This window comes from Ammospiza caudacuta, chromosome 5, assembly GCF_027887145.1.
Source record: "Ammospiza caudacuta isolate bAmmCau1 chromosome 5, bAmmCau1.pri, whole genome shotgun sequence".
NCBI classification, from domain to species: Eukaryota; Metazoa; Chordata; class Aves; order Passeriformes; family Passerellidae; genus Ammospiza; species Ammospiza caudacuta.
This window is the reverse complement of record NC_080597.1, coordinates 33858541-33911434: the sequence shown is the minus strand read 5'-3', so window position 1 is coordinate 33911434 and position 52894 is coordinate 33858541. Positions and strand designations below refer to the sequence as shown.

General features: G+C 43.0%; 1 protein-coding gene across 1 annotated transcript; it reads right to left on the bottom strand.

The window, feature by feature from the left end:
- Positions 1-36994: 36994 nt before the first annotated feature.
- NDUFA12 (NADH:ubiquinone oxidoreductase subunit A12) lies at positions 36995-49472 on the bottom strand. Its single transcript, XM_058805401.1, has 4 exons — positions 49304-49472; positions 46041-46123; positions 44986-45073; positions 36995-37267 (listed from the first exon to the last, which is right to left on the bottom strand). The coding sequence occupies exons 1-4, from the start codon at positions 49390-49392 to the stop codon at positions 37087-37089; spliced, it is 441 nt and encodes a 146-aa protein (XP_058661384.1). The 5' UTR covers positions 49393-49472; the 3' UTR covers positions 36995-37086.
- Positions 49473-52894: the final 3422 nt, after the last annotated feature.

The window sequence follows — 52894 nt, the reverse complement described above, 5'->3', positions numbered from 1 at the left end:
CTTGGGAAGCACCCACAGAGAGCACAGGAAGGTTCACAACTGCCAAAGCATCCCAGGAGTCTTGCTCCTGAGCAGCAGCATGTACCACTGGCTTACAGAAAATTCTCAAATATAGCATTAGTGAAAACTGGGCATCACCTGCCCCTTTGTTTTCAGGAAGACAGTGGATACATTAATCCAGTCCTTCATTTTGAGTAATTCTTGTCCCTCTTTCACCTCATTATCTGAAGAGCATCCTAGCAGCATAAGATAGCTAAGAGAGACCTGTACCCAAAGTCCTATTCACAAGGCAATGCCATGCAGAGGTGATGGCTCTGAGGGGCCTTTCAGGAGAGAAGTGGCCAAGTGGGGTGCAGTGAAAGAGAGGGGAAGAAAACATCTCTGATAGCTAGCTGCCTCACCCCCTGACTGCAGAGAATATGGAGCAGCAGTGAAAGCCACAGAAGGAGACAAGAGTAAGCCAAGAAGGAATAGGAAAGAGCTACACAAACTTCACATAGCAGGAGATGGGGACTAGGGCTAAAGAAGCCAGTCACAGAGCCTGGAGGTAATTCTGAAAGGATGCATCACTGGTGGATGCACCCCAAGAGGACAGTATGTCCATTCAGTATGACTGAAGGTAGGAGTCAGTGTTTGTGGGAGAATCTCCTTTGGAAGGAGAGCAGAAAGGGAAATGCCTGCAGAAATAGTTATTGTGAAGCTACCTAAGGTACAGAAAAAATGCCCTTTGTAGCTTCTGAAACAATGTTACTGTGAGCAAATTAACCTGATCAGCCTTTGAACAAACTGAGGTGTCAGACTGTACAGTTCAGAGAAATTGAGTAGAAATGTGCATCAGAATCAGCAGGGATCCAGCAAGTGAGTTTTATGCCATTTAAAATGCCTCAGAAGGGTTGTTTAATGGATTTCAATATCCAGATACTTAATTTGATCAGAAATGTAATTATCTGTGTCCTAGTTCTTCAGTATTCCTAAGTATTTGTCTTACAAGATATTACTCCACATGAATCTCTAGATTTATGCTATATAAATATCTACATAAAAGTCTTGAATTATGTTCACTGAAAGCTGATCAGAAAACATTAGTGCTGCCAGTAAAAGAAATACCTTATGGTGTTTGCATTAGTAATCCTGACTAGGTTTTCATTTTTACCTTAGCTTTTTACTCATGAAAGAAGATCCTCCCCTCTAAAAAGAAAGTTATTTTATACAGCTAGAATTAGTTTACAGACTTCATTGAAAAACTTCATTCATCATCCTGATTTCTACCATTTAGCGGTCAATGTATTTCCACACGTGCACTGCTCTACACCATTAATCCACCTGTGGGAAGGCAGTTTCCCCAGGGGTGCCTGGCTGAAGCAGAGTTTAGCTCTTGGCAGGATTAAGCCCTGTGAAGCAGGAGTAGTTTGTAACACAGGGGAGGTCAGAGTACAGTAATTCTCTACGTGAGGCTGCAGATTATATCTCATGTGGCAGGGTGCCAGAGAGCTGCTAGGAGCAGAGAACAAATACAGATGGGAGGAGGTGGATGCACCAAGGGTACAATTACACTGAAATGGCATTGGCTGCACATTTGTGTGACAATAACAAGCAGTAGGAGAGGACAAAGACTAGGACCTACAATGACCACAAAAGGATGCTCCAGCAGAACTAGCAGAAGAGTCCCTGAAGGTCCCAGCAATGCTTTGTGCAATGGCTGAATTTTCACACCACAGCTCTGTCAGGCATCCTCAGCCCCAACCACCCTCCTTCAGCTACTCTCTCCTCCCAACTATTGCCCAGACACCCAAGGCCCACTTCTCATGTGTGCTGAAGGTGCTGTCTCTTTCCCTCTCCTCCACCTTTCTTTTCAAACTGAGTTATGGGGAAGGAGAACTCACATGAGAGAAGTCTAAAATTGCTTAACAAGCTATAAAAAACCCCCTTAGTAAGCTCAGTGATAGATACAAAAATTTCACAGCTTTTCCCTGCAGAATCATTCAGTTATTTCAAAACTGCACTCATTTCCCAAGCACTAGTTAAGGAACATCTCTTTGTTCAGGAGAGCACTGATGCATGTGCCTACACAAGTAAATACTTTTACAACACAGCAACTTAGAAAGGTAATTTCCAGTTGTCTAGGATAAGACAGTCATTTAAAACTATAGGTTTTCCCCTTGGTTTCTCTGGCAATCTTTGTACAAGAAAATTTTCTCTCTTGCACTCCCATGTACTATAGTGATAATACACATTTACATCACTTTGTGGTGGTGTCATGAGGCTTCATTAATGCTTCTAAGCACTCTGAAGATGGCAAGTCCTACAAGCTTTAAGTTCTATCAAGGCAAGGGCTTTTCAATGCACGCTCAGCCATGTGGTGTGACCCCTCCTATTCCACCTCCCTCATTAGCATCTCTAAAGCTGTTTGCCAAATCCATCCTGTGGAGGAGCAGGACTGCGGTACAGGCCCAGGGGACTGACCCATTCAAATGAGTGAGGTTAACAGCGCTGATCTCAAGCACAGCAAAAATACTAAGAACACACACATACTTTAAAAATTCCTACAGAAGCAGTGCCAAGTAAGAGAATGTGCTTATGAAATCAAAATGGACCCCAGAAGCAAGAAACAAGTGAACTCACTGGGGAAAGCATTACTTTTTCTTCATTTGATTCAATGCCATGACTCCCTCTGATTCAGTGATTTGTGTCTTCCATTTCTAAATTGTATTCTGTTTAAATATAGTTATCTCAGAGAACAGAAAACCCAGCCTGAACACCTGAGCACTTGTTACAGGCAGGCTATTCTGGAGGTGGTGGATCAGCACACCAGAACCAGCATTCAAAAGCCACCTCCAGTGTGCTCAGCATTGCTGAGAATAATGACAGCAGCACTTGGTTCATCAGGCAGCTCCTCTTCCTCTCCCCTGTCCCACCTCATCCATGGAAACCTGGTCCACATACAGTCCCTGGAGCTGGAAACAGGAGCTCTCTGGTTGACTTCTCAGGCACAGATAGCCTTTTTTCCATCTGTCCCCACAGTGCCACAGTCTGACAGTGTTCCCACATTCTCATCCACATTCACTGAGGAGCCACAAGTGGGAAACCAGAGCAGGCAGGGAAGGTTCCAGTAAACTCGAGCCACCAGCTCTCGAGGACACACGAAGTGAGGCACAGCGACCCCCACCCAAACAGGCGTGGCTTTCTGGGATCTACTCTGGCTCCAAGGTGTGCACCAAGGAGGCACAAGCACCGTCTGCATGTGCTAACAACCTGTGTAGTTCTTACAGCAGCATTCTTAGAGCACTGCTCCCATGCCCAGCTTGTCAAAATACCAGCTTGCCCTCTCTTGACAGCAGTTCTAAAACTGTATAGCCATCCCTGAGAGGCTCTAGCAGAAGAATGTCATAGGGGATCCATAATTCAACATCAAGCAGTGCAAAAGCAGGTCAGGACACATGCTGGCACTGCCTCAAGCCCACCTGGGGTCAGGGTGACAGCAATGTCAGGGACAAGGTTCAACCTAACTGCAGGAGTCCTGGGCAGCCGCTCTCCCTCTGCGCATGGGTCAGCAGCAGGAGTTGCACTTCTGTGCTCCCTGCCTTGCACTGCTGGATAATGGGGCCCAGGGAAAAAAGGGATTTTAGGCAGCAATGAGGAATTCCTAAGCTTTTAAGAGCTGGCAAAGAGAATATGGCCACTTGTAAGTCTGAATGCTAGTTTGCCACAGGAGAATTTATATGATTTCTGCAATTCTAGGAAACTTTTCTTTAATGAAAACATTCTGTCACCACCTGTCAGGAATAAATTTAGGCAAAGAAAACAAGACAATATTGAACTAGAAGGCAGGATCTTGCAAAACATGAGAGCTGATTCATCCCTTCCCATTCCTCCCCCCCATCCTACTCCAGGCACCATGCCGAGAATACATTAACTTAACTTGCCTGAGGATTTACATTAGATTACTATCCATTACCAGGGACTTCAGATTCCTTCATTCTCCACCAATGCTGTATTGTTGTAAGAGAGTACTGAATAAAAGTAACTTCACCTTTTTTTTTTCAGTTATTCAGTTTCTGTAGTCTGGCAGCAGAGGCTCCAAGCACAAAAGTCTTGACTACTCAGTCCCACCCCTAGAACTGGTACACCAGTGTATTAGGATATAAATCTGTTATCTTTGTCTCAACATGCATGAATTACCCGAGTATTGTATATGTAGATACACATTCTTGCTTGCTAAATCTGCACTCCTACTTTTTAGAATCTGAAAACAGTGCTGAAACAAGTCACCTGTTGTAGGACTCAACTAAAAACTACTCTTGAATAAAAAAACCCTCTTGAATCACACATTAAAAGAATGAATGATAAATAACTATCAGAAGACAGAGGGTTCTATTATCACCCAAGGCTAGGGATATTTTATTCTTCACACCCTCAACTCATTCTACACAGTTTCTGCAACAACAGCACTCAGGATTGCAGCCTAGAAAGCTCTCTGGCTACACTTTTCTCCAGTAATTTAAAAAATTGAAATTTATTCATGTAATATAACACTTCTCACCCTTCAGAAGGACCCTTTCCCTGCTCCTTTCTCTCATTAATTTATTCTCGTGCTCAGCTGCCTCCTGTGCAGGTGTTCTGCAGGCCACAAAAGCACAGTTTGCCCAGACAAGTGGTTGACCTGGCAGCTGCAAGTGGCACTGAAAGCCTTGACAACCAGCCCTGCTTTCAACACCAGAGAAGGGAACAGAAAAAAGAAAAGATCATTGAATCTAACCTTTGACTAAACATCTGCATGCCAGCTTAACTGTATCACTAGTGCCACGTCCAGTCATGTGTTGAGCACCTGCAGGGACGGTGACTCCACCACTTCCCTGGGCAGTCCATTCCAATATTTGACAACATTTTCAATGCAGAAATTCTTCACAATATCCAGCCTGAACCTGCTGTAGTGCAGCTTGAGGCTCTGTCTTCTTGTCCTGTTGCTGGCTGCCTGGGAGAAGAGGCTGAGCCCCACCTGGCACAGGCTCCTTGAGATGCTTTAGAGAGTGATGAGGTTCCCTCTGAGCCTCCTTTTCTGCAGGCCCAACACCCCCAGCTCCCTCAGCCACTCCTCACACACTCTCTCTCACTCTCCTGACCTTTCAGCAGCTCTGCTGCCTTCTCTGGCCACTGCAGCCCCTTGCAGAGAGAGGCCCAGAACTGGGCACAGGGTTTGAGGTGTGCCCTCAGCCATGCTCAGTACAGAGGGACAATCACTGCCCTGCGCCTGCTGGCCACACTGTTTGTGTGAAACAGGCTCAGCCTCAGGAAGATCCAAACAGACTGAATCTCAGTGGTAAAAAAGCAATGGCAAGTCTATCTCTTTGGGCTTAAACATAAAAAGCAAGCAAAAGGATTTTAAAAATCCCCTTTATTTTGAGCAAATCAATATTTATTATACATCCATTCACACTCATTAACTCAAGTAGGCCAGTACCCAAGGTTTGCCACCAGGGGATACATCCTTTTTAAACAGTTAATGGAGTTTTAATTAATTGTGTTACCTGAAAGTACATCTTGACAAAAAGTAAGATAATTGAAATGCATTAAAAAGTGTGTTTATTCATCTGTCCAGAAATAAGCTGGAAAAGTCAATGAGAACACAAAACAAAATGTTTTTTAGAATACCTGAAAAGAATGGAGAACTACTAGGAGACTTGCAAATCAGTCTACTGGTATGAATAATTGTATGCTAGTAAATGCCAATACAAACAATAATAAAACAAACAAATCACAACAACAACAGCAAGAAAACCCCAAACCCAAAAAACTAACTAATTTACAAAAAAAAAAGATAAAAAGTAGAATATCTGAATCAAACTATCAAGCATCAAACTATCAAGCATTAATATCTGAATCAAACTATCAAGCATTAATACTGTATTGCTGTAAGGGAAAAATTATTTATTTTTCTCCTGGAAAATATTTTGATTTCCCATAAAGAAAAATAAAGAGATTTAAGCTTGTTTTTTTTTGTTTTTTTTTTTTTTTTTCTTCAAACAGAGGTTAATTTTTCATTGTAATACTTATGTTTTTCTCAGAAATATATTTTCTGGGTTTTGGGTTTTGCTTGGTTTTGGTTTTTTTTTAATAAAAACCTAATTTTCTATTTCAAAACAGTTTGATAAGAATAATATGGGCTAGTGAAGCATTTTCTTTTATGATGGTTTCTGGCATTCAAGGTCAAGTTCAACCACATTAAATCAAATGGCTTAAGACCGATTGCTCAGAAGCAGGAAAACAGTGACCAGAGAGCCACTGTCCTGATTTTACAGGTCCTGAAGCCTCATGAGATCTGTCAAGATATGCACAGATGTAGGAGCAGGGCAGAAAAGGGGAACTTTAGCCATTTTTTACCTTACAACTGGAGACTATCAAAGCCTTTTGGAAGTTTTACTTACTCTTCAATCAGTTCATCTCTCCCCTTTTTTCCCCATGCCTGCCTATTTTTTTCATATATGTTTCTTAAAGTTAAGATTTAATTGTCTTGTCAGTAGGACAGTATATCAGTAGTGGAGAACATATAGAAGAAAAGATGTTAACTGGCCCTTCTCTGTGTCCTTTGTGCTAGAAAGTGCTTTGTCTTCACCTCAGAACAAGAGGAAATAGAAATGTTCAGCCTGGCACAGACAAGATTTCGATGAACAGGCAACCAGCCATCGTGACCTACCCCTACCCCTGCCCTGAAGGGCCACCTTGAACAAAAGAAATGACTTCAATCAAATCTTTCTGGGTTTAGTTCACTGAATTCAACCTGTTTAAGACATCTTAGCCTTCCTCCATTTCTTTTCTCACAACTGTAATCTCAAGTTATGCACATATTCTGTGCATAGACAACATAGACTCATAAAACTTTTCTCAGGTGACATGCTTAATCAAGGGTATGACTAACAGGTTGACTATCTCACAAGCAAGCTCAGCAGAAAACAAAGCTCAGTTCTGTGTTGCTAGATGGTAAGGAACATAGTGGTTCATATTAAATCCATGCCTGGATCTTGGCTGGAACAGTGGCCAACAGTGGCCATCTTGGGAAGACTCCCATGACTAGAATAACCATGGAATGCTGCTCCCCAGAATCCCTCCCAGCTGCTGCAGATCTGCAGGTCAAGGGGGTTTTGAGCCAGCAGTGTTCACTTTATCCTCAGGGGCATGTTCTGTGTGAATTTGAATCCATGGAAACTCGTGCTCCCCCCAACAGCCAGTGGCCAGGAATCTCACAGGTAAATGCAGAGCCCATTCCTCTGCTCTGAACATGAGGGGCCTGATGGTTTCATTTGATGGCCCCAGTTCTTCTGCTGACAGAGACTGAACAATCAGTCACTTCCTGTTCTTCCTCCCCATGTCAATTATACCTTGCTCTCCTCTCTTATATATACCTTATTCCTCAATTATACCTTATACCTCTCTCCTCTCCTCTCGCCATGTCAATTACACCTTGCTTATCAACAGAGGTGGCAGATAAAAATATAAGACAGTTGAAAGCACATCAGTCATTTACATGGCATTTTAGAAAGGGAACCCAGGGACTTTGATACATAAACTCCATTGACTTTCCATTACATTCTGATTCCTTATTGCCCACTCTTAACGAAATTTACTGTAGAATCTTAAGAAAATAAATGTTAGGGCAGGTTTTAAGTAGATGGTAGATATATCTGAAATATCCCATTGATATTTCTTTAGATCACAATAAAGTACTTTCAACTTAAGACCTTGAACTCTGCAGAAAAATTCACCCTATCTTTTAAACATCCTATTTTATATTGCTGAGTAGAAATAAATATCTTTCCATCATCTAGTGTCTGCCACAGCAAACACCACTGCTGAGCCTGAAGTCTCAGCCTCATTGCCTAGGTCCCCTTTATATCCTTCCCACTTTTAAGTCTTCAAGCACTGGAAAATGTTGACCCCATTTTGATCTGGTTTTGCATCATAGACACTGCTGGAAGAGATGAATCCTGCTGCTAATCAGTTGAATCACAATAAAAAACCACAGCAGAAGCAGTGATGGGAAAGATGAACTCCTTAGCAAAGAGGAGCTTGAGGTAAAGGAAATCCTTTCTAGTCCTTCAAAACTGATATTGATCTCCCACTGAAATCCTCATGCACATCATGAGATCTTTTAGGCACTTAAACACCTGCAGGCACCTCGATTCACTGCAAATTCACTAAAATCCACTTAAACTCATGCCAAGCATGCCCAACTGTAGAAGAAATCTCTGTCTGTCTGTCTGTCCTTCTCCCGAAGGAGAGAGCCCCCTGTTTGAGCTGCACTCTGCTGTGCTTGGAGCCAGGATTCATTCAGTGCTCCCTCGTGCCAGGGTGGCCTGTGCCTTAGCCAGTTAAATTGAGTGCATGTTAACTCAGCTAAATCTAATGCTTAACTAAGTTATCTGTTGTCATGGATTTAACTGCTAACACATTGCATATTCCCTGAGGGCAGTCAAAATAGTAGAGCCTCTAAAATAGCTGAAAAGGAAAATCTCTGTATTACCTCAACCCTGAAATTTAGTCTTTGACTGACAGTATTACATACTATTTGAAGGCAATTCCTGAGCAGATAAATAGTACAAAAGGGCAAGTTTCTTTCCCAGCAGAGCCACAGTGCCATGCTCCCACATTAGCATAAATTGTCCCAGTTTTTGCCCAACAAATTGTAAAGACCAGACAATGGCAACTTGCTAAAAATAAAGCTTTCATTCTGCTAAAATACCTGATGAATAAATTTTAAAGCAAGCACTGTTCTGTACCTGGCAAGGTATATTTGTCCCTCCTCACTACATTATGAATTAAACAGAACATTAAACAGGCTGAGACTTTTTCCTTTCCCTCCCCATAAGTACAAAGAGTAGTTACAGATTATTGAGTATCAGAGACCAAACCCACCTAAGAGTACTAAATGAGAGCTAATAAAAACAGAAGTAGCACACAATTTCATCTTCATCACAGACTATGTTTAGCCCAGCCTGAATTTTCAGTATATTCTGCTCATACAAATTTCTCCTTTTTGTTGTTCCTAAGTACTAATTTCTTGGTGATGTATTTGATTTTCATTATTTTCCAAGTGTAGGCACATCCTTCCTGAAGAAATAACCCTGGCAGTATTTGACATGTGAATTTGTTTACCCTAGTGAAAATGGACAAGAGAGATAATATAAGCAGACATAAGTGAGAATTTACATGTAATATGTACTTCAGTGATCTGGTGACAGACTGCTGAGACTGAATAAATTAACTCCTAATATGGTCCATTAAGACAGGTAGGTCATCTGGCACGAGAAACTGAGAGGAACAAATCCAAAGAGACAAGATTGTTGAGGTCTGGAGAAGTGGCTTTCCATCTGTTACCTGGAAATGCAGCCTGTCCTCTCTGCCACCACATTCCTGCAATGTCCAACAGACAGCTTGTGTCCATTAACTACAAGGCCAGTCTACCCTATCTGAATGACCTGGAAGGAGGAGGTACACAAAACAGGAAAACAACATCAGGGGTTTTCCTCCTGCTTATATATGCATTAGCATTTTCTTACTAATAAGAAACTAAGTGAAAAGAGGGGCATATGGAAGGAAAAGAACCAGATCTTTCATGTGGAATGAAATCAAACAGACCAGCCTCAGCTGATATTAGTTACACATGCAGCTGCAGCACATACATGTTACACAACAGGGTTCACAAGCAAGAAAGTACTTGGACGTGTCTGTGCCATCTGTGTCATTTCTAACTACTCTGAACAGCTTGAAGAGCAAGAGAAGCAGTGGTGCCCAGGATGATCTGTACTCACAGCTATCACATTTCTGAAGTCTGAAAAGAGAGTGTAGAGACAAGGAAAGGGGAGGACTCTGTCTGGAACGATCAAACTCCTATAAAGCATCTCAAATATGGTGTCAGGATAATTAGTAATCAATAACCTCGCTTGTACTCCAAGGATTTTAGAATGTACTCCCTCTGTGAAGAACAAGTTGGACACAAGTAGCTGGAGGAGCCAGAAGGGGTGGTGAGCAGAGGCAGGGACGTGGTAAGAACTGTTGAGCTAAGCTCCAGGCCCAGCAGAGAATGTTGAAAGCAGCAGGCCAGCAGAGCATTGCTACTGCCCATCCTTCCCTGTCCATGGTGCTCCCTGTGCCACGCTGCACACCCCGCTGCAAACAGTGCTGGATTTCACTCAGCCTGGACTGCTCTGCTGTCCTGCACAACTCTGGCAGGGACCTGAGGAACACATGCAGGGCTCTCTGCCTCAGAGGTCCCGCTGGACCCAGGAGCAAACGTGCACAGGGGCTGCACAGCACATGCTGTGCCACTCCTGAGGCCCCAGCACTGCTGGCCTCTGCCACCATCCCACCCCAGTGACTGAGGCACAGGGAGCAGCAGGCTCCTCAGGGACATCAGCTCACCTGGGAGCCAAGGGCTCAGCCTGGGGAAAGCCCACCCCAGCCACACAACTGGAGAGCAGCTCCCCAGAGGCACCAACATTTCACTGATTCCGTCCATCTTCACAGAGCCATTTTCTCTGCGTTACGCTTGAAATTCAGTATATCTCAAACAGAAAGGGAAATTCACTGCATCTCAAACAGAAAGGGAAAGGACATTATTTCATATCTCCAGCCAGGCTTTTGTTATGTTAATGAGGCACCCAAACAACTCTTTTACTTATTGCTCCTTTATGAGCACAGATGGCTTGGAAAACGTGAACCAAATGGAAAGTGTAGATTTAACACAAAGTTTTTGACCCATACTAAATCCCATGCAACAGCTTGAGCTTTCCAACTCAGTGGCCCAGTTTTATTTATTTATTTATTTATTTACTTACTTTTGAAGCAATCACTGAAACATTAACTGTATTTAGGGACAGGAAAACAGAGGGGTCTCAAATGTTAGGCTTCCTCTTGCTGGCCACAAAACCACATGATGAGGGAAAAATAGAAAAACAAAGGTTTCTCTGTGTTTTATGTTCCCTTTCTGACAAAAAAAATGAGGATGTTAAGATGGAAACTGTATAAAATCCTCTGGAATAGCAGAGAATAAAGAGGAGACAAAGCAGTCAACACTGAAGTTCCATTCTCCATCCTAGAGAGCCATGACATGAAATTAATTTCACTGCTGGCTCCCCACATTGACTACTGTTTTTCCAAGACATGCTAAGGACTATGAACTCAGTGAGGAAGGTTGCCCAGTGGGATGCCTAAAACAGAATCAGAGCACTCCCCATTCAAAGTAAGAACTGCAATTTCTTTTTACTTCTTGCTCAATTTGTCTTAAAGGAGATTTACTTTCTCAGATGATTTGTTATGCAGCCTTCATTAGCGCTAAGGTGTTGCCTAAAAATTAGGAAATACAAATTTGATCACTTTAAGCTAAAGTTAGCTTAGTTTAACATCTTTTGGCAGTGCTCTAGTTGTGTACAGCAGAGGAATTTAGCACAAGTGGCTCATAATTCACATGGAGGTCAGTCTGTGATGGACAGCTCATAAACATGCAGCACACAACAGGATGACAGCATAAACCAACCCTCAAAGCCCAATTCAGCCACTGAGCAGCCATAGAATAATGTAAGAAAAAGAAACAAAGCTCAAATACCTTGTATCCACAATTCCCAAGGTAATTTCGCCCTTTGATAAATCCTTAATATAAAATCTTGACCACCACTCCTGCATTTCCTCTCCTTATAGCAAAGGACTATGATGGGCAGTGGAAGAAGATAAAATTCAAATAAAGCATTTGTTCCACATTATTCACTATGAAAGGGTAGAATTATGCAGCTTTCTCTTAACCAGCTTGTCCAAACCATACAACAAACACACAATAATTAACACTAAGTGTAAAATACTGCTATTTGTAAAAGGGATTAGCAATATCAGGCTTAGGGAGTCCAGCTAAGGGGACAGTTCCTCCCAAAACAAAGAGAAATCATCTTGCTTATCTGTGTTCCCCTGGCTCTGCCAAACCAAGCACAGCCTTTGCAACCTGGATCTGTGGCTGAGCACAGCTGAAGAGGATCCCAGGCTTCAACCACCTCGTTCACCAGGAAGTGATGGAAGAGATTTCCTATGTCTTTTAACATGAATTTTGAGAGATGTCTTACTACTCCAGCTGTCTGAGCTAGGGCACACTTAGGCTAATGGGCCTAAGGATGTAGCAACGAAATTTGGAAAGATGACACAAAATGGGAGCAAGACAGAAACAACAGCGGGACAAAAACCTGAGCAGTTGCATGATTCACTCTTGTGATAACGTGCCTTCTACACTGGCACTATCCTGCTACAGCCTGTTTCAGGATGCAGCCCAAGTCTGCATGGAAGGGAAGCTTCCCTATTTGGAAGGAGCAATGAAAACTGTGATTGGAGCTAGATGTCAGGGAAAGGATCCCTACTGACTTTAATAGCCTTTGGGTTCAGTTCCGAAGTGGAGTCTGGTTGGGTAGCACGCTCTACTCGGTTAAGAGCTTCGGGTTATTTTTCAACACCTTTTAGCAGCGCCTTAGACTTGAGAGCCTTGCGCTCGCCTGCACACAGCACCGCCAGCGCCGCTGCCTAGTGTGGATGCAGAGCTGTTCCCTTCGCCCAAGTCTATCCGTGCCCGAGCTCCCGCAGCCCAGGGATCCTCTGCGGCCGTGCAGGGAACAATAGCGGCGGGGAGCCCCCGGCCGCCCGCCCCGCACGGCCGCAGCTCCCGCCCGCAGCCCCGGGCGCCTCCGGCCGCTCGGCGCTCGCCCCGCGCCGCCGCAGCCGCCTTCCAGCCAGCGGCGGCGGCCTGCGGGGACACTCCGCGCCCCGGCTCTCCGCCGCCGCCGGCAGCCACGGCAGCTCCGGCCGGAGCACGGCCCGCCCGAGGAGGCAAAGTTTGCCCGCACCTGGGACCGCGCCCCTCGCACCGCGCCCGCGGCTCCGCGCCCCGCCCGCCCCCACGGGCGCGACTGCCCCGCGGGGCCGCCCGGCGCCAAGGCGCCACCTGGCGGGGCCCCGACGGGCCCGCCGCTGCCGCTGCCGCTGCCCCCGATCCCGTCCCAGCCCGTCCCCGCCCGGGTCGGCGCCCGGAGCCGGACGGGCGGGCGCGGTGCTTACCTTGCGCAGCATGCTGGGCAGGCGGCGCCGGGGGCTCCCCGCCGCGGCGCCGCGCTCTCCCGCCCCTCACGGCGCGGCGGCCCCTCCGTGCGCGCCGCCCGCCTGCCCGCTCTGAGCGGCGGCGCAACGGCTGCGCCCGCCACGAGGCAGCGCGGCCGCGGGGGGGGCCGGGCGGCGGCGGCGGCGGCGGTGGGTGGGCCCGGCCCCTTCCCCGGCCGCGGACCCCGCCCGCTGCCCGGCGCCGGGGAGGGCGCGGAGCGGGCGCCTGGCTCCCGGCGGCTCCGTGTCACCCCGCGTGGGCGCCCTGAGCGCTGTGGAGAGCCACCCGCGGGAAGCAGCGCTCGCCCCTCAGCCGCGCCGCTTTGGTCCGGGTCAAGGCAGGGCAGGGCCGGGGCTGCTCCCTCTGGGGATGGCTGGAGGGTCCGAGGTGCTGGATGGCTGCATCGCCACAGCCAGGTGCCGTGGGAAGCTGCTTGGACCGCGCTGCTTTTGGTGCTCGAACCCCACGGTGCTCCAGCTTCTCGTAACGAAGCAAATCACACGCATTCCAGCAGCAATTTACTTTTCCTGAAAGCTGTAGCACACCATCAGAGTGACAAGCCGTTCTCAAGTTAAAAAAGAATCCGATCTCGGAAGGTATTTATTGTTAATTATTACACACTTTCTGTAACAATGTTAAATGCAAGAATGCAGAGCTCCCGCTGTCGGGTGTGTGGAGGTGAATCCTGGCGTGTTACACCTGCACACACCCCCCGGGTGAGCCTGTGCCAGCGGCCAAACGCGGAGCAGCAGCTTGTGCTGTGGCTCGGCAGGACAGGACTGATCGCACATTTCGCATTCTGAAAGATGTCACTTATCTTAGAGCAACCCATATTTCAAGTTTTCTCTGTGTCCTGGTACATTCTTCAAGTAACTTTTCATGAAACCTCAGTCCTGTGAGCGTATAGCAACCCACAGAAATTAATTTCTAGCAAGATAGTGAATAAATAAAAAGCAGACAAGTTAGAGAAAACTGTCATCACATTTACACTTGAACTTGGTTTGACAGCAGCAGTTTAGCTGAAGCAAGAGAATATTCACTGGCAGATTAGTATTAAGTTTGTAATGTTGTGTCATGGAGAGCAGTAAGTCAAGAGTACTTGGCCATCAAATTTTGGCCATCATGTTTGTGATGCTGAGTCAAATGTTGCTGCTTTCGATCTTGTGGTAGGTTTATGGTGTCACCCAGCACAATGTTGCCTTGAGGTGCTCAAATGGTGGGGTTGTCACTTGAGTGGAATGTGCATGACTAGCAGTTGGCTTTCCTGGTTATGGCCAGTGTCAGCTATTGGGCTAAGATTTGCTGTACTCCTTTTAGCACGTTGATTTGTGTCTCCTGCTGCTGGTTGTTAGGTACTTCTGCTCTCTCGGGTCTGATTGTACAGACTTCAGTAGTGCTCCTATTCACTTGCTCACGTTGCCTCTTCCCTTTCTTTTATCTCTTGAAAATGAAGAACCCTGAGTTTTGTCAAGATGTCCGTATTACAGGTACAGTAGGATGTTCTCAGAGTCACTGTAGATGACCATGCACAGAAACCAGCAGTGTTTCCAAGAATCCTGCCTGCTACAATCATTAACTCTTCTTGGCCACTACCCAGTGTAAAATGCTGAGACACATCCCTCTTCATGTACCTGCTGTCACCCCAGCTGTGACAGACTCTTACACAGATTTCCCTTCTTCCAGACATTCCTCTCTTGCATGAGGTTTGATTGTGTAAGCTTGATACAACCACTAGTTTACTAATAAGTGAAATGGGATAATAACAAAGAATAAGAACATCAGCAATAATCCTAGATCATAGACATAGGGGAATCTTCTCTGGGTATTTAGCTTGTTTTCTCTGCAGTTACATTCAGGAAAATATATGTGCTCTGAAATCATGTCTTTTTTGAAGAAAATCTCAGTGTGTGATTAAAAAAGAGTTGAAATCCTGAAATTTAGGTGTTGCAATGCTAAAATTACATGTATGAGGTTCTTAGAGTACTCCAACTTGGCTTTTTATCCATTAGTAGGATCCAATACATTGGAACAGGTTTTATCTCCTGATAAGCCAGAAACTATCCAAAGAGAATGCAACAGAAAGAGATTTTTCAGAGAACAACCTCCTTGGGACACCTAACAACAGGTTGTGGAAGTCTGGTTCCCATCTCAAGGCCAGAGCTTCCATCTTCTCAGTTCAGGGCTGAGCCATTTGCCCTGGAGATGGATCCTGGTGTCCAAGGCTGTGTTAGATAACTCACCTCAGTGCATGTTTTTAAATTACTTTCTCGTAACAGCTCTATCTCCTTGCACTGCTGACCTCTGCATTTTTTTTCTAGAGCTGTAAAAATTGAAGTACATCCCTTTATTTTGAAAGCATAAGCATTTTAAGATAGAGGAAAAGTTTGGAATCCTGACCTATTGAGAAATGTGGTGGGTAGGGATTTTTGATGCAACTCCAGGCCATCTGGCCAAGCAGCAGCAAATAATTAAATTTACTGACTTGTCTTGTCTTGTCTGAGATAACATCATTTCAGGGCCTCAGGACTGCTTGTGTTTCCACTCTTTCATCCCATCACGGTGGTTTTGGGATATGTGGTGTTTTTTGCTGGTTTTTATCAATTGTTATGACTGGACATAGCCCTTGGCACCCACGTTCTCCTGCCCCTCTGCTGCTGTAACTTCATGTTCCTGCTCAGTACACTCACTCTTACATCAGTCTGTGTGCCCCTTTCCTCTCACAGTTTTAGCCCACTTTCCTTACCAGACATCTTCAGAGGAAGTCTGAACACAAAGCAATGTGTGATTTGGTGGAATTGATCCACTGTCTGCAGGAACAGACCCTCTACAAAAACATACTCCCTCCTCCAAAAGCTCTCTAATAAAAATAATGACCCACACGCATTTTACAATTATTTTCAAGCTTGTTTTGACAAAGCCATGTTAGTTTGCTTATCTTTAAAAAGCTTTAGGCACATGCAATAATGCCACTTAATCAGAATATAATTGGTGGGAATTCCACCCCATGCTGGACAGCTCAGATGAAATCTGGATAACTGGAGAACAACCGGAATTCAGCATGAACACACCTGCTTCTTATTTCCTCGACTCTCATTCATGATTTTTGGTGTCTTCCTTCCACAAAACTTCTCAAATCAATCTGTCTGCATTTCCTTCCCTCCAAAAAGCTTTAGGTAACAGTTTGCTGCCTTCTCATGTTTGGGTAATATTACAGTTTTACATTACCAGCTGAACGGTGCTACACTACAGTGCTCTCAACTTGTTCCCACTAAGGATAATAACACCAACTTTTTGTTATTTTTAATGTCATACTTTGCTTATCAGTGCCCAAAGCCAAACATGAAGAAAAGGTGATGCAGTTTCCCATTAAAGTATCACTAATATAATATACCATTCTTAAATACTCTAACAATTCCTCTATGTGCGCATTTTGTTGGCAGTTTTGTCCTTCTGGAGGAATTAATCATTTTTTCCTGGACCAAACCACTGTGCTTCTGACATGTACTGTCCCATCAAGCTGTTTATCTGCCAAAGTGAAATCCTGGATAAAAACATGGAATCTTCTAGTTCTGCCTGAACAAGACTTGTGCTGATTGAGAGGTTCTGTCTGGAGAAACACTGCTGGATGGCAGCCGAAGAGGTAGGGCTAGTTTGTATCATCTTCCCCAAGGACTGCTACAAACTTCTTCTGCCCCGTCTTTATTTTCCAGTTTTTCACAAATGAGCCAAAAATCCTGAACCAAAATACATTCCTTGTCTTGTCCCTCTGTCATTGAAGTCCAATTCCCACAAAAATTATCCCTGCTACTCTTTGATCCGTATTTACAGGGTGAAAAAACCCAGAACATAAATTACTTTTATCCTAGAATCTTTGTCCAATGGTGTCGTCCCTCAGCAGCTCCTTGTATTGGGAAAAACTTTTTTTTCCTTCATCCTATCTGCAAGAATCCAACAGCCCATCCCCTAGTGCTGCTCCACCTCTCTGAGGTACAGCCTCCCACTTGTTTTACTCTTCCTCAGCCCATCAGCCAGTTCCCTCCACACATCTTGCTCAGAGGTGTTGACTCCACTGAAAGTAAAAGAACTCTTACAAAAGTGACATCTGAGCTTTGGGCTGACTGGTTTACTTAAAGTTCTGGTGTCCAGACAACTGATAGTACAGAGCATTCTACCAGAGCAGTTCAAGGGGTGCCCTGGAGCACACCTAATATCACCATGCTCCAGTTTCACATATGTGAATATAAAGATTTTAATTTTCCCCCCCCTCTGGTGTTTACAGAATAATTCTGTCAGATGCAAAAACGAAACTACATTGTAGAGTACAACCTGCTCTTTAAAGGCAGCATGCTTGAAATGCCTGTAGCCAGCCTCATTTCTGCAGGTTTGGATGCAAAATGTTGCTATGGGAACAAAACCATCTTTCCACCCAATCAGCTGAAGCAAGAGGTGGGTTTTTTTTTAATAATGAGATAGTCTTTATCTGCCCTTCACCTAACCAGTCAACAGAAGAACGAGAACAATGATTTTCACAGCCAAACCATGGAAAATGTGACTCACTGCCAAAAAAACCGTATGAGCCTCTTAGGTCTGGGAGATTGACGTCTTATTGTAGAACATGAACAGACAATAAGACAAACTGACAAATCAATCTCATTTGACAGTGCAATCAAGGAAAGAAATGGGTGTGAAACTGTTCAAATCTAACTAAACCTTGCTTTGGGAGGGAAAGCTTGAAGAGGTCTTCAAAGGCATTGAAAGAGGAATAGTGCTAAGAGAGGAAAAGACTTTACATGGTTGCGTGATTGCCTCCTTTTCCCTGCACGCATGGTGAGGCTGGGTTTATGCGGGGATTTTGTCTTCCATGAGCTGGTCCTGCCCATCCCACCACAGGAGTGTCCAGGGTGTTCTCACACAAGCTGCACCCTGGCAGCCTGCAAGAGCCACAGTCAGCATTGATTCCCTCAGTGACCAATGGCACAAGGCTTGGGTGTGCTCTGTCAAGTCCTTCACAGTGGACTCCAGCATTCATCTCTTCATGAATGTTTTCATTCAGTCAAGGAGAGCCAGAGACCTTCATCCATGGCAAATTAAAATTTACATAACCTAGTTTGATCTTCTCTTGTCTGGAATGATGTATTAGTTCTCTGTCTCTGCTAAGGTTTAGCAACATATTTAACTACAGTGAGCATTTACTTAAGTCCTGCTTCTTGTCTGTAAGCAGAAAAGATATTGCTAAAAAGACCCAACAACTGAAACAGATCAGTAATTTTGGGATAGTTTTCAGACTAATTCTGTTTGTTGACAGTGATTTTTTAAAACTTTCACGTGAGGGGAAAGTAGTAGTAGTAGTAGTAGTAGTAGTAGTAGTAGTAGTAATAATAATAATAATAATAATGTTGTTGTTGTTGTTGTTTTTAAAACATTTTAAAATCTGACTAGCCATTTCATGAATGGGAATAAAGTCAGTCTTTATTAATGAGTGATTGAACTGTAAATCTTCACTCCTTCTTAGTGATTAAAATGAATAAAAGCATACCCTTACCAATCTTGGATTCTGTACACATGTCACATGCTGTCTCTCTCCTCCACGAGATGTCAATTTAAAATGATGAGACAGCTCACAGAAGAAAGGAAGTAGCTGTCTGCTGACAAGGCCCATAATAGAAATAAAATAACACTATATGCACAAATAGAAAATTAAATGTGAGCATCAACCCAGTAACTTTCTTCATACTAAATGTGGGAAAATGATCTGTCCTTTGTCATTAAAATCTGGAAGGTACATGATCTTGTTGCTGCCTGTACAAACACTTCCACCTATATTTACTCAAGGAATTTGACTGTAACTGTAAAAATTTGGTGTTATTTATTGTTCAAAAAGCAAAAGAATTGGCTTATCCTTGCTAAACAGTGTGCTACCACAACTGTGGTATGAGTGTTGGCTTGGTGTGATTTTAGCTGTTGTGTTCAGGATCATTGAAAAGCACTTCATGTTTTCACTTTTCAGATAGCTATTCAGTTGCTTTTGCAACTACTAGTGATTCATTCACCTAATAATTTTTCATACACAAAGCCAAATCCTGCTATTATTTAGTAAGGCTTGTGTTCTCATTGAAGGCAATCCAGATTCATCACACCAGGACATTATGCTGATAGCATTGGCTGAGATAAATACAAAGCTTCTAATGTTGGGAGTGAATTCAGGATCTTGTTAGGTCCCAGAATATCTCAAGTCAAAATAAGATTGCCATATTTAAAACTCAATAGATTGCGTGTTTGCTGTGCCTGCAGAAGAGGCAAATACTACAATATATCCCTTTCAGCCTCTATAGAGAATGGGAAATTCTAAGAGCTCCATTAGAGATGCCTCATACCTTCCTCAGTCATCTCTGCTGCGTTTGGCTGGAACAGAGTTGATTTTCTCCATAGTAGCTGGTGTAGGGCTGGGAACAGTGCTGGGAACACAGGGATGTTGTAGCTGTTGTTGATCAATGATCCCACAGCATCAGGGCCTTTCTGCTGCTCACCCCACCCCAGCAGAGAGAGGGCTGGGGGAGCACAAGGGGTTGGGAGGGAACACAGCTGGGACAGCTGACCCCAGGTGAACACAGGGATTTTCCACACCATATGGCATCGTGCTCAGTATATCAATCTGGGCCAAGAAGGAGAAAGCAGGGGACATTCAGAGATGGCATTCATCTTCCAAATCCCTGTTCTGTGTGATGGAGCCCTGCTCTCCTGTAAGGCTGAATGCCTGCCAGCCCATGGGAAGCACTGAATTAATTCCTTTTTTTGCTTTGCTTACATGTATGGTTTTTGCTTTCCCTAATAAACTATTTTTATGTCAGCTCATGAGTTTTTCAAGCTGTTACCTTCTGATTCTCTCCCTGATCTCACCAGGGGTGAGCGAGCGAGCGGCTGAGCAGGGCTCAGTTGCCGGCTGGGGTTAAAGCACAACATCATCATTAAAAAACTCATACATTGACAAGCATATGTTTTTGTTCCTTCACCTATGAACTCAGAGCCAGCGGCCAGCAGCAGCAGGGAAAGCAGAGAGGTCCCAGCAGTGCCAGCTGGACTGACTTAGCTAATGAAGTGAGCATAAACAGCAAACATCCATCATCATAAATTATCCTCCAAGCTCCCTTTCACATCCAGTCATCTCCTCGCATCTAATGCTTCTTAGACACCCTGTGACATCCGTGGCCTGAATCCTGCAAATGACTAGACTGAGTAGGAAATATGCTCTATAAACATGCTGCTCTTTACAGCTATTTTACCTACTGCCAGATGGATTGATTTGAAATGCTTTATTGCTTACTCACCCTTTTGTGTATTTGAATTAGAAGAGTTAACAAATTGTCTAATAATCGAGTGCTTCAGGCCAGCAAAAATTATTAAACTGCCTTTCTGCCTCTATAGGCTGTTGCAGAGGAGCTGAAAATTTTACATGGGGGTATTTTTATTTAAACAGTGTTTGGTTTGGTTAAACAAGCTGCACATTGCAAATAAAACCTGTACTTCAAGACTATTAGTAGGAAAAGCAAATATGAAAAGATTGTAGATTATTAATTGGCTATGGTGTTGTTGTTTTGATATATTTTAAACAACAGATAGAGAGCACTAGAAAGATAGACCTTAGTTAAAGAACTCAACTGGGACATAAAAAAGTTGGTATTAGAAAGATATTTTTCCCAGAAAAAGCAATAGTAGCAAACATGTATTCATTCAGTATCACTATTTCAACATGATCCAGGACTCATGAGATCAAGCTTATTTCAGTGATGGTATTAGTATCAGTATGCAGCACTTACTAGTAAAGGAAATCCAGCCCAAGAGAACCAGAGAAGCATGTATTTTAAAGCACATGGGTAAGCTTAAGGAGCAAAAACCTACTGAAAGGAATAAAATATCCCAGTCAGGCAAAGCAGAGCAGAGGTTATGGAAATACATTATCCTATGGCTGAAGAAACAAGCTCAGCCAGACCTTATGCTCCCCTCCAACATTTTAATGTAATGATGGCAGGTAGCTACCCTGCTACCTGCAAGATTAGCTGTATGTAACTTCACTGAACTCAGCACACTGAGCTGCATGTGTAGCAATTTCAGTAACTGCCATTCTGGTTCAAGTCTGTAAATTTTTCTAAAAGATACAAAAATATGTTTGCATTTGAGTTCACCTGCTCCATAGATACAGTTGTTCTTCCCCCAGCTGCTACAAAAATAAGCCCAGCTTTTCCCAGAGTTGGCTAACTCAGATACAGAGCTGGTGCATCCAGGAAATATTTTCCATCTTGAACTGCAGTGACATTTGAGAATGCCTGCCCTCTGGAAGGCTGCCTGGCCTGTAGATCTTTTATCAAACTGGGGTTTGCCTTCACTTTTGCATTCTGTCTCAGCGTACAGAATTTTTGATTTTATTTAAATGAACAGATACTAGTCCTGACTCAGGACAGCATTAAATAACGTCCTTAATCACTTTCTTTAGGTGGTTAAAATTTACTGTGTGTTGAAATGCTTTCCTGCACTGACTCCATACAGGGCGAGACTGTTCTGAAATTACTTGCGGTCTTTCTTAGCATTGCTTTCCACTGCCTCTGCAGAAAAAATACAATTTGGAAGTGTCATTCACTGTATTCCTTCCCAATCCACTAGCAGTATCTTCTCCATATGAAGGGTATTTTGAGGAGCAGATCCTCTCTTGTTACTATTTATCACGCAGGGCACAGCTCTCTACAGCCCCACAGCAAATCCACACCAAACTGTAAACATGATAACACAACATGGGGCATTGAAAGTACCATGGCTCACTTCAAAGTTGTAATAACGACCTACTTTTTATAGAGGCAAGCATTTGAGAACATGGCAATTCAGAACAAATGGAGAAATATTTCTCTGCCTTTCCCAGTTGGTACCTTCTGGTGGATTTCATTCACACGTGAAATGCTTATTGCCTAGCTCAACTGCTGGAAAGTTGTTTACCTCTACCTTGCCTATAGGCAGGCTCCTTTCATGGGAAATGAAATAAATTTACTTAAAATAAGTAGAGGAATATCCACTCCACTCAATATTTCTCTCCTACCCAATAAGTGGAGCTGGTTTCCTTCTTACAGAGCAAAAACTATTTTAAACAGCAGGGGTAAAAAGGCATCAATTTGGCAAAAAAGGTGCAACTTTTTCCAGAGCCATTTGGAAAACAAGACAGGCCCTTTAATTGCCAAGTAGAAATAAAGCTGTCAGGCATTTACTGACAATTTTTCACAATGATCTTTAGCACACACAGCACAGAGAAAATGTAACTTCAGTGCCCAGTGTTAGATCAAAGTTTGTTGCTGTCTATTAGAATGAAAAGGCGTGAAGTCTGAAGGTGACAACTGGTATTTCAACACAAAAATGTAAACTCTCAGACATAAGAAGGCTTTTGTCAAGGTAATCTCCATTTGGAGCTCAACAATGTAAATGGTCACCAGATTGAAGACTGCAAGCACTAGAACCCACAAAAGTGAGACACTGAAAAGATGACTTTTATTTAGCTGGCATTTTCTTATCTGTTAACATGGTGTGCTGTGAGCAGGACATGGGATGTGCAGAGCAAAAGGGAGCACCATGGATGGCTGCATTGAATTAGCCAAGTAGTGTAATGTTTACTGCTCCATAAAACCCATCATATGGAAATCAATTCCCATCACAGAGGATGTTGTTATATATTTTGGCCGTTGAATTGTAAATCAAATAGTGGAAGCTTAAATTCAATATATAATGTGTTTTTATACAGGTTTTTAAATTTTTTTTTTGTTTTAGCAGTTGCTCTACGCAATTATGACTTCTTGTTTTGAGCAAATGCAAAATATAAATTGTCTGTGGCAGCATGTATTAAACTGATTCAGCTCTTGTAGTCTGACAGGAAAAGGGCAGAGAAAGGCCATATGCCTATTGCAGTGGCATTCAGTCAAGCCCTAGAAGGACATTACTTTCTGCTTAGAAAAAATAGATGGGATCTTGGGCAGCATGAAGAACTCATAATGATGAGGCAACCTTTTTCCTCATGGTTTGGCTTATTGTGTTCAAAAGGTCAGCTGTTAAATGTAGGTAAATACAAATACTGTTGCACAAGAGCTGGGACTAGAGAAAACCACACGGACATATGCACCCGCCCAAATAGCTCTGGCTTTTTTCTCCCAGGAACTGATCACATGCCCTGTTTCCTCTGCACACCCTGAATTCCCCCCTGCTTCCAGTGCTTGCTGCCTGCCACCCCCCTGGCTCACACCCCATGCTGACTGACCAGCTGGGACACCCATCACAGGAAAAGTCACAGAAAGCAATATATGATGAGATATCTGGATTTGATTTTATTTGAATTTTGATTTTCTATTTTTTGTATTATTTTAAACAGAAGGTGATCAGTGTAACATACAGTATCACTGCTGATCAGGGAATGCAGTCCCAGCATTGCTCTTGAGTCTGTAGAAATGGAGAAAACAGAGAACAGCAAGAGACTAAGAGCAGAGTAGGAGTTTCTATTTTTCCTTAACAGCCCCCTGACTATACCTACCTCAATAAAAAGCACTTGCATATGAGTCATCAATCATTTTAAAGCCTGTATTAGTTTGTGAGCAGGTTATGAGCTGAAATGATGAACAGTTGTCAGAGAGGGGTGGGGAACACTTGCTGCTCCGTCACCTGTTCCTCCCCATAGAAGTCACCAGCCTTACTGCACCTCTAGGAGAACAGATTCCCTAGTTCACAGGTTCCTCTGAGTGGAAAAATGAGGTGTGCAAGCACTTATCCTTCTCACCATTGCCTCTAAAGGTCAGGCAGCTCCTACTCAGGAGGATGGCATGCCAGCTGTGAGGCTAAGGTCAGTACAGAAGTACACAGAGAGCCAAATATCTTGGGAGAGTGGCTGGTTCAGAACTGAGTGGTGAAAGTGCTATTAATACAGAGCAGCTTAATGTTTTTATTTTTTATTTGGAAAAAAAATAGGATTCTTACAATTAATATAAATTAGAGAGAATTTGTTCTTTGATTGTCAGGAACTGAGGAAGATTTGTAGGATGAACATGTAGGATAATCTGGCATGTTTAGATGCCCACAAACCTCAGGAGTAATAGAATAGTTGGCTGAGGATTCTTTTCCACTGACCTTGATTTTGAAGGCACTGGGGGGAATTCCAGGGGACTGAAAGAATACTTATACTGTGCTAGTATACAAAGTGTTGAAGTGATTGACTAAGATAATTAGCAGTGACACTCCCTAGCAGGGAGAGCAAGTGTAGAAAAGACACATTGGTAGAGACAACAAAGAGTGACAGTACTCCAAGAATGAACAATAGGCACAGAATGTCAATTGTGGTGATTTTTCTGAGACTTGCCAAAGAAATCTTATTTCATCATTTCGGATTACAGGTTTGTACAGGTACCTGTGGAGATGTAACACACCTAGGTGATTGCAAGGGGGTTAATTTTGTACTCTCTAAAACCTAATGGAAAGCTAGCAATATACCATGTCAGACAAGCCCTTGCTAAGTTGTTTAGAAACAACAGTTCCCATGAGTATAGTTTTATTTAGCTCTTCCCTCTATATTTCAAGTGTATGCTCCAGGTTGTCCTCCCTCTGTGTTTGCTAATGTGTAATTCAGGAGCTCTTTGCTTAGAGGCAGGTGTCTGAGAGTGGAGCTGGGGCTGCAACCAGCAGGACATGGGTGCAGTGGGAATGTCAGGGTACAAGGTAGGTCCAGAGCACATGGTGAGCAGTACTCAGCACTGGAACTAGAGGGGCCCAGGGCTGCTGCCTGTAAGAATGTGTCTTGGACGGGCTGTTGGGGTCCAGCTCCGGCTAGCTATGGACCTCAGCCCACACGATCTTACATAGACGAAAGCAAAAGATCGGAAGTGCTCTTCTCCACGTGGGAACAGATGTCTTCTGTTTATTGTCTTGAGAACCACCAGATGGGAAGATCCACATGGAAAAGAGGCCTCATGGCTCATGGCAGGAGACTTTTATACCCGGAGGAATGGGGGGCGGAGGAGGAGGGCCACAACCAATGGGATACCAGTGGTGGGGGGAAGGACTGACCAGGGAAGAGACCACTAGGGCTAACACTTAGAGGGGGGAAAAGGAGAAGACCATGAGGTCATAGGATACAAATCATGTGAACAGTGCAAATTACCAAAACATCCAGTGCAAACAACTAAATAACTATCTAGTGCAATACAACACCTCCCCTTTTTCTGTTACAAAAAATTTAAAGGAAAAGCATCAGCCTATTTCTGACACAGATTATGAATTCATCCACCACTCATCATTTGCAGGCCTTTCAATTTGCTTTAGGGCCACAAACTCTGTGCGGGTGACTTCTGAGGTAGTGGAGACCAAACCATTGATAGCCTTTAAAAGTATGCGACGTAGAATTCCGAATGCTAACACGACTAGAAAAAGAACAACAAAAAACAACAGAATTGTCCTAATTATAGAAGTCCACCACCCTGAGAGTCCCCAGTCCTTGAACAATCTGCTGAACCAGTCCTCAGATTCCTGCTTGACTCGTCCGCTCAGGCTCTTCACTTCTCGGAGAGCTGCATGGATGTTGGGTGCTTTTGATGCTAGGTTCAAGCAGCACAGTCCTTCAAATTCTGGGCACTCGTGTCCATGCAGCAGCAGGAGGAAATCTATGGCTGCATGATTTTGGAGTGTGGCCTGCCTGGTAATCTCCTCATCCTCTAGGAAGGAGCTGATGGCTGTGGATGTCAAGTTTGCCTGTTTGACCACCCAGCACTCTAGGTGGCCCAATTCACCTAGAGCTTTGGCTGCTGCAACCCATGGAAGGAACAGGGATACAGCAACTTTTTTTGATTTGGCCCAATGGAAGACTTCTGCATCACAATTTGGGTCCAAATTGTCAATGCTTCTCTTTTGAATTTTGCTGACCGAATTGTTCTTTCGAGTCCATTTGCCAATCATGGTTTGATTGGGTGCCAACAGGGACAACCGCCCTATGGTACATGGCCCTCCTAAAAGCTGAGAAGGGATTCCTGCCCAGGCCCGATCCCCACAAATTAAAAACAAACCTTTGGGGAGGCTTTTGGGATTTGAATGATACGGATTATCTGCTGTGAATTGGCTTAAAACCTTACACCACCTTCTGGCAGTGAATTCCTCTTGATACTGTATGATGTTGTTAAAAGGTTTGGTGTTGGAAAGTGGGATAAAAGAAGAAGCGTATGCAGTATGGTGCAGGTGAGGAGCCCAACAGCTCTAACTCTTGGGGCTCCTGAGCAGCTCTGGGTAACTTTGGCAGCCACTCTTCTATGGGGTTCCTAATCATTACAGCCTGCTGCTGGCAGGTATTGTGTGGTTGTGTGTGATGGGATTTGGGACTTGGGTCAGGCATAGGTGTATCAAACTTGGCTGGAAACTCTCCAGGTTGCAATGGAATCCCTACCAGGCAGGTAGACATTGGGTCTTTCGCTGCTGCTGTGGACAGGCATATATTTTCCTGTTGGAGCGTCTGTGCCAGGGTCACCCAGATGTTTTGGCGTGGCTGGGGAACGATCCACGCAGCTGTCAGACTGCTCAGCGTGAACAGGATGGCAACTCGGACAGGGCTCATCGTGAGGTTAGGTAGGAGGTAGATTTTCTGTTCTACAAAGGAAAACAGACTTTTTTTTAAAACACATTCAAGTTCATGGGTCTGCTGGAATGCAGCTAACTCTTTTAGGAAGATTCTTCCTCCTCATTCCGGTGGCATCTTCTCTTTGAGGTGACAGCTGCTTGCTTCTCATCCCCATCTACTGGAGCTGGATTTTTGGGGACGAAAGGTTTTACCCACTTTTGGGGTGTCCATCGAGGGCCTGAGGGAGTGGATACACACGTGTAACCACGCCCCCAGGTGATCAGCTCATAAGGACCCTTGGTTTCCCAAGTTTCTGGGTCCTTAATGAGAACTGGTGGATGCTGTGACAGCTTAAACCAACTGTTATTATGGAAATGTCATACTACTGTATGTAGGACTCATGTTTTCAAATGAACAATTCAAAAAACTGATGGTAAACAGGACTTTGCAAAGCTTTTGGTGGGGTTCATCCATGCTGCAGAACTGCCCTGCCTAGCCAGGACTTGTTTGAGCATATGGTGGGCATGCTCGATCACAGCTTGACCTGTGGGGGAGTGGGGAATGCCTGTTCTATGCTCCCCCCACTGCTGGACACTCTCTAGGAACTCCTTGGAGGCATACGCTGGGCCACTGTCAGTCTTAATTTCCCTAGGGACCCCCAATACTGAAAAGGCTTGCAGCAGGTGGTGTTTGCATGCACAGCCCTTTCCCCTGCGTGGGCAGAGGCATAAACCACACCCGAGTATGTGTCTATGCTGACATGCACATATTTCAGGCAACCAAAACAGGGAATGTGTGTGGTGTCAGTCTGCCTGCAGTACAACAACTGCCCGGCGCCAGACCACAGCCAAGCCTCTTAGATGGACCTCTGCACCCACTGCCTTCAGAACAATCTGAGTTCCCCATGCAATCCTGCAGCAAGCAAACAAAAATGTCTAGCATGTCCTTGACTACATGCTGGAGGCATAATGGGAGTAAAGCAAGCAAGAGGAGAAGGATGTATTTTACATCTTTTTTAAAGGATTGGTATGATAGGTAGTCCTCATTCTGAAAAGACTGATGAAAAAATAGAGAGGGTAGAGAACCACAAAAAAAAAAAAATTACAAGGGCAAAGTGCTTTTCATGGAGAGATGGAGGGTTCCATCTGTTTAGCTTGTCAACAAGAAAAGTGAGAAATTACTTGCTTACAGAGTGTAAGTGCTTTCCTAGGCAGAAAATACTGGGCAGTCATCACTTCTCACAGCTTGCAAAGAAAGACAACAGGATCCAGTGGCTGAAAGCTGGAGCCAGCCAAATTCGATTAGAAATTAGGCCCAGCTTTGTACAGATGCCTCCTTAGCAAACACATGAACAAGGAGAGACAGTTCCACAGAGCCAGACAGGATGCTTTGTGAGAGATAGGCTTGAGCCAAATGACACAGTTCACTCAAATTTGAATAAAATACATGCAACTCAGTAATTTCTAAAAGGAGGGATTGAATTGTCAAACAACAACTTTAGAAAACAAACAAATCAAGCTCTTAGGTCTACTTTGTTCAATTCATGGACATCTGACATAGCAGAAAAAGGGGAGACATTTCCAGTCTCTTTTCCTAACAAAAGTCACAGATAGCTGAGAGGGAAATGGCCAAGAATGACATGGTAGGAAAATAAAATGGAAATCTTACACCTCTTGCTCCTTCATACTGGTAAGTAATCATGGAACCTTCCTGTTAGGAAGGTTCCTGGGGGATGAAAATGAAAGACCATCATTAATTGTATTGGCCACTGTATTGATGTATTTGCATTAAGCACTCAGCTCCATTGGTGATGAGCATAGCACCACTAACATCCAGAAAGGGCAGCCTTGCAGGATTAGATGAAAGGGGAGAGGCAGAAGGCCACTGGTGTGAGAGGGGACAGCAGGCAGCATGCAGAGCTGCAATGGCAGCCCCTGGAATGAGGCAGCACAGGATGGAAGGTGGCCAATAGCCTGCAGAAAATTGGAGGGAAGCAGGAAAGATGTGCAGATGCACCTCTGAGTAATAACACAAGCTCATCGACTGTTCAAGAGAAGCAAAACTATTACCTGCAGAGAGCTTCCCCCTGCTTTGCCCTCAACTACAAAATCTGTTTACACTACTGGCCTCCCACTGCCTGCTACAGTCATTGCTGTAACAGCACTGTGTCCTGCTGGGAAGAAACCAAGCTGCATGGAAAAGTTTGCTCTTGGATCTCACCAGCTGTTGCTACAGTGCTCTCAACACCATGGGGCTTCCCAGCAAAAATTGAACTATCCAGCACAGCAAGTGAAAAGCTTTTCAGTGCTCCTAGAAGCTTCAGTAAAATGCAAAGACAAAACATTTATGCAACCCATGGGCCTGGGCTTTCTTGACCTACTGTGGCATGGCTTTTGGGGATTAAAATAAGAGAGTGGGAATTTCAGGCAATGCTGGAGGTGAGAATGTGTCCCCTGTAGATTTAAGATACATAAAAGCTAAATAGCTACCAAAAGACAATTACAGGCTTAAGCAAACTCGTGAGATAAGCACAAATGTTCCTGTATAACATGCTATATAAATGAGCAAGTGTTTATTAACCCTATTTAGGAGGTTACTGTCTTTCTTAGAGCAGTTTATTGTAATTAATAATTCATATTTAAATGTTATTTTAACTGAAGCAGAGGGGATGGACAGAAAGACGAGGACAGAAAGGAGGACATGGTAGTCCTACAAATTCAGTCATGGCTCCTTGTCAACGCTGACAAGCTCAGAAATTACCTAAATGCCTGCTGATGTCATCTCTGAAAGCCCTGTGCAAATAGTAACACTCAAGTACTAAAGTACTTTTAAACACTTGATTCTAGGCAGCTTAGGGTGGTGATACAAGTGTTTTTTTTCCTTAATATCTTTCTGTAACAAATGCTATTTTGTTAATTGCAGAGCACGAAGGTAATTATACTGTGGAATCGTGGGCTGTGACATGGGGGTGCTCATTTTGGCCAGTGTGGAATTAGACAAATGGATGGTCGATCATGGCTTGCATTTCCCTGTTGCTGAGTACAAACAACAATTACAATCCTGATTAATAGGAGCTACAAGCACAGATAAGAGCCCACTTGGGCTTTAAAAGAAATGAAGTTTACCAAATGTAGTTAGACAAGTCCTACAACACAGATTAATTGCTGCTCACTGCTTTTCTTTTGCAGATACATCATTGCCCTCACAGGCTGGGTTTGAAGCATCCATTCAGTTCTTCACCATGATGGACACATTCACTGTTTTTGATGTTTGCTTTTTGAAAACCAGTTAGTGCTTTTCTTCAGCTGCCAGACACAAGCCTGCAGCCATAGCACAGGTGAGCAGGTGGCAGGGCTACTGCCAGCCCCCTGTAGCTCTAAGGTGGCTGTTATGGGGCTGAGTTACACAGCAGTTACTTGCTGTCCTTTCTTTTGTAAGCTGCAGTGGTGAGTGGCCAGCAGCAGAGAGGACTGTGCTTTGGAGAAGCTTTCCAGCTCTGAGGAGGAAGGCTGTTATTAGCACAGAGCCAATAGCTGTTCTAACAATTGTTTGGATCCAAGTGAGGGGCTGGCACCTTGCCAGGAGGACAGATTTGTTAGGGGTGAAGGGTAAACAGAGCCAGGTACCACTTCCCATCTCTGTGCTTTGTGGGGGAGTGGTTGCCGTGGGTTTGTGTGAGCCTCACAGGGGCAGTGCATGCAGACCCAGCTGCAGTGGGTAACACAATTCCCCAGTCACTGGACAAAGCTGGACCTTAGATTTGGGATAATTCTCTGTGCCTGTGTTTTGTTGTTACAGATATAAACAACCCCAGAGGAGTGCAGAGGAGCAGAGCAGACAGCCCTGGTGCTGAGCAGCCCTTGCTGGGGCAGGCACAGCCCTGCCTGCAGCCAGCGCTGCGTCCCCAGCCCACAGCACCCACCCGTGCACCTGCCTGGGACTGACTGACTGCAAGTTTGCACCCCACTTTGATGAGTGCAAACTAAAAATATCCATGATCAATTTAATTCTTCATTCAGCTCTCATAATTGGCTACAGCAAGTGATAGTTGGGTATTAAATTAATTTTTGCCCTCTCAAGTTCTGGCCTTTAAAATGTGTCAAAAGACATGTTGCTATTTGCTGCAGTTTGAAGTGATCCTGGAAATATCAGCTTCTGTTACTGCTTTTCAAAAATCCTAAACTTCAATGGCTAATTGAAGCGTTAAAAACCTCAAAGACTAACAGATGTGTAAGGAATTTTTGAAGGAAAAAAATCAATCAGAAAAAATCAATCAGAAATTATTTGAAGTCTATCATTTGAAGTCTGTTGGAAAGAATTTCAAGTTGATAAAACACAAATTAACTTTTGCTGTCGGTATTTACAGCAACAACACTCCAGGACAGAGACTCAAACTGAAAAATCTTATTTATAAAAATGCAACCAGATTCCACTGGAGGGGAATGCAAACTAAATAGCAGGAGTTAAAGGAAAGCCAGGTAGATTTTGGAGGTAGGTAGCCACCATGAGTTAGCAGGTGCAGGGCAGAGCCCTTGGTATCACCGGCATCTTGCCCTGTCCATGAAACAGAAGAAAGGTAGTGCAAATCCCTTGCTGGCCTCCGTTTCGATTTCCAGACTAGCTCCTCTGCTTTAGATTCACATTATTCACAGGCTCTCTGGGGCATAGACATCCAGAAATGAAGCTTTGCTATGCCCAGAAGGCCAAGAGTGCTGCCAAGAAGTGGGCACCTGGTTTGGACTCGTGGTGCTGAGGCTCAGTTTGAGATTCAGAGGTGATGTCCCCTGTGAGAGGCAGAGAGGGCTCTGTCTCAGGGGGCTTTGTGCTGAGTGCACCAAGCCATTCTAGGCTGGGTCTCAGAGAGATGTGGAGGTCAGACTGAAGATGTTCAGGCTCAAGTGAAGATACGCCAAACGACAAAAATGTCCTTCTTGTGCCAACAGGGATCTTGCTGCTGTGCTGCAGGCCAGTGATGTATGTCTGAGGATCATACATTTATCTTTTATTTTTTTGGAAAGTGTAGCAGATCCATGAATTCCCCAACATCCAAGGTAAATAAATCCTCTCTTTTAACACAGCTGCTTCAAATGAAAACATGCTATGGTTTTCTTGATTTCTCTGGCCACTGCCAGACAAAGGGAGAGTGCCACACACATATTGCTGAATTTGATTCTGCCTCACTGGATTTTTTATGGATGGTTACCCTCAAAAAACAAACTATTAATAGGCCTGTGTCTAAATGCTCGACCATGTGAGACTTCATCTGTTACATTCAGGCTGTGTTTTGATAGATTGTTATTCCATTAACTAAAAATCCTTTGGGCTATGAAGGATATAAAACAGTCCTACCAACCACTTGCCCTAAAACTAATATTTAAATATCACAGGGAAAAATCGAGCAGTCCATTAGAGGAATGGCAAAGGAATTACATCATAGACAAAGAGAATGAAATAGATATGAATTCTAGCAGTATAAATCAATGAAAAACAAAAATCTTTTGAGGTGTGATTTATGTGATGTTAACAATACTATAGATCATTAAAATAGATTTTGTAACTCTGTTGTTGTTTCAGAGATTAAATTACACGAAAATAATATTGTAGTTTTGGGGTAATTTACATAAAGAAAAAGCTAGGCTCCTAAAATTTCAGTTTCCTGCATATCCTTCTTAATGGGAAAAATTCCAAAACAATTCTGATTTTAGATGCAATTTGTGAAGCTGTCCAATGATCATTGCTCCTGCTCTAAATTCCCAGGCAAAAATTAAGCCATTAACTTTTATTTTCACTCATGCACACAAACAAAATTTCTTGCTTAATTCTCTTCTGCCTTTTCTGGTTTATAGTGCAGGATAAACAAATTTAAATGAAGAAATCCATTATTTTAATTAGAAAGCGAGAAATTTTGATTTGAATATGAGTTTTAAACTAGCATTGCACATTTATATAATTTGATTTTAAGAAAGTTTAGCATTCTTTGTTAGAAACTTTGTAATGCAAATTTCCACCTAAATATAATCTTGATGCAAAATGTAGTATTTCTTTTCCTACCTATGTGCCCATGCCCTTTTGTGTATACAGATCTTGATTGAAGTACATTTATTCATGTTCTAATTTTTTTGTACTCTGATAATATTTAAAACCAAAGAAATCATTAGTCAGAACCTGTAAGCAGAGAGATGTATAAATCTAAGTCTTAAGGTGCTTTTTCAAAAAAACAGACCCTCTCATAGATGAATATTACATATGTATATTTTGAAAACAATACTTTTTTTCCTCAAGATCCTGGTTGAATTCTGCCCTTTATGTTTGTTGCCTGTGAACAAAGCTAAGACCACCTGCAAAATTCATCAGCATGGGACGTGACATTGCATGGGTTCAAGTGATTAAAAAACATAAGGAAATAGCCAAACCTGATTTTGGCCCTTCAGCAAAGGGAAGTCTCTGGCAGCTCTGATTTCTTCTGCAGCTTGAGCACGGTCCTGCTGGCAGCTGGGTATGGTGCACACAGCAGAGCACTCCCCTTCCTGGCTCCATACTGGAGGTAAGTCAGCATCAGCTCTTGCACAAGAGCCTTGCTCTGCTCGGCAACCAGGGGGTGGTGTTCAAAGCCCAGCAGGTCTCCAGGACTCAACACCTGCTGGGCCCTTCCCCCCTGACATGGGCTGCTCTCATAGCTTGCACTGAGATAGGCTCCCCTTGGTGCAATCCAGCTCCTGCTGTGGGATTTGTGTGAGGAACCTGCAGTGCCATTTCAAGGCTGCCACTTTCACCCACACATTGAAGTTCCCGCTTTTGTACACTCCTTGTAAGCACCATGTGAAAGCAGAGCCTTTAGATTTGCAGGTTTTAACCTCTGAGCAAAGCAAGGACCTGTTCCCTCTCTCCCCACCAGCTGCCATAGAATAATTGGCCCCAAGGAATTAGTAAATCAAAGGTTTCACTCTGAATGCATCACAGCTGTGGAAAACAGGTACTTCAGTTTTTGGGGCTGATGGCTTTCAGCTCTATCCAAAATAATTGCCCCTGTAATTCCAATCAAGATTGCTTCCCAACAGCAGCTTTAGCAGGAAACATCCCAAAACCTGAAGCCTGAGGTTAGATGGCATAGAAATAGGTGTTGGTGAATATCTGAATGCTCTCAGTGTGCCCTCAAGGAGCCAGGTGGGCACAGCGTGCAGGAGTCAGTAGTATGGCACTAGTTGGGCAGGAAGTGACAAGGCCTCCTGCCCTCTCCTTTCAGCATCCTTAAATGCCCTAGGATGTCCCTGCCTGTCAAAGATTTCTCCTCTTGCTGTAGCTGGAATGGTTATGAGATGGTCTCCTGAAGCTCCTTTCACCACTGTTCTGCACTCCTACATGTCTTGAGCAGTTTCAGCTGAGGGCAGAGAGGTGCAGCCGTGCTGAGAGGCAGCAGGGAGCAGGATGCAGTGCCCCATGGAGGGAAGGGCACCGTGCCAACACACAGGGCTGAGCATGCAGGGGGCACAGCAAAGCCTTCAGGCAGCTACAGCAAAGGGCTGCTCAGGACCCTGGGGGTGTGAAAAGCTCCTGGTACAGGCACAATTTCAAAATAAAAAGTGGGTTTCAGCTGCTGCTCCTGGAAGAGGTAGGTACTTGTCATTCTAATGAGTCTGTTCCCATATCAGAAATTTGTTTCTTTTAAAACTCACATTTAGTGCAAGGGGAATATTTCTGTCAGTGCTTTGGTTGCAGTTGCTTAAAGATACTGCTGTGACACTTGGCCAGCTTGGCATTCAAAATGTCATTCAGATCAGAAAGAACTGAACCAGAATACTGAGGCAGATGTCATGAGCAAAGGTGAACTTCCGTAACTGAGCGAGGTTGCTGATAAGAAGAGTGAATTGCAGAAGTGTTTGCAGAAAGCCCAGCAGAAGACCACTGATTCTTCTGCATATGCTTTATTTCCTGTATGTGCCTTGTGCAATCTACTTTGGAGGAGCAATGCTACAAGAGATGTTGCTGAAATTTTGCATTAAAATCCAGCAATTGCTGGTTAAAGCAGGATGAGCAGGTTTCTGTTCTCTCCAGAAATGGGATTGATGATATTTTCTAAACCAAGCTAATGAATCCTAGACCTGCTTGCAGGCCAGGAGGACATGCTCATTTTTCTCTTTCTTTGTAGCATTGCTGCACACACAATTGTTCAGAACTGCTCCAGGTGACAGCAGAATGACAAACAGGCTGAGATCTCTCAGCATGGCACATGTAGGAAGAGTTACTGCCTATCCCCTAAGTACAGAATCTCATTCCCAAATTACCTCCTGATGTGTGTTTAGGATGCAGTCCAAAAAGCCACAGGACAAAGGAAGAGAAATGAAATTGGAAAAAAAACTCATTGAGGAGAAATAGAGGCAAAAAAAATAATTAAGAGTTAATTGCTCTACCTGTGTTTGAGCCCACAGGACTTGTATAGATGAGTGTTAGTGATGAAGCTCTCCATTGACACCAGGGCAAACTTTGTTCCTAAGGTGAAATAATCCATCAAGATAAAAATGTTAAACAAGTCCTTTCCACTTATGCTACTCAGTATGGTTCAAATTGCTTTTCAGCTGTGCCCAGTGCTTTTGCTGACTTAAAGTAAATTAAACATTATCCTTTTCTAATTAGATAGGTTAAGGGATGTTGGTGCTACATCCTACTAATTTAAAGACAAGAACTAATTCAAAGAAATGAAAGAAATTAAAGCTAAAACCCCCACCTTTAAACAATGAATTAATCCAGAATTTGATTTAATAAGGAACCTCTGTGGGGAGAGGCCAGGGCTGCCCTGTGCTGCATGCAGCCAACACAGCACAGGGCAGGGCTCAATCCAGCTGCCAAATGGGGGCACCTCTGGGAAAGAGGATTTGAGGTGGGACAAAAAAATATTGCACAGGTAGAGGATGGAAGGGGGGAAGAAGTGGGCAGCAGGCACCTGAACACCAAGCTGAAAGCGGGAGGAGGGTGAGGAGATGCTGCCAGAGCTGAGATTCCTGGCAGCCCCAGGAGGAATCCACAGCAGCAAGCAGGCATTTCCCAACAGACCCTCAGCCCGTGGAAAACCCATACTGGCTTTATTGCAAAAGCACTGCAGCTCATGAAGAAGAGCCAGGCTGAAGCAGGGGCAGGATCAGCAGAGCCCACAAGAGCTGTTACAGACTGACCACCATTCCCTGAGGAGGAGGCAGAGGAGTCAGGAGTGAAGGTCTGAAGAAATAGGAAGGGAGGGCAGTGTTTTACAGTTTTTGACTTTTTCACTATGCAGTTTTAATTGGCAATAAATTAAAGTCTCTTTTGCTCTCAATGGTAACTAGCAAGCACTCTTCCCATCTTTCTCAGCCCATGAAGTTTCTCTTCCCCAACCATCTGAGGTGCTGGAGTGAATGAGAAGCTGGGTGAGCACACCTCCTTATCAGTTATCCACAGAGTAGGGCATCAGGTACAGGAAGCCTTGTGGAGAGGGCAAACTTGGCTAAAATACATAAGGAGACTGGAATAAAAGTCAAAAAAAAGCCACAGCCCCAAACAACCTCTTTCAAATATGAACTTGCCAGCCTCATATTTTTGAGGTTCTGGCACATTTTACTTCTCTACCTCCTAAAAAGATGTGCAATATTGAACTTCCAAAGACCTTTAAAAATCTTGACACAAGACAGCAAACAGTTCATCTCAAACTCTTATGAGAACATCTTGTAGTGCACCTGCACAGAAAAGATATTTTTGTGACAGAGGGCCCTCTTCTGATGGCTGAGTTCCCTTATGGATGAGATGTCATTTGATTCATGTAGCCTTACAAGTTTTACATTATGTTTCATCCCATACTGGAACACGGCAATGCCTTTTTCATACTCATGCGCATACTTAGGAACACTTTATGAACGAAAACTATAATCCTAACTGGTGAAACTATTCTAACTTGTCTTATAAAAATTTATAGAGATGGCTTCCCAAAATAGTGTGTGAAGAGTGCATTATCTGCCATGCAGAGATTGTAAAAGATGACGTTGAAGATGAGAAATCTGTATTTCAAATGCATACACATTGTATTCTGCTGAATGACACAAATATGAGTAACTATCACAGGAATGATTATCATGCTAAAAAGAGTTAGAGAGCTGCTTATGTGAAGACAGGACACTGACAATATGAGAAAAAGCACAATATCTTGATGAGATTAAGACTTGTCATGTATTCTGTCCTATTTCCAAAATTTTCTCACTTGTTTCCTGCCCCCAATTCAATAAACTAAAGTACAATTCCTATAGGAGGCTTTTATTCCGGAGAAAACCAGTGCAAATACAATTTACACTGAAAGCCCAAGCTGAGCCAAGTCATGCTGTTGCTGCTGCTATTTGCTGGCTGGTTTGGGTGGGATCCACTCGTGTATCTTCTTGCGAGTAGTGGAGTAAGGCACGTACTGCTCAGGAGTGCCACTCACATTGAATTTATGCTTCTCCCAGATAAATTTACGAGCAACTGGTGGATGAGTGGTTGGAGGGTCATCCGTCATTGCGTGCAGCCAGCGATGCCTTAAGAGGAAAAAGACATATTGTTATTAAGGAACAGCACAGGATGTCTAGCAAGCCTATCTCCTGACTCCCAAGGGTCCTCCTCTGAAGAGACACTAAGTATTTATTCTGAGAAGGGAAAAAAAAATTAATCCAGTGTGACTTTGAATGAGACAACAGGATATTGATTTTAATTAGTTTCACAAGCATAACTGATAAGTAACAGTTCTGCCTCCAAGCAACTGAAAGCACACCTAAGTTCAAATTTCCTGTTCCTTTGTGGGCTCAGTATTTGGGCAGAGTTTGTTGTCACTTGTTTGTGCAGCCTTCACCAGGCAGCCAGGTTAAGGCAGGCACTACAAATGACAAGACCACGACGTTTGGTTTTGTTGCCTGGGCTTTTTCTTAGTTAGGTGATGGTGATTTGTTTTGTTTTCAATTACCAGAAGCCTACGCTGCACAACAATTTCCATGCCATTTTCAAAGCACACATGAGGCTGCCACTTGGGATACAGATTAAACACGTAAGTACACCTAAAACAAGCACATAAATATTTACTGCCTGCACAACACAAGGATTAATACCAATCAAATAGGGTAATTACCAAGTGATTCCAGTGATTAGCCTTTACCTATGAACTAAATGTCAGTCTTTCTCTGTGTAAGCAACAGTAATGATCAAGCACAGCATTTTCCCTAACAATGTACTGAAACACTGCAGCAAGGACCAACTGAATTGCTTTCATCCCTTTCCTATTTCAGTGCCTGAAGAAACTTTAAAATACGAATTACATTTTAATTATCTGTCAGTTTACATGTACTTCATACTGTGTGTAGTTATGACAAAAGTAAGGTTATGACATTTTTGCAAGCTTATCCATTTTTTTACTGAGGTAGAATTAAGGAGATTTCTGCTAATCAGCTTTTGCAAAGACTTGACCTAAAAATATGAAGTCCTCTTTTCTAGTTCTATTAGAAAACCTAAAAATTGCATCTTCAGCCCTTAGCAACAAATCCAGCACACTTCATTTATACAGCAAAACAAAACCATGATAAAAGTGGTGAGAAATAGACTGACAGGTATATTCTAAATCCAAAGAGCTCTACAGAAAGTTGGTAATCTTTTCAAATTGCTTCTTGACATGTATTTAAAAAAAAAAAAATCACAACTTTGGCTATAACTTCAGTACAAAAATTTCACTTTAAAAAAAGTGTCAGCCTAAAGTTCTTTTTCTAGAAGTAAAAACCAAACAAAACCCCCAAACTAAAGCCACATATTGTAGGAATAAGGGCTTCCAGGAAACTGGCTTCAATATAAAATAAGATAGAACCAGAAGATTGTTTAAAACTAAGAAGAAAAAACTGTATTTAGAGGCATAAAACAACTTCCTGTGTGAAAAATGGTCCACTATGGAGTTTGGAAGTTACACACCTGTATAATGCTCTTCCTCTCTCTGCTCTCCTTTGTAAATCTGGTCTCATTCAAAGTGAACACACTGCTTTTACTAAAACAAAAGATAAATGGCTAACAATTTCTGTCTGGAAAAAGGTGGGCCCATAGCACTACTAATCACAATGTGGTCTGATGATACAGGATTAGAGGTTGCTCAGTTTTAACCCTGGTATTTTTAAGCAGCCTCTGAAATGCCCTGGCCACATCACCCAAAGCTCTCACCTTGGGTGAACTCTCTTGCCTGATTCTCCCCTGTCAGAATAATTCTGTGTACTGCTGTGCTTCACATCACCTCAGGTATCACGAGTTTTGTGACAGCCTGCATCAGGGTTGGCAGCAACACTGCAGAAAAGCTAACCTGACAGAGGAGGGCTCCTGTGCTCACACCCAACAAGCTCTCCATTGCTGACACAGAAACGGAGCTGTGGCATGAGAGGGCAAAAGAACAGTCCATTCTGCTTCTACTGACTCAAGGACTGCATTTCAAAACGCTTTGCAGTGTCACTCCAGAGCCCCAGCTTTTCAGAGCTGCTTACTGCAACATATGCTGGCTTTGGCCAGAGCAGAGTTAAGTTTCTTTTTTAAAATAAAAATTAAGGCTCTTATTGCAATGTGCAAGGGATATGAATACAGTAAATTTAACTCTTATGTGACTGTGCTGCTTTGGGCTGAGGTAATTTTCCTCACAGTAGCTGGTATGGGGTTGTGTTTTGGATTTGTGCTGAACACAGGACTGCTAACAGAGATGTTTTTGTTACTGCTGAGCAATGCTCACACAGAGCCAAGGCCTTTTCTGCTTTCTGTGCTGCCATGCTGTCAGGGAGACTAGGGCTGTATGGGACATTGGGAGGAGACACAGCCAGGACAGGTGACCCCAGTGCTCAAAGGAATATTCTGTACCACGTGGCATCATGCTCAGGATATAAAGTAGGAGGAAGAAGGAGGTAGAATGTTTGTACTGGTGATATTTATCTTCCCAAGTCACCAATATGTGTGATGGAGCCCTGCTCTGAACACCTGCCTGCCCATGGGAAGCAGTGAATGAATTCTTGTTTTGCTTTGCCTGGGTGCAACTTCTGCTTTCCCTATTGACCTGTGCTTATCTCAGCCTGTGACTTTTCTAGCTTTTGCCCTTCTGATTCTCTCCTCAGTCCCACTGGAGGGGGAGTGAACAAGCAGCTGCCTGGGGCTTGGGGTCTGGCTGGGGTTAAACCATGACACAGGCAACTCAGAGCACACACATGTTCACCCAGTGCTGCTTCTGATAACAGAGGATAAGGATCCTGCACACAAATCCCTACTTAGGCACTGTTATCACACCTCACCATCCTCACACTCCCCTAGAGCCTTGCACACCACCAGGATGAACAAAAACTTATCAGACAGAATGCCATTACAAAGGCCCTGAATGAAAGGCTGCAGCAAGCACAGCACTAGAACTGTAGCAATGCTCAGCTAAAATCAGCTATATTCCAAGCCTGTGTGATGTCTGCTACTTCTGTCATTACAAGTGTGCTTGTCACACATTCATTCCTTGAAACATCAGAAAAGTTTCACAATAGCATTTAACAGAGTAGCTTCACCTGCCATTTAAACTATTGCTTTGCAGCTTCTAAAGACTAAGTCAATAAAATATTTTAAAATACAGCATTTTTGAGTAGTTAGTATCTTTGGGTTGAAGATTTTCTGGATTTCTATAACATCAACATGATACTAAGCTTAAATTTAAACAGATCAGCGAAACCAATCCTTGAATCACATTTTCTCACTGGAAAGTAAAAATAAAATTGCTCACTGACAAGACATGCCAGTACAGTCACAGGTATTGAAAAACATGAAGAGATTTCAAAAGTTTGTTTAGACAATCAATCCACTATGAATTATGCTTATATTTAGGAGTTTCAGGGCTTAACCTGGTCACAAAAGATTCCCCTTAGAAGCACAACATGTGACTTACAAAAGCATTCTGGTTTGCAGAGTCTGTTCTCTTAAACAAAAGCTCCCACTTTCCACTTAAAATCTTGAAAACTTTATTTTGGGAAGACTTTCCCCTTGACACCTGCCTCAAAGAATCATTTGAAGCTCTGAAATCTCAGACTCTACCCCCAGATGCTCAAGGAAAGCTTTTCATGCACTAGACTGAACAGCATGAATAAAGAGATATGACATCCTGCAGATGGCCAGATTTCTTTCTATACAAACTCTGCCTATAAATCCATCGTGGAGAAAAATATTCAAAAGCAATTAATGACTAAAAACCTACAAAGAAGCAGACAACTTGCACAGAGCACAGAAAAATCAGGAGGATGCAAGCAGCTCTGAAGAGGCTGGAGCAGCTTCCTGAATCAGTGAACAGTCATCACTGGGAAGCAGACTGAGGCCAGCAAAGCCTTTGCACCTTTTCTTGCATAAATGGACTAAAGACACCTCAAAGTATCTTCAAAGGCTCTCAAGACTATGTAGAATTTTTCCCAAAGATGTAACAAATATTCAGAAGCAAGTAGATTTCAAACTGAAGCTACAAGGGACTGGAGCCAATTACGTGATGCACAAGCTGTCAAACAAGAACTGGTGCTACACAAACTCAGCAGCCACTACCATATGTGCCTCTGCAAGGTTCAGGCACAGCCTGTGCCAGCTCACCATGTTTGCCAACTTGTGAACATCCCCTTTTTGCCACGTTTGCCATGCTGCAATGAGACAAGAGAAATTAACAGGTGGCTTCAGGTCATAGGGCAGAGAAGGAAAAAGGGATAACAAATGTGTTTATTTGTTTACCATGGGAGATAACTTTAATTTCTCATGCAAGTTACTGCACCATACCAATGAGATGCTATCCAATTTACCTGAAAACACCAAATTAGCATTTAATTGAGCTATAAACCCCCACAAATTTATTGTGAAGCTACTAGAAGGATGGAAATTTTTCCAATCCCTTCTTTTTCTGTTCAATCTTTCTGCTTTGTTTTCCTTGAAGGCAAACTTGAAAAGCAGCATTTTACAGGAAATTGCACATTTCCTTACTTTTTCTAGTGTGCTGGCACTTCAGGTGTGAGGTGCTACCTTTCTCCCTGTCAGATCAACTAAAAAGGATGCAGACTATTAAACTGAAGGTAAATTTGCAATTCTTCACTATATGAGGTAAACACTCCTGGAGCTCCTTCCAAAGAGGTCAGATTTGGATCATAAGAATATAAACCTCAAAGGACAGACACTACAAATACACAGGACAGCCCTGGCAAAATGTAGTGTCCCTACAAAAGGAAAAACTATTCTCAAATTACAGCTCTTCTTTTCCCCCAGGATCATACTGAAAGATCAATTTATTTTTAACTAGTATGTACACTTGCACCAGTTGTCAATTTGTTTGTTCAAAGTATTTGGCCAAAATGCAAACCAAAGTACATTACATCAGAAATACAATAAACAAATAGCTTAAACATAGGCCAAGGGTTAGTGATGCTGCAATGGAGACATCCATGAAAACACTAAGCAGAGTCCCCACAGGCATTGCTATAAACAAATTGAACTTCTATTGTTTATACATTCACAGAGCACACCCCATCACTGTGCTCAAAAATGGAAGCCCTGAGTTCCTGCAAACAACACTCACTAGTAAGAGACAAAATAAGCATTTGGTTTCTCTCACTGTCTAAAAGTGAAAAAGATTAATTTGTGTGGAGAAAAAAAGAAGTCAAAATATCTTGTAAAGCATTACAAGAAGATTAATATTCATCATTCCCAAGGCAAGCATTAAAGAAATTTTTTAATAATCTAATTAACTTGTCTCCAACAAAGTAGATACCAACATCTGGATTTTAGAGACAAAAAAAAAAAGAAAACCCAGAGTAAAAAAGAAGTGAAATAACAACGAAATCAGAATAAACTACAAGCCTACATATTCTAGTGTGGAAACACTTTTTAAAAGCAACAGTCTCGATTCCCTGGAGAGCAGACATATGTCACAACAACACTCTGATTTCCTTTAGACTGTGCCATTTCAGTAGATCCGTTGTCAGAAGACATTACATCAATTATTTCAGAAGACCGAAAATACTCTGTAGCTCCTAAAATGCTATTACAAGATGTTATTGCATACAAGAAGGTTTTCTTGCTGCTTTTCATTTTTCTCCAGTATCTGAGAGAAAAGGGTAAAGGGTAGCATTTTCTTCCAGTCATTTCCAGAACTTTGCAACATACCAAAATGCTTTTTTTGAATGAGATTCACTTGATTGTACTTGAACAATCACTCACATTCTGCAGCCCTGAAGGCACAGAAGTTACTGCAAGAAGGATACAACAGCATACTCACAGAACTGAGCTGAATTAACTGAATTCCAGAGTAAAACCATCAGTGTTCAGAAGAAGCATTCAGATCACACCCACCTCTAACAGCAGTACTTTAAATACTTCCCAGCTGAGTCAAGGACGACAAACATGTATCATACTGTTATACTATGGATTAATTACTTTCTTTGTAAGTATTTTCACACAGTTTCATTTATTTCCAACAAATTTTTGGGTCCAAAATAACCACTCATTACCTGTTGCACAACTCCAGCGTTACACTGACAGCAGCTTGTACAAAATATTGTCAGTCTCAATTCAGAAGTCTATGCCATGTTAAAAATTTAAGGCAGTATAGCACCAGATAAAAATTTTTAAAAAGTCTTAAGAGACAGCATTTATTCCCAGCGAAAATATTTCTATTTTTAAAGATGTCTGTATGGAAATACACATCAGTGATTTAGATGTGTCACAAAACTAGGATTCCTACGTAAGAATGAACATATGTTATCATGGGACATACAAATTTATCAGCAAGAAACACCATCCCCCTCCTTATCCCCCCTGCCCCAAAAAAACCCCAAATCCACAAACCTGACTGGTACTGCACAACTAGGTTTCCTGACAAAAATACCTTAGAACACAAGACTGTTCACCCTTCTGTGCCTCATTACCCTCACCAGTCTTGAAAATAATGAAATCTTTACTGCTTCTTTTAACGAATTTTTTCCACATTGATAGGAAAACAAGTTTTTCTACCTCATTAATTTCTGTGAAGTAAACAAGCTACTTAACCCTTGAAACATCACTTTGATTCTCAGGAAGAAACTTTATACTGAGGTCTGTAAAAAGGCAACAAATATCCCATAAGCAGAAGCAAAGGAAAAAAAAAAAACAAAACAAAATAAAACCCAAAAGAAACAAAACCTGTGCCTCAAAATAAAGAAAATCTTAAAACCTAGCACAGTCTAATAGTGGACAAGAACCAGCACCAAACAACAGTTATGCAGAGAGCAAGGCACAAACATCCTGGTGTTGGAGATTCTAATGTCACTTCCAAAAACAATGGCACTCAGTTCTTACCAAATAAGACAGAAAAAAGCATTAACCACATTAAACATAATATATGGCTGGGAGAGCTTGAAACAAAATTGACCAGCTAGAGAGTCTACCCACACACTCCTCAAATGTTCCAGTGAGAGCTACAGTTTAGGAGATGTTATGATCAATCCCAGCCTTGGCACAGAACATTTGTCACAGGAGTAATAAAAACCAGTGTTTGCTCAGTCTACCCAAACACTTCTCCTTTGATGTCTCTTCTGCTCTTTGTGGCTGAAGGGCTATTCCTGTTCCTTAAGAATTACACAGAGATTGGTTTTACTAGTATGCATTGTTACTTTATGTGGTGTCAGTTTTCTAGGAAAACAAAGAAAGGCTCAACAGCTGTGGCCAGAGACCTTCTGGAACACAAAGCTGTACAGAACTATTACTGAAATGCATGAAAAGAAAACAAAACCTCAATAAAAATTATAGTCAAGCAGCAGTCCACATATGGAGCATCCTGGCACTTTAATGTTTCCTACCACATCAGTGTATATAAATTGAAACAATTATGTTGTTAGTGGCTGTGGGTTAAGCAATGTTGTTCCACCATTGCCATATGTTCCTGATGTTCTTGCTTATAAGAAATATTTTACTTCTTACCATTAGCAGGGAATCACAAGTAATAAAGAAAATTAAAGACTGTTTTGACCTGCTCAATCTGGCTGGCAAAATGCTTTTCTCAGTCCAAAAAGCAGTGAGTACCTCTGCCAGGACAGTGAGCAATAAACATGTATGCAGTTCAATATTAGAAGTAATGAGTCTGAAATCTTCTGGTCATAGCAAAACAGCTACAACCATGAAAACTTTTTTTTCCACCTTCTGCTTTGTAATATAAGAAAATATAAAGCAATTACACAATTGGTATCTGTTCACACTATTAAGCTAAACAGTTTACCATTCAGGGGGCACCATGCTTCCATCAACTTCCCAGAAGGTATTTTTGCCATTCATTTCCTCAGTATATACAACCCATCTGTGCCGACCTTAAGTAAACAAACAGAAATACCATATTAGCTCAAAAGAATAAATTATTTGCTTATAAAGGAGAGAATTCAGGAAAACCAAGGGAAAACATTTTGAGTGATAGTATCTACTATAATGGGCACTTATTTTTGAACCAGCACACCTTTTATTTTCCAAGTCTTCTGTATTTCCATTGCTACTGTAGTTCTAGATGACTGAATCTAGCACTCTCACAAGGCAGGAAATATTGGCTATTGTATAAATAATGGGCAATAACAACTTATCAAATTTTCAGGCAGATAAACAGGTTTGGGGTTTTTTCCCCTCTGTTATGAGGAGTCTTTTCCAAAAGGACATTGCCACTGATAACCTAAGACTAAACTAAACTTCAGCTACACAAAACTACCAAGCAATGTTAACCAGCAAGTGCTTTCCCTGGTTACACTCCAAGTTAACCTACAGTCAGCTTGGCCTGACCAGTGTGTCATTGCTTACATGTCACCTATGTTGCTTTAGGTGCTGCCTTTTTAAGTACTCTAGAAGCTTGATTTAAAATCCCTTTATTTAAGGTAATGTAAGTTTAAACCAACCTGTGCTCTTTGCCCTGAAGTGATCATGTAAGTGAGTAAAGCTGTGAGGCAGTTTTAAAGGTAGTTCTCCTTCTTTCCCCACCTGTTAAACTACCAGCCTTTAGGTCAAGGACCAAATTCAATTCTCAGTCACACTATCATGTAGCTTTACCTACACAGAGACCATGTGACTGGCTTGTATTTATCCCATATTCATTGTTTCACATTGACTGTGTTTGCAAATGAGGAATGCAACAGAGAAACAGAAGCTGCCAAAGCATTTCTGTAAGTGTAAGACTCACACAAGACAAGTGCAGGAAGTCAGGCAGGTAATGAATTGCATTTCACTAGCAGAAAGCACACAAGCTATGTGGGAGCTGCACAGCTGGCTGGGAGGTGTTCACATTAGCACACGTACCAAAGAAGTTTCTTTTGTCTTCATAGTATTTGTTTCCATATTTGTCAATTCCTATCAGATTACCGGTCTTCAAATCGTTGACCCTGTGAATTACCAAAACAACAGTTTCAGTTGGTGTCCTCAGAATGAAATTGTGACAGAGGTTTCTTCAGGGTTAGTAAAAATCTGTACACATGCATGCAAAGATATTTTTAAAAAAAGCTATTCAAGCTTATGGATTGCAAATCAATCACCAATTCCCGCAACTGGCATGCACCCCACTGACAGGCTGACAAAAGCCATGCAAAAAGGCTTCTGGGGACCCTCCCTTATTTAACAGCTCATTATAGTAAAATATAAAGCAACTCTACAAGGTAACAACTTAACACCCACAAACCCCTAAGTACTGCGGGAGTCACAGAGACACATGTTAATCTGCTTGGTAGGAAATGTTACCATCCCTCTCAACTATTAGCAGCTGCTATTTCAGCCTGAATCGCCATTGCAAGTGCCCTGCAGTGAAGCAGCACAAGAGACCTCACATGTCTGTGTGGGCAGTAACCTCCAAGAGAGGAACAATAATAATATTTCAGGCCATCGAAGCTGCTTGCCAAGGAAATACATGCTAAGCCCTAAATTATAATTGCTACTTTCTTGCTTTTCTATAATTGTGAAGAATCCATGCATTCACCCTGCAACTCTGTGAGACTTTCACTGACCCAGATAAGGTTTATACGAGTTTCAATTCTTTATGGAGAACATATTTTAACATTATTGTAGAAATCAACCATTAAACTGAGCCTATGATTTATATTACGGTGATAAAACACTAATATTAATCAAAATGCTCTTCTCCCTCTATATTTGCAATTTTGCTTTCCTTTTTACTGACATTGATGCCAGGCAGCATTAGATAAGGAAAAGTTTCCTCTCAAAGATTTTAGTTGTTTGTAGTATTATGCACACTCTCAACTCAATCCCAAGTGAGAGGAGGAATGTGCTCAGATGAAGTTTTTTGTTGTCTTTTCCCCAGGGTGCATGAAATTGGCAATCATTGCAGCAAGCACTTGTTTTATACCTCTGTGGTGGCAGGCAGAGAAATTCTCTGACACATTCATCTGAAACATTCAAAGATCTCTGGCTCAACTATACGAGCCTGAGTTCCCAGCTTCAGAAAAAGAAGAGCCATTCCACTGCTGCTCTCCCTTCCTTTCCCCCCTCCCTTCCTTGCAAGTGCTCTTATGCCCTTGTCCTGACTTCATGCCTTGAATACCAATATCAGACACTAAGGGGTATTTATGGCTTCCAACCAATTTCACTGAATTTTAAGTAAGGAGAACATTTCCAGCCACAAAGGCTCTTAGTAATTTGACTTCACAGCATAAAAATCTTCTGCAGCTGCTTCAGTGGAAAACATATAGAAAAAAGCAGGGAAATTCAGAGAAAGCGTCTCCTGACTTGGGTAAATAATTATTTTCCAGTTACCACTGGTAACTTCTTAAAATCAACCACTGCAAGAAAGAACACCTTGATAACTCTGCCTTTAAACACCAAACCTATCCCTTGAGCTGGGAGGGATGATTAAATGGCTTGAAAGGCGAGCAGGAGGCAGCAGCTGTTTGTGGTTGGTGTGGCTATGAGGATCAGCTGTGCCTCTCCACCTGGCACACTAACTTCAGTCTTCTGCAAGAAAATAAGGACAGCACTGCCTCCAGTCTTGCCTGCCCTCTTCTGCTGTGTGGTAGAAAGCTGTGAACACAGCCTGTGATCTCAGACTCACAGAAGATCTCTGAGGAGATATTTATTCAGCTGTGCTTAGGAAGAGACACTATGATGACAGCTAACACTCAAACTCTTCCACACTTTCATTTCCCCAGCTCCATTTCTCCTTGAGAACTGTCAGAGTAATGGCTACAGCCTGAGAAGGAAAACAAAGTGGAGGAAACAAGCTGGGGGAGGGAGGGGGGTAGGTGTGTGACAGAAAACAGTAATTATGATAGCAGTAAAGCACTAGCCAGGGAAATCATGAATTGTCTTACTGCTCAACAGCAACTAAAGCCACCGTATGAAAATACTGATGAGGCCTGATCAGCACCTGTGTAAAACTTTATCTCTTCAAAACAGATCAATTTAAGCTACAAAAAATAACAGAAAAAGGGCCACTATGATGTGTATGGGCAGGGGGAAGCCTTCAAGAAGGCTCAGAAAGCTTGGCTTGTTTGTTCTAAGATAAGAAAGCCCTTAATATATAGCAGGAAATTTTGTATTTGCTAATCACCCCTATCCCATATTCCTGACTTCCAAATATTGATTAAAAAAGGCTTTTTAGCATGTGGTCAGGCCTAAAAAACATTTACTGGACACATCCTAAATATTTTCCAGGACTAACTACAAAGATAACACAGGTTACTGACACTGCTGAATTTGGATCACACACATTTAGACTTCCACCCTTGATCTGAATGAAAAAAGAGTACCTTTGTAAACCTGGTGCTCCTATTTGGGAGCAGCTTCAAGCATGCTGTACCACAATTGAAAGCACTTGTGACAAGAAAGAGATGAGATGAGAGTGAGGAAAAAAATAACCAGGAGAAAGTTTAATGCGGACAAGTGCAAGATTCTGTAGTTGGGAATAATTTACTCAGACATGAATGGAAACAAAGGCTGCAACTTATTTTGCACTAAATGCCGCTGGGGCTGGAGGGCATCCAAAGCTGAGCAGAGGTCAGCGGTGACAATCCACTGCCAAAGAGCAGATGTGATCTGCAGTTTGAAGCGAATTAGAAGAAATAGAGCCAGTAAGGCAGATGAAATAACTCTCTTGCTTTAGACCACGGGATTTCAGCAGACGCACGGTTGTCCGATTTGTACTGTTCCCGAAAGCCACTGCCAGCCTGGGGTGACCCAGAGCAAAGAGCACCATGGTGTTCACAGACGCACCGAGTGCAGCTGCCGCAGAGACACGGCTGTGCCAACAGGACTACAGACTGGGGCCGGACACCAGGAGAGCCGGCCCGGGCAGCTCAGCATCCAGGAGCCCTGCGAGATGCCTCAAGAAGAGAAAACAGCCGCGGGCCCTGCCTGGGGACCGCTCTGAGCCCAGCACCCGCTGCCGACCGGGACACGCCGCCCTCGGCGGGGCGGAGCGGGCTCGCCCCGAGGCCTGCCCGGGCCCCGCAGCGCCCCCTCACGCCCAGCCCCGCCCGGCCGCCCCTCAAGGTGACCCCGCGCGGCGGCGGTGGCGCAGCGGGGAGGCTCCGCCGCCCGCGCCGCTGCCGCGTTACCTGAGCAGCTGCATGACGGCGCCGCGGACGCCGCCGTGACCGCCGATGTGCTTCAGCGCCCGCTTCAGCACCTGCACGTACTCCGCCATCTTGGGCGGGCCGCCGCCTCCGCCGCTCCGCCTCACGCCCGGCCGCCCTTGGCCACAGCGACGGAAGCGGAACCAGCGGCGGGATCCGCCTGCGGGCCTCCCGTGCGGCCAATGAAGGGCGTCTGCTGCCGTTGGCTTCCAGTCTGCGCTGGCTGGCTTTGTGTAACGACTGCCTACTGCTTACACGTAAGGTCGGCAGCATACAAGGAACTTCAGGATAGGGGGAAAAGCCTCTTTATAATAGAAATGTCTAGTGACAGTCTCTTATTTCACAAGATGTGTGGTAAGAAAAGTTACCAAGACTCGGCAGTGAGGAGTCCAGGGCTGCCCGGACCAAGAACCAAGGGGCAGGGCAGGTGACATCTCACCCCGTGCAGACTGCGGGCGATGGCAAGGGGACAGCTTGACAGTCTTGTCTCTCTTGGCTTTTCCCAACCCTGGCAGGAATTCCCAGCAAGGAATGTGTTCCTGTCATCTCATGCATGGGTCCACTCCACCTCTCCATCTTGTCCCAGTGCCTTCTCCTTGTTCTGCACCAGCCCGAGGAATGCCTTTGGTTGGCCTGCTGTGAGTGTTGGCAGAACTTTACTACTGGCACTCCTGTGAGCAGGCACGGTGCAGAAACTCTCCCTGACCTTCATAAGGCTAGGGCTAGACAGGGCAGGCAAAAATAGATCCATTGTACTTTGTCAGAGCAGGCAGGACTTGGAAAAGCACCAGGCAAACACATCATCAGTGCTGCAGCCAGTGCTGCCCATGAGCAGAGAGCAGCTGTCAAACATGGGGAGGCTGAGCTGCTGGACTGTCACTGCCAGAACTGGGGTTTTGGGAAGGGACAAAGCAGAGGAGCTGCAGTGAAAAATTAAGTAGGTAGTGTTGAACTTGAAAGGAGAATGAGATGGAGAAAAACCTGTGTCAGCCAAGTTCCCAGTGTGGAAATAGATCCATTTCAATGTAACGTCTAGTGCTCTGAGCTTCCACTCAAAACTTTTTCGTTTTAACACAAGTGGTTTTGTTTTCAAACACAAAATGGTTCTGTGCTCGAATGACAGCTTCTCTTTTGCAACAAGTCTTAGGCTTCAGTATACTTGTGGCAGGTTATTTGCATTTCCACAGTCCACAGTCTTAGAAAATTTATTAAATGTATTAAAATTTGGTCAGGTAAGTGTACATTAAGCAGGCATAAAAACATTTACAGTCAGAATTCACTCACTGTCTTTAACTTCATCCACAAAACCCATTATTTTGATATAAACTACTGATGATTGAGTGTAAAACATGAAAGAAGTATAGTTTAAATTAGGAAGCCAACTTTGGAGACATTTTATAAGTTCAATACTTATGCCAGTTTCTAAGCCTAGTCCTGATTAATGTAACTGAGATAATTTTCACCAACTGCCAAGTATAATTCCATGAGCATTTTCTCTGCTGGCAGTGAAAAGATATAGTTTTTTGTTGTGGGTTTTTCCCCCCAAGACTTAAAATTATCTGGATCACTTCAATGATCCATGTGGCACCATGGTTCTTTGTCAGAGAAAGTGTCCTCTGTGGAGGACAAGGCATTGTGACACAAAGCTGGAAGAATGGATCAGCTTCTTAATGTGACTTTGATGCTACAGAAGACTTTGTAGGGAATACTTTCTTAGTAGCAGAAAAATTTTACAGCATCTTCTTTGGATTGCATTTTAAATTTTTTTGTACTATTTTCTCCATTACTTTAGTCAAGTGAGATATCCACTGAGGATTTCATTACCTCATAACTGCTGAAGTCCCATCACATCTACTCAAATTGCTTCTTTAAATGTGTCACTGTGCATGAAAAAGAGAATCTGAATACTGTGTTCAAAAATTCTCCCTGAACTCGGTGCAAATGTCACAGTTAAATACAGTGGAATGCAAATGCAAGTATGTCTTCCTAAGGATTTACTGGGACATCTCTGGGAGATGACAGCACTGAAATTCTGTCTTGTCACTCAAGGTGCTTGTCAAACTCATGCACCCATACAAAATATTTAATTCCCAGGGTTTTTAAACTTAAGACTCTTGTTAGATGTTGCCTTTTTTTAATCCCAAAATTAGCACACTGAACCTCACTGCCTCAAAAACTCTTGCTAAATATATTTGATGCTGCCTTGTTTTTCTCCTCTAGTTCAAGTACATGTCACAAAATTAGTGCCAGTACTCTTTTTCAAGCCGAAAAACCCCTCTCAAGTCTGAACACAAGTAACTGGCTTCTTTCCTAAGAGAGCATAACAACATATTTTTCAAAAATAAACAAATCTGTTTCCTGAATGACTCAAAGGATGACACGTAACTTCCCTTCATTTTGTTAGCACACAACCATCTCACTGAATCCTAGTTTAGTTTTAAAGAGCTTTATTCAGTGATACAATTGATCTTGAAAAACTGAAGTTCATATATTTTCAGAAAGTCAACTGATCTACAGAATAATTTAGTGTTTACATTTTACCTTAGAAGAACTCCTTTTATGACATTTGCCTATTCCACTGCCATTTTCTCTGCTCTTAGTATGGAAAGTCATGTAAATTTATTCTGCAATGGTTCACAACTGTGGAACATCCATTTACAACAAAAAAATGGAAATCCTTTTCTTAATTAAATTAAGGAAAAAAAATCCAACATAAGACTAACAAATAAGAGGATACTATGCTCTTATTCCTGCCCCATCCTTCTAAAACTGCAGAATTCCAGAAGCAAACTCCAATCCACAACACAAACCTCCACAATTAAGTGTCCAATATTAATCTAATCCAGTCTCTAACCATAGTGACTCTCACTTTAGTCTAAACAGTGAAATCTCTAATGCTTTCACTAAAACATATTTTTAGTCTTATCATCCATATATATTTCCTAAAAACACAGTGAAATAAGTTTTTGTCACTTGGGTTCTACTGATTGAAAGTGTTAGAAGCTAACTTCATAGCCTGGAAGGATGAAATATTACCAAAAAAGTACATACTTCCATCATTTACAAAAACATTTCAGTATGTAAGCTGTGAGGACAGTTTAGCTCTCAAAAGCCCTAGAATAATAAATTTACTGTCACTTTTAGAAAACACCTGCCCCTTTGTGGGAAATGTCTGGGTTATTTCTCCAGCAGTAACTCTACCTTCATCTTTGATTTTCCAATGGCAAAATTCTCCTGGTTACAGAGTGAAAGAAAAATTCCTTTTGGAGCTGTTCCTCAGGGAGCCTTCATTAGCCAAACTAGGTGGCTGTTCAGTTTGCTCCCTGGTAAAACCCTAGGATGCAGGAGAACTGAAGTCATCATGAAGGGAGCTCGTTCACCTCATGAACAGCTTATTGGGAGGGACTGGACTGCAGGTCTGCTAAGGACCAAAGCCACAGGGTTGGCTGCTCACATGTCTCTTGCTCACCAACTCTCTTGTCTGGGGAGTTGGTATTGCCAGGAGGTTCAGAGCATGGCACTTTGGTTCTCTGGATGTCAGCAGGGAGTTCTGCTGAGTGAAATGCACTGTGT

Bases quoted from the DNA above. Each gene is read 5' to 3' on its own strand.
- NDUFA12 (XM_058805401.1), bottom strand. From the start codon at position 49,392: ATGGCGGAGTACGTGCAGGTGCTGAAGCGGGCGCTGAAGCACATCGGC. The intron at 46,124-49,303 runs GTAACGCGGCAG...GGTAATTCACAG, and splicing joins GCCGTCATGCAGCTGCTCAG to GGTCAACGATTTGAAGACCG. The intron at 37,268-44,985 runs GTAAACTGTTTA...TTTCCTCTTAAG, and splicing joins AGCATGGTGCCCCCTGAATG to GCATCGCTGGCTGCACGCAA.